The sequence below is a fragment of the Sciurus vulgaris genome (genome assembly GCF_902686455.1).
Source record: "Sciurus vulgaris genome assembly, chromosome: 19".
NCBI lineage: Eukaryota > Metazoa > Chordata > Mammalia > Rodentia > Sciuridae > Sciurus > Sciurus vulgaris.
The window spans coordinates 10160614-10232418 of record NC_136480.1 but is presented as its reverse complement, the minus strand read 5'-3'; the positions used below and the strand labels follow the sequence as shown (position 1 = coordinate 10232418).

At 46.9% G+C, this 71805-nt stretch overlaps 1 protein-coding gene across 1 annotated transcript; it reads left to right on the top strand.

Moving 5' to 3' along the window:
- The first annotated feature begins 11908 nt into the window (after window positions 1-11908).
- LMCD1 (LIM and cysteine rich domains 1) lies at window positions 11909-71371 on the top strand. Its single transcript, XM_079122091.1, has 6 exons — window positions 11909-12087; window positions 41104-41192; window positions 45919-46174; window positions 54526-54858; window positions 68557-68772; window positions 70735-71371. Exons 1-6 carry the CDS (start codon window positions 12046-12048, stop codon window positions 70891-70893), a joined length of 1095 nt encoding a protein of 364 aa, XP_078978217.1. The 5' UTR covers window positions 11909-12045; the 3' UTR covers window positions 70894-71371.
- Window positions 71372-71805: the final 434 nt, after the last annotated feature.

Genomic DNA, 71805 nt, shown 5'->3' with positions numbered 1-71805 from the left:
CTCATTTCTAAGCAAAAGAGGGATCCAAAGAGTATCTCCCACGTGTAATTGGCTTGAAGATGAATTAAGAAACAGCAAATAAAGAATTCAGATATTTGCCCTGTGACAGGGCACCTGTTTTAAAATATTGCTTACCAGTAGTAATTGGAGTAGTGGTGGTAGTGGTTAATTGCATTACACTAGTAGAGAAGTACTAGTTAAGGTCAAGAAGTAGCAATAGAACATAGCACTAGGAGGTATAGCTTAGTTTAACTCTGAAGTTCACTTCTGAATCTGCTAAGGAAAGAGCCAGCCTTCTTTTCTTTATTTACTTTTCATTCTTTACTTTTGGGTATTGCGAATTGAATGCAGGAGTACTTTATACTGAGCTACATCCCCAGCCTTTTATATTTTATTTTATTTTTTCAAGACAGGGTCTCACTAAGTTGCTGAGGCTGGCCTTCAACTAGCAATCCTCCTGCCTCAGCCTCTCAAGCCGCAGGGGTGACAGGTGTGTACCACTTGCACCCAGCAAGAGTCAGTTTTCTCTCTGACTGAGAGAGGGGTAAAGAAATCTCTCTGGGGAAAAAGCAAAGGTGTAGACTAAGCCTGCATAAACTGCAGAATGACCCAAGAGAACTGACAGGGAGATTCAGGGAAACACGAATCATTCATGCCTCTGCTGGAATATGGTACAAGGTGCCATCTATGCCCATCCCCAGAGATGTGGGGTAAGTGAGGAGCTCACCATGGTATTCTCAGCTATGAAAACCCCACCAGAGTCACGGCAGCCATTCAGTAATACGGCAAATGATAGAAGGCAAGTCACAAGCCGGTGAGCCTGAATCACCGCCACCTTTTGCAACTGTCCCCAACTCTGGCCAAAGACAGGGACTACTCACTTTGTAGGTGAATCACTTCTAAATTAAGCATGAAGATTTCCAAATAAGTTCAAAATGATCTAACAACTGGACCAAAGGTACCTCTCACTGAGTAGACAGAAGGGGATGTGAGTGAGGGAGAAAAATAGAAGCCTGTGTTCTCCAAGAATACAATTAATTTTCTTTCGAAATAGAGAACCTATTTTTGTAAACATGACTGACTCACTTTTTCTTTTTTTTATCTTTTTTTATGATTGAAAAGGAAAGACCGCGTGTGTCATGGATCACTTTACAACCAAATAAAGATGTCATGTGGACTTTAGGCTTTCTAAGTCAGTTTATATTATTCTAGCTACATCCAAAACGTACACGTGAGCCTAAGACTGATTCGTTTCACAGTTGGACTGCCTGAAGTCCTTCTACTATCACAAGTAACTTCCCGCAATGCTTTCTCATGCCTTCTGGGAGACGCAGTATAGCTTTCCCCCAAATGCTCTCTGACCTGGTAACCCTAAGTTCTTGCTCTTGTTCTCATGGGCTCTGAGTCTCACTGCAGGACTTTTGGTTCTTTGGAACTCAACTAGGAAGGTTCAAGCCAGGCATGGGGGCACATGCCTGTAATCCCAACAACCCAGGAGGCTGAGGCAGGAGGATCCCAAGTTAGAGGCCAACCTCAGTAACTTGGTAAGACCCGCTCTCAAAATAAAAAATAAAAAAGGACCAGGGTTGTAGCTCAGTGGCAGGGTGCCCTGTATAGTCAACCTGCAGTACCAAAAACAATTAAAAAAAAAAAAAAACAAAAACAAAAAAACACCAAACTAGGAAAGTCCAAAGACAATAATTGCCCTGAGTTCTCAGCTCTGGAATCAGACCAACCAGGGCTCCATTCCCAGTTTTGGCAACTGACTCTATGTGATGACGGACAAGCTGCTTACCCTTTGGGGGCTTCAGGCTCCTCATCTGTGAAATGGGGATACTTAGAGGCCCTAACTCAGGGGATAATCAGGGGGATTAAGTGTAACTATCTTTGTGAAGGGCTTGGCTCAGTGCCTGGCCACAGGGCAAGAGCCTCACAAATGTCAGCTCTTAGTCTTTCTAAGGCAGTACTGTTTAGAGTTATTTATTTAGACCCCCTAGAAGCTAATCCACTGGACTCTAAAGGCTTTGGTAATAGAAAGCCATAAGCTCCTGCCAAACAGAACTTCTTTTGCTGGAAGATCCATACTTTTCCTGTCTCCAACTCCCCATTCATCATCTTTCATTATAATTGCTCACTTAACGTCCATTTTCCTCAAGAGAGTGAATTCTCTGCAGGTGTCTTTTTTCACTCCTGTCTGCCCAGTGCTCAGCAGAGAAAGATGGACAGAAAGACTCAGGCACTGGTTGTTTACTGAGGGACGGGAAGACTGAAAGACCAAGAGACCAATGGAATGATCTACTGAAAGACTACCTGAATCCCAGATCAAATGACAGATCCAATGACCAATTGAGCAGTTCAGTGAATAAACGCATGAACTAAGTGACTGAAATTGGTCATCCACTGTCAACTGGACCACAAGAAAGTATGTGAAAAAGGCAGGATTCCCAAGTACCCCAGGTTAAGTTGAAAAGGGTAAACTCTTTGGGGAACAGATAACTATTTTTTTTTAATATCCTAAAGAGTTGGATTCTTTTTCTGATTCTATTAGTGATGGGATGGGTGATAAGTCCCTACTGGAAATCATTGCTCACTGTACGCTCCTGTGGCCCTCAAACTATGTCCCTCCCACTGTCCCCCCAAGCCAGGATCGACTTGGCAGCTTCGGGCCCCAGAGCATCTATTCGTGTCAGATGACATCGCCGCCAAGGCCTGTGTCTTGAGCTGTGACAACAACTGGGGACATCAACAGCAAGGCCCAGAGCTCTTACTACCTCATTTCTGATAACTAAGAACCTTCCCTGAAGTCCGCCACCCACTCCTTTTGGCTGGGTGAGTTCATCCAGTCTTTCCAGAAAGGCTCCTCAGCAGCGAGGCATGACTGGACCTCATCAGGGGGATTTGGTGTCTTCATACCTTGTTCGTCGGCCGCGGACACACTCATCTCTCAAAGCTGCTGGAACCCTGCCCGGGGCTGTCTGGGCATTCCACTGCCTTCTCAAGGGCCTCCGAGGATGTGCCTGGCTAACCAGAGAACACTGGACCGCGTTTCCAAACTGTCTTAAACGTACATGCTTACAAAGGCCCTGGACAGTATGTTGACTATCCTATTTTCCTGCAAAATATCTGTGATGGTAATTACATAGGCCGAACACTCATTGAATGACATTTTTCTGGTCATGAGGGAAGAAGACCGGACTTCCAAGTAGAGGCTGAAGAAAAGCCTTAAAGGTCACCGAGAAGATTTTCTAAGAAAATCAAACACCATGACTACCTACCTGATAATTAGCAAATAAAGATTGCTCAGCTGCGAGGTGTCGAACACCTTCCCTGTGCCTGGCACTAGACCGCACGCTTGGTATAGCTGCCCGTGTGATCTATATGATGGGCAGTATCATCTCCATTTTACAAACAGGTAAACTAGGGTCTGACTCTACAGCTTATACCAAGTCCCAACAAGAGGGGAGGGAAGACCAAATGGCAACAAAATAGAATACAGTGTTGGAATATAACTTGGGTAGAATAAAATAATTCCTAACACTGGAAGAAAGAGGGAGAGGGAAATCTCTTGGACATCTGATCATAGTTTGCTAATACATTAACTGTCATCATGTGACAAAGGGAGAACCCTTCAAATAAATTCCCAAGGCCGGCAAAGGACAGATGATTGACAGCTCCAGGAAGGCAGATGGCAGGGCAAGCTGAAGAACTTTCTAACACGGAGAACTGTCTGGTGAGAGAATGAGCCCCCTAACATAGAAGACACCCAAACAGAGGGAAGCACATCCTGTCGGGGTACCATGGAGGTGGCAGGGGGCCACCTTCAAGGATCTGCCCAGCTCCCAGCCCCTTGGGGTAGTTGGTCACTAATCATCTGAGAGGGTCTACCCCTGCCTGCATCCAGTCCTTTCGGGTTACAGGCACGCATGTGGAATAATTTCTATAGAATCAGTTCAATGTTTCATCTTTCTGGGGAGAAAGGCAGCAATAGGGGGAACCTTGATTCTGAGCCTATACTTTTATTTTTTTGTACCTGGGATTGAACCCAGAGGTGCTTAACCTCTCAGCTACACTCCAGTCCTTTCTTTTCTTTTTTTTTTTTTTTTTTTTTTTAATTTTGAGATGGTCTTCCTAAATTCCTGAGGCTGGCTCAAACTTATGATCCTCCTGCCTGGGCCTCCCAAGTCACTAGGATTACAGGTGTGTGCCACCAGACCTGGCATTATGAATGAATTTTGATAAATACGGAAGAACTGGGTGGACATTAGAAGGACAGGGGAACTTGGAAGAGGGAGAAAACTACAAGAGCTACCATGTGCCAAGCAATGGGTAGCATACTTAGCACACAATCCCCTCAAGCCACTTAGGTAGGTCCTCCTGAGATCAGACTCATTCCATTTTAAGGCTAGAACGATCTGAGAGAGAAGTTAGTGGGCCCACATCCAAATAGCAACAGAATTAGGGCTCAGATTCAGATAGCCTGGCTTGAAAATTCCCTCTTTTCTCAACAGTATGCTGTCAAACCCAGGAAGGGGAAGGTTGGGCAGGGCACAGAGGAACCAGTACTTAGGACAGATCAGTTCTGATGGGCAGAAAAGGAATAACAAGACCACAGCATAGACGGGGTCCCAAAGGACCAGGTCAGACTCTAGAGGAAAAGCAAGAAGCAGGAAGTGGATCCAGCCTGACATCCCTCCTTCACTTCTGAGTCTAATTTTGGCCTGGAACCCAAATAGCAGAAATGCTTCGAAATCACAAATGATGGCATCCCACAGATGGGACCTCACACGTTTTGATCTGAAGCAAATCCACATGTCACCTTTGTCCCAGGAGGTGGACGGAAGCATCTTCATCAACCATGTTTTTTTTTTTGTTTGTTTGTTGTTTGTTTTCTTCTTTTTCCCCAGAGAGCAGGAACTTCAATATCCCATGGGGAGATGTTACCAGGTAACAGAGTTCCAGAAGGCTTTGGAAAATCAAAATGCCAACCTGGCAAACAGGATGGAAACGGTGACGATGGGGAAAGTGCTAATGAAGCCTTTAACTCCAGTGATTTTTATCTCCTGTCTGTCTCTGAAGCTCTCCTGGGAATCAGGAGTGTTAATTCGCTAATTAGAGATTCCCTGGTAGGTTGGACAAGCCTGGTATCCACCCTTATCTTGTACAGAGAACATTATTCTAGACTGGAATGTTATTCTAAAGAGTCGCCATAATTAGGTTGTGGAGGCTCAGGTACCATTAGCCCATAGGTGTTAAGTGAGATGAAATGATTCGTATTTCCGTGCCAAGGATCCAGGCCCTGGGGTACAGCGCTGCCTGGCACATGGCCAACACCCAAGAAATGGCGGCTGGCATTCGAGTATTTGCTCTGTAGTTTCTAATTCATGTTAACTTTGGAGTTGGACGCACACGGGTTCAGATTCAGGCTCTACAACCAACTATGTAAACTTGTGGGAAAATTAATGTCTCCAGGGCTCAGGAAGATGGGGACAAGATGACTACCAACCTCGAGAAGGCCATGGGAAGCCTCCATGAATTCTGTGCAGACAGAGCCTGGGAAAGTTATGTTGGTGTCAGCTCAGAAATGACAGTGGGCACCAATCATCTTGAGTGTGTGGCTTGAAGCTGGGCAGTCCCCTCTGACAGGTCACTGTAAGTCCATGAGACAGTCCCCTCCCAGTGACTCTACCCCTCCACAACCCTCCCTTCCACAGGGATCAAAATGATTCTTAGGCCAGGAATTTGGAATTGCCCTCTTGCCCTTTAATCCTATTCGATACGCTTTCCCCTCGGTGAGTCATGCCAACACCTCACTCCCACGTACTCTGCTACATCTTGGCTGCAAACTCCACAGATGTCAGCAAACTATAGCAACTCAAGTTCAGTAAGAGGGTCCAAAGCAGAAAATTACTCTGGATTCCCCAGTGTCTCAGACTCAAGCTCCCGCTTCAAAGAATCAAGGCTAGATTAACACTAGCTGATTTTCCCCACCCTCCATTCATGAGACAGAGTCATGGAAGCTTGAGACGGGTGCTACAACTTGGATGTGTCTCCCAAAAGTTAATGTGTGCACCGTTAATTCCCCAGTTCACAGGCTGATGGTATTTGGAGGTGGGGCCTCTGAGAGGAAATTAGGATTAAATAAGATTGGGAGGTCAGAGTTCCTTGGTGACATTAGCGGTTTCATAAGAAGAGACCAAAACTAGCATATTTGCTCTCTCACTATGGGATGCCCTCTGCCATGTTATGCTGTAGCTCAAAGGCCCTCACCAGATGCCAAGCAGATGCCAGTATCAGGTTCCGAGAATTTCCAGCCTCCAGAACCATGAGCCAAACAAACTCCCTCTGAGAAGTTACCTCTTCTCAGGTATTTTGTTATGGAAACTGAGAGTGGATGAAGATTCTCAGCCTAAAATCCCATGCTCAGTCCTCCCAGTAGACCCATTTCTTTGAGTGGCAATTCTCTTTGACAATTTTTTTTAACATATATATATATATATATATATATATATATATATATATATATATTAGTTGTAGGTGGACACAATACCTTTATTTTATTTTTCTGTGGTGCTGAGAGTCAAATCCAGGGCCACAGGCATGCCAGGCAAGCCCTCGACCACTGAGTCCCAGCCCCAGTCCTTTGACAATCTTTTAATAGCAATTGTTTTTTCTTGCCTCCTCAACTTACACATCATTTCTATGTGGCAGGCATTCCTGAGCATGAGAAATCTGACAACCAAGGTGACATGATTTCTCAGTGGAGGGAAAAGTACAGAGGAGAAAGAAGGAAACTCCTTCCAAGGATTTGACCACCCATTACACTATCGCCCAAGCCCCAGTGCCAGTTTCCATGCCCCGTGAAAATATCCAGGGAAGAGGGGATAATGACTTTGCATCTCTCAAGTTCGTTGGGTACCTTTAAAGGAAGTTCCTCTACGAGAATGAACTCCATTTTAAAGATGAGAAAACTGAGACGCAAGGAGTTGAAGTGCCAAAGTCACCGTTGGTGGCAGAAGGAGAAATCTACAGTCTCCCCCGACCCAACGGCAGCCAGCATCTCGGTCCAGGAGAAGGTTTTCAAATTTCCCTCATGCCCTAGCACTTTTAACTGTTTTTTCCTATTCTTGACTGCCCAAGCCCTCCCCAGTTCCTTTAAATAATTCTCATAGACACAGTAAATGTAAAAGAAGCACACAGGCAAGCTGTACCTGGAACAGGTAGCTGCTGATGCCACAGTAGGCTCATTGGCACAGGTCGTGTCCTGGATGGAAATAGCAGAAGGGAGAAAATGAAGGAGTTGTTCATACGTGAGAAAACAGGGTTCAAGGAACCCTTAAGAAGAGGGAACCCCTGGGGGCCAACAACGGGAGAGATCGGAAGGGATCAAGGGACAGAGCTGTCACCAAACTAGTGGGAGGTATACCTGTAGGTAGGAAATGAATGCAAGGAGCACAGAACCCTGCCCAGCCCAATAGGGAGGAAAAGGGAAAAATAAACATGGTGCCTGAAGTTGCAAGTTGATGGTCAGTCACGTCAATTTTACCAGAACCAGGATCCAAACACAGGGTTCCAACTCCTAATCCATTGTTTATTTTGCATCAGGCGGATTCTCTGTGTCTTTCCCTGACCCCTGTCAAAGACTGGAAGGCAGATCTGGACCAATGATCATGTTTTGTTTTTGTCCAGATGTTCTGGCATTATAGGCAAAGGCTTTCTGGATCTAGGAAGCCACCCAGAAATCTGGGGGCAATTAGACAGTTATTCTAAAACTAAAGTTCCTGTAAAAAAAAAAAAAAATAGCAGGAAAGAAACAAAAAAACCTAGAACTGTGAACAATTCAGGTGTATCAACAATTCTAGTTGATTCAATACAAACTCTAGTGTGTGACTCATGTATATTTGTATCAGTTAATTAAAATGTACTGTGTGGTCCATGGATTATTTATATCTACCCACCCTTAAGTGTTGGATGTTTTTAATGTCAGAACAAATCCTAATCAAATAGAAGTCACTCATCTGCACACTGAAACAACTTGGACGTTGGTCACTGCATTATAGCAAAAGCATCGTTGTGCGCCATGATTTACTGCAGATTTATGAATGTATCTGACACAAAACTGAAAGATCTGGGTTCAAGCTCCTGTTTTGCCTCTTTCTAGTGACTTGGGCAAATCACTTGTCCCTCCCAGTGCACTGCTAGAAACACAGAGTGGACCCATCAGTTATGGGTTCCCAGCCCTTAATTTCTCCCACCTGAGTGTGAGGGGATGTCACCTGGCCAGGTTTCCACCAGCATCTCTTGGTGTCTTTGCCATGTGTTACATAATAGGTCAGATAGTATCATCCTGTCTTACTTGCGGCTATATTCACAGCTCAGGACCCAACTCACACTAGTTCATTTCATTCATTTACAAATGGTTAAAAGAGCCCTTCCTAACTTCTACATAACTCCCTGTCTAGTAGAGAAGCCATTAGTTACATGTGGCTATTGAGCCTTTGTGACATGGCAGGTTTGAATGAAAACATAAGCATAAGATGCACACTAAGTTTCAAAGAAATAACACAAAGAAAAAAAAATGTAAAACATCTCAACAATTTCTTATATGGATCACCGGTGGAAATGACAGCATTTGGTGAAACTGGGTTAAATAAAATACCCTGTGAAGAGTTCTCCTGTTTGCTTTTTTAAATATGTGGCTACAGGGAAGTTTTAAACGGCATCTGTGGCTCACGGTATGTTCCAGTTGGAAAACACGGATGTAGAGAACACTTCTGTTGTCAGGAAGAACTTCAGCTTGTGGAACCAGCAATCCAGCCCTGCTTAACTCGTCCTGGGCACCTCAGGTCATTCTCCCCGTCTCTCATTACCCACCAGCCACACCGATGGAACTGTCCCTCAGACATACCAAGGCTGTGGTCACCTTACCTGTGAGGGCAGAGACCTCTCCTGTCTTATCTGCTGCTGTATTCACAGCTCAGGACCCAACTCACGCTTGTTCATTTCATTCATTTGCAAATGGTTAAAAGAGACTGTGATTCGTTCTAAAAGCCCAGTTAGAACAAACCCAGGAATGCTAATGACAATGACAGGCTCATCTGACACCCAGGGCGCAGTCTCTTCACTATAATCCATCCTCTGTGATGGTTATAGGAGGCAGCATGGGACAGTTGAAAGGAGACAGTCTGGAATTAAAAACCCAGAATTTGAATTTTAGCCCGGCCGGTGTCCAGATGTGTGACCTTGGAGAAAGCTGTTGAATGTCTATTTTCTCTGACAGTGGTCATCCTGAGGGCCCAGTACAATGAGCCCCAGTGTTGGTTACCAGAAAAACACGCTCTCCAAGGGGAAGGATTTTGTGGGGTGTCTCTAGCACCTAGCACAGGGCTTGGCTTAACACAAAACTGCTGGATTGACGAATGAATGCTTCCAATAAATCCTGGCACCACAAATGAATAAGCTTGGGAAAACCAGATCTCTCTACTGGAAAAGACCCCATTTTTTTTTTTCCCCAAAAAGAAGCAAGAATGACCTCAGAGCTAGAGTGTCCCTGAGGTGCATTGACCACATCTCCTCCAGGTTCCTGAACAATCCTAAGTAGTCATACTTTGTTCAGGTGTCCAGGCCAGTCTGTGACCACAGAACTTCCAGAATATGGGGGTCAAGAGCAGGGTTTGAAGGATCAAAGTCAGATCTGTAGCTGGGGTGAGAGCAAGCTCAAGCAGAGAGCAGGGGCCCCTCCTCTGCCTACAGCAGGGCCTTTTGCAGAAAAGAGGAGATGGGCCACCCCAACCTGAGACTCCTGAGTCTCATCCCAGCAGCTCCTAATTCTCACATTCTGAGAGACAGTCACAATACCTGCCTCCAACATTGTACCCAGACCCAAGAGTAAAACTAAGGAGGAGCCAGGTGCAGTGGCACATGCCTGTACACCCAGTGACTTGGGAGGCTGAGGCAGGAGGATTGAAAGTTGGAGGCCAATCTCTGCAACTTAGTGAGACCTTCACTCAACATAAAGAAATAATAGGGACTGAGTGTGTAGCTCAAGTGGTAAAGTACCCCTGGTTTGAATCCCCAGTACCATTCAGTACTTTCCTACCTACCTACATAAATAAATGAATGAATTAAGTAAGGAGAAGTGGAGGGAGTTCATGTGGTTGGAACTAAACAGCATTGAATTATTTAAAAGTAGCACTAATCTGTGGAACAGTGACTTCTCAAGATGGAGCAAGAAGGGGGTGCAGGCTGGGAAAGGTGTAGGAAATGACTTCACTGAGAAGGTGTTTGCCTAGTGTGAGAGGGATAAAGCTTGCCCTTGTTACACTCCTGGCTTCTGTTTCCACACTCTGAAATAAAAGGCTTTCAGCAGGACATTGCACTTTAAGAGCTATTGTTCTATGCTCTGCTACTCAAAGGGCTATTCACCTGGAAACCTGTTATAAGCCAGGCTTCTGTCCGCCACTGTCCCTTGACACAGCACATCCTGGAAGTCCCACATCCTAGGCCATCTCTCCCTAGCCTTACCTCAGCTGCTCCATGCCAATTAAAAGCCAGAACCCAACCTCCATTCATTCAAAAATTGTGTTCTCCACCTCTGCTCTGTACTACAGCTGAGAGCAACCAAACAAACATTAAATACAGCCAGATTTCACGAAGAGAGAAATCAAACACCCTTCGGCTTAGAAAAGGTGAATCGCAAATGGAAAGCCCTTTTGGGGATGTGGAAAAAAAAAAAAAAAAGAATCACCATTTGGGATCCCAGATCAAGATTTGAGATTACTGGAGATGATGATGTGTTAAAAACTAGTTTTGTTTTCAGTGTGGGACTTGGGAGGTGGAGGTGGGAGGATTGAAAGGGCTTGTGTTTAATCCTCTCAAGACAGGAGGGAAAAATGCTTCTGGGAATCCTACTTTGCAGAATACTATGGCATAGTAAGGAAACCTGGCCCATCCTATAAGACGTGTTAGATGTTTCCAGGGTACTTTATTCTAAGGATATTTCAAATCAGATGGACTCTTGCTTGTCCAGGCCTACATGAAATTACTAATTTCCTAGTTGATAGTTTATAATCCTGTGCTACTTCTTCCCAGATGATCTCTCAATCTCATTTTTTACTTTTTTTTCAGGGTAAATAAAGCCTAGCTGAAGAGTTCGACTTTGGACCACTAACCCTCCCTCATCATTTCCTCCTCTACCTATTTGAAACCCTAATAAGCCATGAGGCAACGATGAGGCCGCTGTATAAAACCAGTCCACGAGGGCATCTATTAAATAAGTCTGGGGCTCTCTTACTCCCAGAATAAGTAGGATTTGCATTCAAACAGGTTACAAGAAGCCACTTTAGTATTTTAGAAATGTTAAAAGAGAAAAAATCCTAACTCATCAGAATCTCCTCTCCTCTCTGCTGGCTGAAGAACTTGCCCAGGTTCAGAAAAGTTAGCCCAAGTCAAGGCTGCAGCAAGCCACCTGCCTCCGCCCCTCCCTCCCCACACCCCCCAGGACAAGGCAGAAAGGGTGGTGGCAAGGGGAACACGGCTCAGCATTTATTTTTGGACCCAGCTCACTAAAAATACCTCCGCCTTCTTGTTTGATCACTCTCCCTTTTGACCTGAATGGATCGCCCAGCCTGCCGCCCGCCCCACCCTCTGCTCCTTGTCCTTTAAAGGAGAAGGGCGTGGGGACGGATTCCTGCCCCCGCAGCCGGGACAGATGTGAGCCGCCCTGGGCAGACAGGGGCTGCGGCCGCACTGACGTCAGGGCCCAGCTCTGCTCCGCTGGCAGCCTCCCGGCAGAGGCCACCCAAAGGGAGGGGAGCAGCCTCACGCTGGGATTGGCTGGCCCTGCGCGAGCGGCCACGCGGATTGGCTGGAGAGGTTTTAGAGGGAGTCCGGCTCTCCAATTAAAGCAGCCAGGCTGGGCCCCGCGGAGCACAGAGCTCCCCCTACCTGGGCCGGCGAACCTGGCCATTCAGACACCCGCTGTCCCCGCTGCGCGCCCTTGCCCCTCTGCCTGAGAAGCCAGGCGCTGCCTCTCCATCCCGGAGGAAGATGGCAAAAGTGACTAAGAACCTCAACCCACGCTTGCAGAAGGTGAGCTGAGATCTGTCTGAATCTACCCAGATTCTTTTTCTGGCTTCTCCTTTCCATCGCTGAGCAGGGAGGTAACGAGAAATTCATAAAATTCCAGGACTTAACAGAAAACAAAAACAGGAATACATGTGTGAGCTCACAGGCACACATCTCCACATTCACTCTTTAAATCATTGTTAAAGTATTTGCAAAGGGTGTTTGTTCTTTGATGATGCTACTTAAAACTGAATTAAGGTAAAACTTGTGGGGCGGTTACTCCTCTGGTTCACAGAGGGAAAAGTTCTAGCTTCCCTGGTCCTGGCCATCTCTGGAGTGGTTAAAGTGAGGGTTGGGGGCGTGTAATATCTTCCCAAGGAGAAGACTTCTCTTTTGCTGCCATCCTCGTGTTTGTGGATTCCCACCAACTTACATGCACACAGTTTCTTTAGTTGGTGCTTTGGCGGTGGCGGCATTTCTAGGACAAGGGAACTAATTTCTGTCCCCAGGGTCTGCACATTTCCCTTTCAAGAAGGGCTGGCCAGCAGCCCAGAAGGTCACGGGTAAATTACTGCAGGAGGAGCCTGCAGCTGTGCCCTGTAGCTCCAAAACCCACTGGTTGCTCACCTGAACGCACTTGGGAGCGAGGCTTAAAAGTCATGAAGAGTAAAGGAATAGAGACAAGTGAGGCCTGACAGAAGGAGAAACTGAGGGGCAGGACCACAGAGAGTTGGTTCCATCAGGCCACAGACTATCAGAGAAGCCTTATGTATTCAAACCCTGGCTCCGCATTTTTTAAGCAACACACAATGTTGACCAAGTCACTTTTCTGAGCCTTTTACCCCTTCTAAAGTAGGATTGATAGACCCCACCTCCGTCAGAGCAGCCATAACAGCAATGGTAACGTTTTCTGCAATCATTACACAAAACAGTAATTATTAAATTCTGATTTCAGAAAATTCAGTCTTTCAGGACAAAGTCCTCCTTAGATATCTGCCATTATCTGTGAGGTAGAATATGAGGCCAAAAAAAAAATCACATCAGAATCAAAATGACAGGCAATTCCTTAGAGGCCCTGCATTTACCAACTTAGAATTGTGCCCTTCTATAGATGACCTGCCACAGACCTCCAGAGAGGCCAGTGAATCCTTGTGCATGCATATGCCAAGTCACATTTAATCTGGGCATCTCTCTGGAATGTACCCTGCCCCATTGCATTTGCCGGACTATTTGCAGAATCAAGTCATCTCTCCTTCTATGGGACTCCCATAACACTTTGGGCCTTTGGAAGATACCCATCAGTTTCTACCTACTAGTGAGTTTCGTGTGCTCTGCTCTCACTTCTGTACATTTTTCTGAAGTTCTTGAGGGCAGACCTTTCTTGATAATCTCTCTCCCAACCCAGCACTTCATGCCACACAGTGGAACTCAATAAACTGAATGAACCACGGAGAATATCTGGCCCCCCGTGTTTGCACTTGGGATATTACATGCATAAGGTTTTTTTTCTTTTTAACTTGCTGCATTGTAGAATACACGTTTGAACTGCTTCTCCCAAGAGTCCAGGGCTAAGGTGACAGCTTCATTGTCCTCTGGAAAGTAAGATGATTCCTGGCTCTTTGGACAATAAGTTCATGGGGAGTATATGAAGTCTGAAGAAGTCTCTGGAAACCTCCCTGCTGTTGGAGGAAGTCTTGTTTTTATTTTCCTTTGCATAGAAGGGTGTGATTATCTGGATTGAAGGTGGAATAGGCTCTCCTTGTTACACTCTAGTGCCAATTCCCCTGGCCTGCGAAGGGTTTATTTTCCATTTAGATCCAATTACAGGCTTAAAGAAAGAATGTCGTATGGAGAGATGAAAGGGTGGATATTTTTTACCTCTTGGGATTGCAACAATCTGGGGGGAAGAGCACTTTGTAGATTATCCAATGTGTTCAACCCCAAAAGTGGAGGGATGGGAAGGGAGTCAGGGAGTAGCTCGCCTTACTGAACTCGTACAGCAGTGACTAAGTACTATTTGTATCAACAGCATGCTGAAGAGAGTTTTATTGCACATTTACTTTTTAAATCTGCAACGGTGGGGGGTGGTTATAACATTTGGCTTCAGGATGCATAATCACACTTAGACATTTTGAAACAATTTCATAGACTCTTCAAGCTGCAAGGGACCTATTTACAAAATGAGAAATGGCTTGCAATGGCACACACACTGTCTCTGCTGTCCTGTTCCCAAAGGATTGGGAGGGTGGGAATCCCCAGCAGCTGGAAAGTCATGAAAAGGTCTTCAAGAGAGAAACAAAAACTCCAAAACTCGAGTAGCCTTAGAGATGATCTATTTAAACCCCCAAAGGCAGGCTGAGGGACTCAGAGGGGGTCACAAACATTCATGAGCTGGGTGGCAGTTTCTCAGTGTCAACCATACTGAGCCAAATGCTCCATTGACTGCTGTTGAGCTGACATCTGCTTTTCCACTAGGAAAGAGAAGCTTCCCTAGCCCAGGGAGTTGGCTGAACATGGTGAAATTGCCAACATTCCTTGGTAACGAAGGGCCTTGAAGGCCAAATGCCATTACTTTTGCTGGAACCAAACATAATTATGCATTTGTTCTTCTACTGTTTATTAAGTAAAGTGGTCACTCGTGTAGTCTTTGGTCTCAGGTCTGGGTTCAAATCCCTGCCCCGCCACCTATTAGCTATTTGCTATGGGCAAGCTTATGAGCCTGAGTTTCTATCCTCACCTCGTTCGAAAATAGAGGCAGCAGCAGCAGCAGCATCTGCTTCCCAAAGTGTCTGTGAAAATTAATAAGATGATGTATATAAAAGTTCAGCACATGAGCACTCAATTAAAATCACCCAGTATTATTCTTGGCAGTGATGACATATTCAGTGGGTCTATAGAGGTTGAAAGAGTTTTTTAATGAATGGATGATGCACTTTTATTTATGACTGCCTCTCTGAAGAGCGCCCAACTTTCATTCAGCTGAACCCAAGCCAGATGACCAGCAAGCTCGCCTTCATTCTTGCCTGAGAGAGGCAAAATCTTCCAAGAACCAAGTCTCCTTCTAAACAGAGATTGCCAGTCATGGGCACTTCATTCTGGAGTCACAGAATGTTAAGGCTAGAGGAGGACTTGGAGTTCCCTTTCACTTTTTAGATAAAAAAAACTGTGACCCAGAGAGGTCAAGTGGCTGGGAAGGGATGCTGAAGCTTAGTAGGTTCTGCAAGGATCTCCTGATGTCAAGGAGCCATTTGTGGGAATTGAGAAAGGAAGAGGACAAAGAGATCACAGGGCGTGCTCAGGCTTGACTGTGCACGTGCCCAGGATCTGGTTCCCAGGGTTCTGTCCTCTCCCCTCAACACGATGCTCAAGGGGCATTAACGTGACAGTACTTCCAAAGGCGCTGCCAGGTTCAGCTGGGCGTCTCTCTACACTTCTCCACATGATATCCCTCCTAGCTTTCCTGCCCTCTGGGTTAGTCCTCCCCTCTGTCCTCAGCCCTTCCTGCCTTCACCTCCAGTTCCTGCAGTGTGCAAAACTGCTGGCAGGTGGCCCAGGGAAGCCTGTCCAACGTAAACACAGCTCCTCAAGAATTGCTGTTGGCTCCCTCACTCTTAAAAACATATTAAGCTGTCACTTAAAGATCTTAATAGCCAACACATTGGAGGCAGGCCCATAGGTGTATAAGCAACTCAGCCTCAAAGAGAGTCTTATTTAAAAGGGAAAAAAAAAAAAAAAAAAAAAAGGAAGGAAGGAAGGAAAAGAAAGGAAGGCAATGGAATTACCCAAGTTCCTCTTTAAAAAAAAAAAAAAAAATTTAGTTGTAGGTAGACACAGTACCTTTTATTTTCTTTTTATGTGGTGCTGAGGATCGAACCCAGGCCTCACATGTGCTCGGTGAGCACTCTACCACTGAGCCACCACCCCAGCCCTCCGAGGAGCCTCTTAAAGGTTCTCCAAAAACAGACGCTGAATCCATTACTTTGTAAAGTGCAGATTCTTGCCCTAGCATGCCGGCGTGTCTAAAGAGGTAAGGCCAGTGTATCTGCCACCTGTGATGGTGGAAGACAGGGAAAGATTTGGTCACAGGTCAGCTCTGAGTTTTAGTGTGAGCTCTCTCAGCTCCAAAGCCAAAAGACCAGTGCAGGGCTTACCAGCATTCAGGCAGGTGGAAAACCGGGGAAAGCCCAGTGGTCGCCTCTAAAGAGGCTGTCATTTAATCTTCTCTCCACATTCACTGACCAAAGGTGATAAGGAGGAAGGAGAACAGGAAGGGGTGGCTGCCACAATGGCGCTTGTGTGTGTCTTTCTTTGCCAACCCCTACTCTGGCCACTTCCAGTGAGTATATTGTCAGGCATGCGGAAGTAAGGAAAGAATGGACTCCCAAAGAAATATTCAGTGTGACTTTGGGAGGGAAGCTCCTCCTTTCTTTCCAACCCAAGCGTGCAAAATTATTTGCGCGTAATAAAGTGGAGACTTACCATGATGTATAGCAGGCCTTGCAAGCCCTTATCCCCCACCATTCATCCAACGCCAATGAAATATTTATTTCAAGAATAGATTTCTGGTGTGTGTGTGGGGGGCGGGAGCGGTGAGTCATTACAATACCCAGGCGTCTACTCGCCGGGTGACTATGCACAGGTCACTATTCCTAGGAAGCAGCACAACTTGGGTGAAAACCAAGATTGCTTCTGCCTGCAGCATGCTGACCTTTCCTTTACAACAGCCATCCCCCCGCATAACAAGTCCCTTCCACTGAAAGCAGAATTGCAGAGCCATTTTTAGGACACCCCAGAGGACGAGACAGCCATCACTCTTGAAGCACCTTCCGTCGTAAACATTCCCCCTTTACCTTTCATCTGATACTGGGAAGAAACATGGCTGGCAACTGCCACCACCTCACCAGAGGTAGGGCTACCAGCCACCTCTAGAGGGCTCACTCAAAACCAGGGCATTTCCTTAACATCATATATGTAGACGATTCCTGGTGTTGTGAACCACTCTTGGAATCACACCTATCAACAGCGTGACTCTGCAGGAGATACAGAAAATGCTTTCTATGAAACTTTGATGGAAGGAGTTAGACAGGAAGTTGGGTCTCACATGGGCACTGAGATTTTTTTAGCGGCTGAAACGTGTATTTAGTACCTAAATACCTGATGCAGAAGCAATGTTTTTGCAAAAACAAATGATCATGCAATTGCTAAGCTTGTGAAAATCCTGAATCAACTCCTTGACTCTTATCTGCTCTTTTGGATGAGAAGTGAACCCTGTCATATTTTCTTCCCCTCAGAAAGAATGTGTTTGTTCTTACTTCCATCAACAATTTGGCTTCCTTTCTCCCCAAAGACTTATCTGCTCTCTGTGAAGACAGATGAGTTTAGGGGAAAGCAAAAGAGAGGCAGGAAAGACATCTTTTGAGAGCTCAGAGGTTGCCTGACATATTTCACACATTTCTCATTTAGCCTTAAGGACCAGTTACAAAAAAACATTAGTATTATTTTTACACATGAGTAAATTGAGACTAAGTTTAAAATGACTGGCCTAAGTTCACATAACGACAGGTTAAGAAGTCAAACGTAGACCTCTCTGCTTCTAAGACTTACTCGCCAGCAGCAGAAATCTGGTGGAGAAGGAGCTTCACACACAGGTCAGGTTCTCCCAACTTACTGAACTCACTGATTGGCTAAGGGGAGCTGCCCAGAATTTCCTGTTGTTACCAGGTATCTCTACCTCTCTGATATCTCTTGGTCACCTTCATGGGTATACTGTCACCCTTACCAAATCAAAGCCATGTCTTGGGTATTTAGTAAGGACTTTCTAGATTTCTCCTGCTATTCTAGAAGGCTCATAGAACTCTGTAGGTAAGTGGCTGGTAGAGGGACCCTTTAAGGAATTGCATCTATTATCCTCACACTTAAAAAAGAAAATCCTATAGCTCCTATACCCAGAGATTCCAGGAAGCTCTAGCATGGGGAGTAGAATTCTTGGCCTCAGAATGCCTGATCAATTTCAGCTTGCCTGGTCAGCCTGACTCATGGTCCACCCAAAACATGTGAATCAGACAAGCAAACCACAGCCCAGGCCCCCACCAGGACATACTTTAAAAGGAAACAAAAATCACTAAAGGGGAAGAAACCAAAGTCTTCATTTGGCAAGTTGTTCTTCTGAATGACAAGGAGGGAGCAGTTTCCAACCCCTGGTGGTTGTTTCAAATCTACATGATTGGTTTATGGATTGATTTTTTTTTTCTTCTCTTCTTTAACTTATTGCATCCTTTTTAAAATGTATCTTTGGAAACAAATGCACAGGAATCACTGCATAAAAGAGCTGAGTAGACGCTAATGATCAACTAGTGTATCTGAAATTCACACTGACATAATTAAGTGGTCCCAGGACCAAGACGCTTCAACTCACTGCAACTTTTATGAATGGAGGAGAAAAAGGTGTATTTTCTCTGTCACTTCCATACCCGGAGTGTCCCAATTTTGTGTCAACCTCATATCCTCAAACTTCAGAAGGTTGGGTAAACATTTTGGCTGTAACATGAGATTTGGCCACAAGGTTCAGAGGCCATTTTGAGGAGCAAAATAGTCACACATTTGCAAGCATATAGATCTAGATATAACTGCCCATTCTGCCATTGGCCAGGTTTATAGTCTTTGCCAGGTTACTAATCCTCCCTGGACCCCTGGTTCCTTACTTGAGAACAAAAACAAACGGTACCTCTGCATTTCAATGAAAGTTGGATGAGCTAAAGCAGATTAAGTGCCTGTATACATAGTAAGGAATCCCTATATACTTCTTCCCGCTGTTGTTGGTACCCCTCTCATCAGCACAAAGCAAAAATCTCCTAGGTCATTAAGCACTGGGACATGGGAAGACTAAGTTCGGTTTACCTACATCACATGTGGCTCCTGAGATATGCGATAGCAGGAATTTCTCTTTGTAGCTAAACTTGACCTTAGCCATAAATATACTCAGGCTGTATCATTATGCAAAATCATGAGAATGGCAACAGTTCATCTTGTGTGTCTTGCTCCTCCCCTGTCAAAAGCAGCCTTCACCTTGTCCAGTACCAGTCTGTGACCCCAGCTCCGGGATCTTACATAGGTGTTTACCCTCAGATGGCTTCCTTATGAGATAGGGTGATAGCCACCAGCTTCTTCATGCGGCAGATACTTATTGAGCATCTATTATGTGCCAGACACTGTGCTGTTGTACAAGACAGTGAATAAGAAAGGTTTGGATTCTGCCATGTAAACACAAATCTGGTGGAATTCATTTTTCATAAAGCAGGAGACGGGCCAACTCATGACGGTGTTCTGCGATTCTGTGTGTTCCTTGACCTCACCACTGCCCAACAGTCACACGGCCAGAGGCCTTGAGCAGAAGGACGTCTGCGGCCAGGGGACTCCTGGCAGCTCTCAGGTGCTACTGGTAACCAGTGGCCCTTTCGGTTCTGTTGCACACACGTGTGGAAGGAGACGCGCTGTCCACTCTCAGCACATGTTCTCAGAGGCAACTGAACACCCTGGGCTCTATTTTTTCATGATGTTGATATTAGGGACACCAAAGGGCAAAAGCATGGGGGAGGTGAGAAAGGTCTCCTGGCTGGCTGATTCTCTTAAGAAGAGAGCGTCTATTTGGGCTACATGACTAAGTGGCGTTCTTAGGCACTGGTTCGTAAGACTGACCACTGAGGTGACTGACCTGAGTAATCTGCTGGCTGAAAGGGGTGGAGGGAAGGTAGATGCCAGTTCTACCCTCTTCCTGGAGGAGAGCCAGCCCACCCCAGCCCAGACTCCGCAGCCATCAGTCTCTGTGTTAAAGGAATCTGGCTCTAATGAAGGAGAGGTCAACATTGGAGCCTCCTTATTTTAGAAGGAGAATGGAGAAACATTTTTTGGAAATCCTGTTAGTAGATAAAGGAGAGGTTTGTAACCAGGAATCTATGAGTAGAAATGAGAGTATCAGGGAACTTGAACGAGAAAAAAAAATTCATCTTTATATCCATAACTTCTCATTGAAATTAGCATTTTCTTCTATTATGAATGAAGGCAAAAGGCCGAGAAGTTCATAAGACCCTGTGCCTTTGATCCCAATGAAATCAGGTATTTTCATATCCTATTATCCAGCTGAGATGGGTCCTTGACCTACCATTTACACTCATCCCTACCCCTACTCTGAAATGACAGTAATTAGTTCCACTGTTGTATCTCAATAATTAACTTCATAAAGCCACGTGTTACCAAATTCCAGATATGGTTTTATATGGTGATATTTCTTCAGTACAGTGGTTTCCTTTGTAACTGTATTTTGTGCATTTAAAACATTGTTTTGAGAAGAGATGCTTTCATATCCAGACAACCAAAAGAGCCCCAAAATATTAAGATCCCCACCAAGATAAAGCTTTAACAGTATTATACACATGCACACAAAAAATTCGTGTGCATATGTGTATACATGCATATATGTATATTTGTATGTACACACATACAAATATACACGCACATGATATACACATATGTATACACACACACATATCTATGATGAATTGAGATCTGAGGCTCTTGGAGTAGAAAAACTGCGTTCAGATCCCAGTTCTGCCCCTTGTTCCCACTGAACAAGTCATATTAGCTCTGAGCCTCAGTTTCTTCAGTAAAATGGGCCTAAACATCATTGTACTCATTATAATAATCTGTGAAGTTCTTAGCACAGTATTTGACATACAATGAATGTGTGTTAAACTAATTATCATTGCCATAAAAAGAGCTAATAAACTAAACGTGGTGTACTCCTAAAATCCCAGCTACCTGGGAGGCTGAGGCAGGAGGAACACAAGTTTGGGCTGGCTTGGGTAACTTGGTGAGCCTGTCTGAAAATTAAAAATAAAATGAGCTGGGGATGTAGCGTAGTGGTAAAATGCCCCTGATTCAATTTCTGGTTCAAAAAAATCCCAAACATTATTTTGATGAAACATTCTTACCTAACCTGATTTAGCCAACTTTAAGAATTTAGTTTGTTCAAACATGCATTCTCCAACTGTTATGTTTTATTTTGGGAAATAGAGAAATAAAAGGACAGGACTCCCCAACCAGAGGAGCCTAGTTGAATTATCAGAATCACAGCAGTGCCTAAAGACCCGAACCAGAGGTTTGAAAGTGGGACTGAGAACAGAAGAGGAAGTAGTTAATCTTACCTGGGGAGGTCAGGGAAGGTCTCCCAGGGAGACGATATGTGAGCTGAGTGTTGAAAGACAAGGATGAACGAGGATCGGGTCACAGTCCAGTTCTGTGCCTTCCAAAACCAACACTCATATTCCCCAGCATAGCTGACGTCTAACTTGGAAGTGTCATTTCTCTTAGTGGAGATACATTCCAGGGCAGCCATCCATTCAGAGGTATATCTTTTGTTTTCTTATCCGAGAACTTATTCTTTTTCCCCAAACTCCTCTGGGGTGGTCAGACAGCAGGGCCTGCCACATGGAGTGCAGAAAACTTCTTACAACTTTGATTCAAGAACCTCCCAGGCACAGCAAGAGTTCCGGCAAACTCACTTGAATTTTTGCAAAAAGACTAGGAAAAAATAAAAGAGAGAGAGAGAAAACCGATCACGTGCAATCTATGTGGAAAGAAGGAAATAAACAGTCTGTGATACTTAGCATGTTATGCATGTGACACAGGAATACTCTCTAGTACAACATGGGAGGTGTGCACCCCTTGAAAATCACTTAAACCTCAATTCGGGGAACAGAAGTCTCAAGTAGGATTCTAGATGCATTATGAGGATGAAAATCAGTCTTCTGAAACATGGGAGTGTGGTGGACCAGATCCAGAATCTTGCACTGAAACCCTTTCTCTCACAGAGTACTTACTTCAGACTTGATCTGAAAATACAGGTTCCAGCCAGACCAAGGGGCACACATCTGTAATCCCAGCAACCTGGGAGGTTGAGGCTGTAGGATCACAAGTATGAAGCCAGCCTCAGCAGCTGAGTGGCATTCTCAGCAACTTAGCAACTGTCTCAAAATTTAAAAAATTAAAAGGATTGGGGATATAGCTCAGTGGTAAAGCACCCCACTGGGTTCAATCCCCAGTCCCATAAAGTAGCTCCCAACTATTGAAATCGCCATCAGCAAGAGAATGGGTAAACAAATTGTTTTCTATTTATACGCGAGAATACTAATAAGTCATTTCTAAAAATCTGACATACGCAACAGCACAGGCAATCTCTATTGGGCAGAAGAAGCCAGACACAAGGCCATGGGACACCATATAATTTCTTTTATATAATGTTCAAATCAGGCAAAGCTAATCAGTCAGAAGAGTGGTCACTTTTATAAGAGGAGGTGATTATTGACTAGAGAGGGGCATGAGGGAAGCTTCTAGAGCACAGGAAGTGTGGTCCCATGGGATCTACATGTAATCAAGTACCTATTGTGAGACTTGTGAATTTTTACTGTATTCGATTTTTACTTTGAAGCACCACCAGAAAATACAAAAGGCAATATTTGATAGTCAGTAGGAAAGAAAAACACATATATGGTTGTATGTATACATATCTATTTATATATCTATCTATGTATATATCTACATAATCTAACTACACGCGCACACACACACACATAAGCAGCACAGGAGGTGGGTCAGAGGGGTTGAGGGCGGAGTTCCTGCTGCAGGCCCATGGATATATCACATGAAGGGAGAACTCTGTCCCAAGGACCTGCCACTAAGACTCTTCCAAATCCTTCCTTTGACATTGAAGTTTCTATACAGTGGATCCCTTTGCAGCCAATGCATTCCCCTTCCACATTCTTCTTCCCCCAAACTGATCCTCCACTCATTCCCTGAATGTATTATTTCTTGCCCACACACCTGCTGAGAAAGCCCCCTTCCCCAAGGGCCCAGCTTCCATCCAGCCCCCAAGTCTCTCCATTTCTGTCCTCTGAACTCCCAGCATGCTGTGACACTCCCGCTCCACAGACATTTAATTTTCTGACTGGCCCCGGGAAAAAGAGAGGAGAGAAGGAGAGAGAGAGAGTGGCGGGGGGCAGGCCGGGGAGCTATTCTTAAGTAGTGGAATTTCGTGGGCTACTAACAATCTGGACAATGACGGACGAGAAAGTTGGTGGACTAGCAATCTAGGTCGTAAGATGGTGTAGGGGAGGGAGAATAATGGCGGCAACAAAGTGGCAGGACAGAGATGGCTGCAGCCTTGTTGACCCATCGTCCCTTCACCCCGGACCATCCACGACTACGGCCATGCCCGCTTAACTCCTGGACCTTGATACCCTGTTTAGACTGAAGTTCTCCATGGGGAAGCTCCTTGAGGGATGGAAACCATGCCTTCATCCCCTCCCTGTGCTCCCTGAAAGCCTGGTAATGTCCCCGGATAGAAAAGAGAAGGGACTAGAGTGAAGACAGGGGCGAAGGTAAAAAGGTAAAGTACGGGAAGAGTAAGAAGAGCGTCCCTCCCCACCCTCCCTCCCTGAGAGGACAGGAAGAGGAGCCATAAAGGCAGATGTGGAATGGAGTAGGGGGACCATTAAGCTCTTTCAGTGGCACTCAGTGGGATGCCCACGCTTGTGGCTTTCTCTTGAGCCTTGTGATTGGTAGGCCTGGGCCAGAACTGGCAAAGTCCTAATGGGGTGGGGAAGTGGGAGGGAGCCTCCTTGGGAGGATTTAGGAGGGATCTTAAGATGAAAAGGAAATGAAAGTGAGAGGTGGAGAAGGGCGGCCTGCCAAAGCAGACCCTGAGATTTTGCTGTTTTACTGCCAAAGCAGACCCTGAATTTTTGCCCCAGGTTTGATTAACCTCCTTCAAACCAATCTACTGAAGGACTGGCTGTCGGCAGTGGGTGAGCCAACCCCTGATTTTGTTTTCCCTGTTCAAACAACTCACCAGAGGTGCCTCTGAACTCGGGGCCCTCTTTTGGGGTTGGAAGTCCACAGAGAACAAACTCCAATGGTTTCCAGGCGCTGGGGAGGCAGCTGGCCGGGATCGCAGAAGACCTGGTCCCCCTGAGAGACAAGAGCCAAAGGGAGGACCAAAAACTGGCTTCAACAGAGTCCAGAGCTCTCCTAGCTCAGACTGATATCTACTTTTAAGTTTCTAGTCCTTGATGAATATTTATACCAAAATAGGGCCAGTGGAAAAGTTCCATCTGCACGGATTTTAAGAGTTTTGCCTTTTCCTCAGCCACGTTGACCAAACTCAGGAAAGTGGGGGAAACTTTGCCAAGTACACGCTCTTTGAAGTGCAAGAAATTCTGAGAAGGCCCTGGGCCATCGTATTTCTTCTTATCCTGAAGACTTAAAGTTGGCATTCCTTTTTTTTTTTTTAAGAAATGCTGAATATCAACACCTCTTGGTGCTTTATAATTTTAGCCAAGTCTTTGACACCATGCTAACCAGGAACATTCTTTTTTAAAGGATTGCGTAAGTCTATTCAAAGTTTTGCCGGGTGAAATGGCTGTGTTGGTTGGTATTTGAAAATATTTTAAACATCTAAATGATCCGATGAATCACTTTTATTGTCCTCTTTACTTTGCTCGTAGAGAAGTGGCCTCGGTTGTTCTTAGTTTTTTATTCATCATTTCCTACTCCTCAAGGTCAAAATACTGGAAACTTCCCTGTGTCTTGCTCTTGATGTGAGGGGCTCCTCATTCTTGCAGGAGGCCTGTTAGTGCTTTTATCATGCAGGGGTCATGTGCTAGGCTATGTCATTTTTTTTTCTAATATTTCCATCAATCCCATTTTACAGGTGAGTAAATTGAGATTCAGAGGGATTAAAGAAATTGCCACCATTGCAAAGTTAGTCATTGATGAACAGGAATTAAGTATAGGAAACTTAATCCAAAGCTCGTCCCTCTATACTTAATTCATTTCCAGGCTTCTAGAATTTTATGTTATGAATTTGACCACAAGTTGAATGCAGTCAATACCCAGATGTGCATTAACGACAGGGAACCCCATCAGGCCATTTCCCCCTTTCCTGGTCTTCCATCCTTCTGATTATATCAAGGAGAAAGTGTCCACGGGACATTTACAATGCCTTTAAATGCTCGCCCAACTTCCCAGTAAAGAGGTGGTGAGCAGTCTCTGTGCTTCTCCAAGGCAATTGTATGCAGCTAGAATTTAATGATATTGTTTCATTACTTCTGTTACCTTCCCTGGTGGTCTCATGGTTAGGATGTGGTGCTCTCGTTGCTTCCTGTATTTTTTGTGATGACATTCTACTGTTTAATGCACTTTATGGGTAGGGATACTTTTCAAAAAGTAATAAGTGTAATGGAAAATCATAAGCAAGTAATCACAAGATGATACACAGGAGGACAAAATCCATGAAGGAAAGATGTAGGGTTTTGCAAACACCTCATGTCTGAGCCTCCTGATCTCTACAGCACCTGGCAGTTTTCAAGATATCTTTTGTGTATTATCAAATGTGATGGCCATAATCACCCTGTGAGGCAGACAGGGATTATGACTCATTTTAAAGATGGAAAAAGTCAAGGTTGAAAGAGCAGAAGCTGCTTGTGGGGGGTCACATAGGTAATACATAGTGTAGCCAAAGCTCAAGTTCAAGGTTTCAAGCTCTAACGTGCACAGAGCAGCCCCAACACGTGCTCAGCAAGTGAGCTCAAGGGCAGGAGTGAATGAAGGGATATTTCAAAGCATTAAGTCAAGACCAGAAACACCATGGAAAGTCTGCAAAGCTTAATGATTCTCTCAAACTGGCCTGAGTTTTCTACATTTCCCAATAGTTGAATATATTCCACTTCATGAAGAAACCCACAACGAAGATTCTCTAGAGAAGTCTGATTTCCCCTCTTTAGTAAGTCACCTTCCAGAAGGAAAAGGATCTAACTCTTTCATCAGAGGATCATTTCTTGCCCTCTGGGTACAACCATGCAAGGGCTGACACGGACAGCCCACAAAGACAACCCACGTTCTGAAACAAGAAGGAAAGTGTTTTTTGTTTTGTTTTGTTTTTGTTTTCCCCAAGTCTACTATGAGTGGTGATTGAGATTCAGCCATCAGATCCAGGTAACCGGATGGAGAGGGACCCATTGACACAGGAGAACCAGGATTTCTGCTGCTAAAGAGGGCAAGTGGCTCAGGCACAAGGAGATTCCAGGCACTGAAGATGCACCTGGAGAGAAGGCGAGAGCTGGATAGAAGAGCTGAAACCATCGGGGCAGATCCCAAAAGCCTGCTGCTAGAATCCTGTAGGGAGAAGGGAGCCACTGAAGATGGCAGAGAGCCACTGCAGAGAGGATGGGCCGGCCAAGGGGGAGCTATAAACTGGGAAAACCAGAGGAAACCAGGATGGCTTTAGATTTTTCCCTCTAACAACTTCTGCAGGCATCAGCCTCGGGTGGAGCCTCTCTACTATGTTTTAGCTTTTGATGTGACAAGAAGCACCGATGCAGGGAGAAAACAAGCTGTCGAAGAAACTGCCTGCACACGTTTTATTGAGAAGCTACTATGTGCAAGGGATTACTCTATGGACTGGCAGTAGAGTAATGAACTAGGCATAGCAGGGCCCTGCCCTCAAAGAAACTACAGACTGGCAGGAAAGAGTGACATGGGAGAACTACAGACCAGAGGAAATCATCACCATCATGATGGTAGTAGAGAAAAGTGCAATGCCCCAGGTTTTTAAAGATGAGATCATGGAGGTAACTGAAAGACAGTGAGGAATTTGTTAGATGAAGGAAGAAAAAAAGTGGTCGAAGCAGAGAGGGAAGTTCAGGGGGACAGGCTCAGTGGTATATAGGAATTTGGCCTCTTTCCTAGGGCGGACTATGGTTAAAGGAATATTCCCAATTTACTCAAGAGATAATTTTCTGGAAAATAACTTGGCTTCTGCAATTCTCATTTTACATCTGAACCGAGTCTCATGAGTTTCAAAACTGGGGCATTGCAAGGGAATTATTTGCAAAGTGACAGACTATCCACTAATTTCTTTCATAAAACTGGGCTTAAAGAAAGAAAGAAAACAGCCTAAAAATTCCGTTAGGGTCTTTCAGTTCTAAGAACCTATGATTTTCTTAAATGCAGAATTCAAGTATGTACAGGGGAACAATCAAAGGAAGGAACAAATATCTGAACTGAAAAGTGTATTTCGTGTTAGTTTTAAAAACATGTTGGCAGAAAAGAGAGAAAGAGTCATTTATAAAGTAGGATTTCTGTTTTAAACCCGAAAACACCTTGCTAAATACACAGCCACGAAGCACAAATGTTATTTTACAAAATCTTTACTATGGAGGCACTGATGTTGATTGAGGTGTGTGTGTGTGTGTGTGTGTGTGAATGCTTCCATTGTCCATAAGAGAACCAGCAATTTAGGTCTGAGATTCCCAGCAGGAAGCAGTTGTGTAAGCTAAAGGCCTCAGACTTCTAATAACAGTGCTGAACATTTATATGGCATATTTCCTTTTAAGATATTAAGATTCAGACAGGAAAGATTTTTTTAAAAAATCCTCCAACTTGGTGTTCTTAGTCTTCCCCCATTCCAAAATTAACTCCAATAAAAGTGTGTTATCCTTGGAACCATCAGTAATGCTGCAAATTTAGAATTCACACACACACACACACACACATAATTACATTTTTACAGAACGACATTCTTAAGATTTCAGGCTGCTAAAATCAGAAGTGTCTCATAAAACTGGGGGGTAAAATAAGTTAAGTATAGCTGGTCCCGGGATTATAGTTTTCTATTTCAGAAGATGTCTAAGAAGAGCTGAAATCTAAGAACCATGAAACCAATTAGATTTTAATTTCCAGGGATAACCTGAAGACATGAGGCCTGTGGACCCCAACAGCTTGTTCTCATTTAGGAAATGGGGGTGGAGGAGGGAGGAAGGAAGGAATTCCATAGGGACTTTATTTTTTCCTATCTCGACTTCCCCTAAGTTACTAGGTAAATCTCTGGATAAGATTCCCAGGGGGTTTCCATAACTACCGGCTCAGAATGAGAGCTTCAGTGTATCTTCCAAAAAGCTGGCAAGGAAGGAAGAAAAGATAACCAAGGGAAAAAGATTATACAGGAAGTTCTGTAAACAGGCAGGAAATGCAAGGTCGACTTTTGCCTATAGAAATCCCTAAAGTCAAATTAACTTTCTATAGACCTAAAGGAGTTAGTCAGTGAAAACAATGCCCACCCTCTGGGAATCTGGGTGGTCTCCAAAGATCCATTAAAATGTCCAGAGGTGGGAGGAAGTAGGCGGTAGGAGGACCATGCTCTCACTGATTAATTTAACTAAAGGCCAGCCTCTGGGGGGAAAAAAAAAAAAAGAATGGAATTTTCTGGAAACTTGGGGAACTGTCAAACTGTGAAAAAAGAAACACACAGGAGAATGATTTTGCCCCTTCTTGGCTGGTTTTGTCTGCCTTTGCCCAATTCACTATTCTCATTAGCCTGGGTAGTGTCTGTAGCTCGTACAGACGAGGCTAAATGTCAAAGGAAAATATGAGTTTGGTCTTCAAAGTCCTATCACGTCAGTCCAGAGGGGTCTTGGACATAAGATTTGTGGACCTGCTTTGGATCCAAGGATGTGTAAACATGGCCTATCAGCAAGACGCTGGCAGCCCAAGAGGCTGGTTTCCTCTCTCCTCGGTCATCATTTGCACCCTGCCAGGAGAATACTAAACAAAGAAGTCTGTGTCCCGCTAGGGACTGCCAACTTCCCAGATTTTCCATACGCCATCACACAGATCCGATCCCCTAGCCCTGAATCACACCATTTAGGTTTCGTAGGTATTTGACTTGTTCCCTATTCCCCGTCTTTTCAAAGTGAACCCCAACCTCATCACCTTTGAAAGGTACAAGAGATATTCAGTGACTATTTCCAGGTTATGCCTTTTCTAGGGCTTTGGCTAATACAGCACTGCAAAAAAAAAAAAAAAAAAAAAGAAAGTGATAGATAATCCCCCTTCATGCCTAACCAAGCCCTTACAGTGTTTGCTTCATAATATGTCAAGTAATAATGTAGGCAGAGGCAGACACTACTAGTAGACCCAGCTAGCAAACCAGATTACCAAGCAAACTCACTACAATGTTTGTAGTCATACACTCTATCTACAGTTAATATGATCCTAGGGAATGCCTGAAACCATTAATAGTACTAAACCCTATGAGTGCTGTTTTTTTCCTATTATGTACATAGTGATAAAGTTTAATTTGTAAATTAAACACAGTAAGAAATCAATAATAACTAATAATAAAAAACAGAACAATCATAGCCATATCCAGTAACATCACTACTTTTGTGTTTTGGGGTTATTATTAAGTAAAGTAAGGGCTACTTGACCACAGGTACTGTGACAGTCAATCTGTTAAATGAAATAACTACTAAGTTACTAACGGGAGGGTAGCATATACAGTGTGGATATGCTTCCTGTCTGGGTGTAACAATGTAGCCATATGGTGAGAGATTTCATCTCTATGTCAAACTAAGGCACAATTTAAAACTTATTATTTGTAGGATTTTTCATTTAAAATTTTCAGACTGCAGCAGACCATAGGTACTAAAATTAGAGAAAGAAGAACACAGGTAATGGGGATCTACTGCAATGAGTCTTTATTATTGGAGGAATTAGGGATTGAACCCAGAGACTTGCATACGCTAGGCAAGCACACTACCACTGAGCCACATCCCCAACCATTTTTATTTTGAGACAGGGCCTCCCTAAGTTGCTTAGGGCCATGCTAAGTTGCCCAGGCTGGCCTCAAACTTGCAATTCTCCTGCCTCAGCCTCTCTAATAGCTGGGATTACAGATGTTCCTCACCATACCTGGGTACTATAAGAAGTAATACATTTTTAATCAGAAAGACATCTTCAGGAAGCAGATGATGTGGTCAGGTCTTGAAGTGGGACTCAGTTTCAGTCACCTGAAGATAGGTGTCCACACACTTACTCCTTAAATGGCCCTGAATCTGGACTTTCCTGCTCTTCTGGAACCAAGTGTCAACTCAGTGAAGTTTGTCTAGCGGAGGTAAAGAAGGAAAGGCAGGGGCAGGATCTTTAACAAGACACCTTCCCTTTGATATTCCCTTTTTCCTCATATGGGTTGCTTTTCTACTCTGTTTTCATTGCCAAGTTTTTGTCCCCAGATGATGTGAAGCCTGGTGGTCTTCAGTGACTCCCTCCCCTGGAGGCAAAGGCAGAACTAACAAATGTTTCAGGAAGGGTCATTTATGGAGGTTAGGAGACTAGAGAGAGGGGAGAGGGTACCTGCTCTAGAAACTTCAAAGACCTCTCTGACAAAGTGACAGGAAGAATGGACTGGATTTTTCTGGAACTTTCCCGGGGGGCATGTTCTTCATGGAGACTGAACACAAAGACTGTCACGTCTTTGGGGTCAGCTGATGCATAAGCTGAAGGGTCCAAGAAGGTCACACATCCTTCTAACATGCTGCATGCTTCAGAGAAGCCTGTTGGACTTCTGTGAATTTCTCTCTCCCTCATGGTCACCCTGATTTTAACTTACTCTTGCCTAATTTAACATGGCACATTGAAGCAGGCGACAGGAAGGAGATCATGATCTATTTTGCCCCAAACTTAACCCGTAGTAAAGTTGAACCTGAACAAGTTTTAAATTTTTTTAAAAAAAATTTTTAGTTGTAGATGGACACAGACCTTTATTTTATGTATTTATTTCTCTGTGGTGCTGAAGATCAAACTCAGTGCCTCGCACATGCTAGGCAAATGCTCTACCACTGAGCCACAACCCCAGTTGCTAAACAAACTATCTCAAGAGATAAAAATGAAAGCCAGATGCAGTGGCACACTCCTGTGATCCTGGAGGCTTGGGAGGCTGAGGCAGGAGGATTCCAAGTATGAGCTCAGCCTGGGCAACTTAGCGAGGCCCAAAGCAACTTAGCGAGTCCCTGTTGCAAAATTTAAAAATAAATAGCGCTGAGGATGTGGCTTAGTGGTTCGGTACCTCTGGGTTCAACCTCTGCAAAAAACAAAACAACAACAACAAAAAATAGACAAAAATGAGTGAATGAATGAAAAATAAGTATTTAAAAGGAAATATTTCTTATATAGAGAAAAAAATATTCTTTTGTTCAGTGTTTGTTTAGAATTATATTTGGTGATACTAGAACCTTCCCTATCATGAGACACATCCATCCGACACTTTCAACTGCAAGCAGGCCACAGGATGAATTTAACATACAAACTACCAAAGGAAAACAACTGACTCTTTCCCCAGAAGTGCTGTCAATTTAGGCTCTGCCCTAGTTTCTCACCCACCATCTGTTGTCCTTGTCTGTTGCTTTAAATATAAATGATTGGGGGGCGGGGGGCGGGCGGAGAAGTTTCTGCGCCTAGAATTCTAAGTACTACATCAGTAGGGTCAATCTCGATTTGTTTAGTCTGTGTGTTTTTATCCTCATTACACAATTCAGGACAAAAGTAGCTAAATTGAAGGGATTTATTCGCGTCCATGTTTGCACAGATGGAGAAATCAAAATGCCCAAGTAGCTATTCCAGAGTGAAAACCATAGATTTGGATACACACCCACCCACAGAGCTCCCTAGAAAACATCTGCCACAGGCCCTCTAAAGAAGGCAAGGTCTTTGTGAGACTCAATGTGGTTTCAGGAAGCATTTTATCCAAAGTCATTTCCGTGGTTGATTTCCATGCCATGGTGAGAAACTCAGAAATGGTGAGAAAGCTGAAATAAAGAGAACAGCCACCTCTGCACATCTTTTTCCCCGTTCTCATTATGTTCTCAGCCAGCCATCATCAGGACCAACAGAGTAAAGGACAGAACCCTCTGGGATTTGGGTTACAAGTCCCATTTCATCATCCCATGGAAGAAAAGTTTATTTTAATTCATGGGTCCAGAGGTTCAGTCCATGGTTGACAGACTCCATAGCTCTGGGCCCAACGTGAGGCAAAAACATCATGGCAGAAGGGCATGGCGGAGGACAATTACTCAGGACATAGCAACCAGGAAGCCGAAAGAGAGCTCCACTCACCAAGGTCAAAAAATGAACCCCAGAGGTATACCCCCAGTGACCTACATCCTCCAGTCACACTCTGACTGCCGGCAGTTACTGCCCAGTTAATCCACGTCAGTGGATTAACCCACATTGATTAGGTTACACCTTTCATCATCCAGTCGTTTCACCTCTGAAAATTCTTGCATTGTCTTACACATGAGCTTTTGGGGGACATCTCCTATCTTAATTATAACATTTGGGAAAACGAGATTTTCTTGGCCATAAACTGAAACTCCTAGCTTGGGGTCTTCCCAAAGCTGGAGGAAGTGAGTGAGGAAGACGCCAGGGGATAAAGACAGAGCAACAGATCAGCCTCAGGAGAAGAGGGAGCAAGATCAGAAGCCTTTGTTTCATATTCATTAGAAAGAAAATGCATGTATATTATGGACTAGGATACAAAAGGTCACTCTAGTGTTTATGGGCAAAGTGACTAGAAAGGGTCTTATGCTCACCTTCCCATACCATCCCTGGGTCATTTACCTTCTGACCTGCTTGCTCCTCTAGGGACACAAAGCACCTGTCCTAGGGAGGCGAGACCAGAGGGTTTACATCCAGGAAGGGCAGCAAATGTTGACTTAAATTCTGGACAGTGTATTGTGAGTAGTTTTTATTTCATTACTCTGTTCAGATTATGGGCCATTTGGACAACTCATTTGCTTCGATTGTTGGGGAGTTTTAAAAGGTGAAGTCCAGAGCTTTGTGAAGACACCAGGATTCTTAACTGTAAAAGTGAGGGGGAAAAAAGATTACCCAGGTAGTTTGGAAGGATCTGGGTCTTCCAGGTTCTCTCTGCCACCTTTGGCCTGGAGTTAGGGAGGTGTGAGGACCCTCCGTGGCCTCAGGCTGGGAACAGGCCTCACAGTATCAGCAAGAGGCCCAGGGAAGTCAGCCAGTCGGGGACATTTGAAGGAAGAGGAAGGGCTGTGGCTTCCTTCTGTCCCTGTTAGAAGAATTACTGCACTTGGCACTAAAGTTTATGGGGCAGGTTTGTGCCAGTACAGATGTGACCCAAATGAAATGGCTAACAAAGTCAGACTTACTGAGAAAACCTCTTCTTGGAGGGAATGCCAGTCCACATGCTAAGAAGGGGAATTTTTCTTTCAGACTTACTGAAGGATAATTGACAAATAAAACTTGCATGTACTTAAGGTGTATCGGCTGATGTTTTGATATGTGTATGCATTTTGAATCAGTCAAACTAGGTATGTGTCACCTCCAACACAGTCGCCTCCATTGTTATAGTGAGAACACTTAACAACTACCCTCTTGGCAAATGTCAATTATGCAACCCAGAACTGTTAGCTACTGTCTCAATGCTGTGCACTGGATCTCCAGAACTTACTGATTTTGCAAAACCCCATTTTCTGCAACCGTCAACCCTGGCAGCCAACATTCTATTCTGTGTTTCTATAAAGACAACTCTTTTAGATTCGTATATGAATGAGATCATGCAACATTTGTCTTTCTATGCCCAGCTTATTTCACTTAACCTATTGTCCTCCAGGTTGATCCACGCTGTCACTAATGGTGTTACTGTCTTCTTTTTTAAGTTTGAATAATATTCCACCGTGTGTGCGTGCGTGCACAGGCACACACAGTTTCTCCCTCTCATCTCTTGACAAGCATTTAGACTGTTTCCATCTCTTGGTGTTGTGAGTCAGGCTGCAATAAACCTGGGTGTATAGATGTGCAGATAGCTCTTTTCGATACTGATTTCAGTTCCTCTCAAGATAGATGAATAACAGATATCCATCCAGAAGTGGGATTGCTTCACTGCGTCTTCTGTTTTTAATATTTTGAGGAACCTCATAATGTTTTCTATAATGGCTGTGCCAAATTATATTCCCACCCACAGTATATGAGCGTTCAGGAAAAAAGAGTTATTGAGCCATTGAGCTGGGAATCTTACAGTCCAGTTGGAGCAGCCGAGGGTATAATGGTGAGACCCAGTGGTTCCCAAACTTGTCTCACATTGGAATCCCCTGGATCAACTCCCAGAGATTGATTCTAACTTGGTCTGGAGTTGAGCCCAGCCTTTAGCGGTATTTGAAGTTCCCTCAGGGGATTCCAATGGGCAGAGAAGTTTGAGGACCATGGGCATAGCCCCTCGCCATCCAAAGTGTGGGTCCTGGATCAGTAGCACAGGCTTGAGGTTGGCAAAGAGGTTGGCAGAACTATGAAATGTCAGGCTCACCTCCAGCTTGCTGAATCCAGATGTGCACTTGAACCAGATCCCAGCTAATTTTGCTAATTGGAGTGTCTAATTAACCAGAGGAGGGCTGTGCTCCAGGCACATCCAGACCAGGCCAAGTCTCCCTGGTAAGGTTCAGCCTCATGTCACCCCATTTTTCTCCTCCCAGCACTGGCTGCCATTGCGATTCTGCATTTATGTAAGTTATTTAAGAAAAAAAAGTCTGAGGCCCCAACATATCTAGAAAAACTTTCTTGGCCTGGAACTGTAATGCATTTGGTTAGATTAAAATGTGGATTTCAGAAATCAGAGATGCCCTGTTCAAAATTCAAGCTCTAGTACTTTAGTTGGAGCCCCAGGAACCTCAGTGAGTTAGGGAAACCAGCTCTTTACTGGTTCTTCCCAGGCTTTCCTGGTCTCAGTGCTGAGTCCTCCATGTGAGGTGCTACACAGACTTGGCAAAACCAGGACAGTCAGGTACCCTTCAGGTAACTTGCATGCAAGTTGGAGACACTAATAATAATATCAGTTTTCAAACTTCTGCTGTATAGCAAAATCACCTGGAGTTCTTGAACAGAGATGGCTGGGCTCCACCACAGTGAGCCATTTCCTAGGTCTGGGGTGACACCTGGGGTTTTGCCAGGCTCCCAGGTTCCCAGGGACCGCGGCTGTTGCTACGGCTGTTGCTGGAGGACCACACCTTGGGTACCAATGTACACCCACCTCAAATGTCACGTGCACGTGAACTCAGGCTTAGCATGGTGCCTGGAAAAACGCAAATCCTAGTTCAGCTGTGCCTCAGTATCTGCAGGCGAGTGTTCCGGGATCACATCAGACACCACAATCTGCAGAGGATCAAGTCCCTTCCATAAAATGGCTTAGTATTTGCACATGATCTTCACACATTCTCCCACAGATCTCTAGATGACTTACTGAACTTAATACAATGTCAACGCTACCTGCTAAGTTGTTACACTGTATCATTTAGGGAAGATGACAAGGAAAAAAAAAAAAAGTCTGCCCATGTTCGATACGGATAAAAGTTTTCTTTTTTGTAATATCTTTTAAAATATTTTTTTAGTTGTAGATGGACACAATACCATTATTTATTTTTTTTATGTGGTGCTGAGGATCAAACCCCGGACCTCACACATGCCAGGCAAGTGCTCCACCACTGAGCCACAACCCCAGCCCCCGTCATATTTTTGATCCAAAGTTGGTTGAATGTGTGGTTGTGGAAACTGCCAGTGTGGAGGGCAGATTGTACTTGTTTCACAGCAGTGGTTTATTGTTCTGAGAGAAAAGACGGGACTTAAGCTGGCCCCTGAAGGATTCTGGGATTGCAGCACCTTGAGGTTTATATAAGCCAGAACAAAAGCCAGGAGTTCACACTGAGAACTACAGGAGACCCGGATGGTTAGAAAGAGAATCTGCATAGAATCAGTAGATAAAATGGAAATCGAAATAGACACATTTGGACAGGTGAGGTGGACTCTGTTGACCAGCTGAGGGGCAGCCTGATGACATCTGACCCCCGTCAGCCCTTCTACATAAAAGTGATCCAGCCTGATTTCAAAATGAACTGGACACGAGTATCTTTAATATAGATAAACTATGAAGAGTTAGGAATCAAATCGGAAGTGACTTACTTTCGGTAATCAGGAGTTTCGTTCTAATTTTTTAAGGGATAATTCCTAGGAAGGGACTTTCAACATGCCATCCCCTAAGCCACTGTCCAAGGAACACTCCTACTTTTGCCCCTGCTCCTTGCATCCCCAGGACTCCCCCGATGTAAGTCCTCTGACACGATTCAGTTCGGCGACATCAGATGAACACACATCCTACCTATGTGAGCCAAAGAAAAGTGTCAGAACACTTTTTTCCTCCCTCTCAGGAGAAAGGACAGAGTAGGTGCTGTGTTCCAAGACCACTTTTTTTGGTGGTGGGGGAGGGTTGCTAGGTATTGAACCCAGGGGCACTTAACCACTCAGCTATGTCCCTAGCCCTTTTTAATTTTTTTTTACTCTGAGACAGGGTCTCACTAGGTTGATTAAGGCCTCCACTAAACTGCTGAGGCTGGCCTTGAACTTGCAATACTCCTGCCTCAGCCTCCCCACTCACTCAGATTACAGACATGCATCACCACACCCAGGAATTGACAGTTCCTGTTTATTGCTTCTCTGTCAACTACTGGGAGATGCTGAAAGATCTAGTGTCTACATAGTCCACATCAAAGAAAGCTACAAACAGAGGGTCTGTCTTGGAACACTCTTTCTGGCTGATTTTTTTCCCTTCCTCAATATATAAGATCATCATTTTGCTCGTCAATGAACACAGTTGGGCCTGTCTGACTTCTGGATGAATGGCACGCGATAAACAAATTACTATTTATTGTGTTAAACAGCCCCAAACTAGCTGCAAGTGTGGCTTGATGGTCCAAATCTATTTCTCCCTTCTTAGGCCATTTATTTGTCTCTCCGTCAGACTTCTGTTAGCATGGAAACTGTCCTATTAGCAGGCTGTATGCTGGGACCAACTCCCTGCTTCCTACACCCATATTTACTTTAAGGTCCTGGCCTAAGTAGGCTGGATCTCCTGCCTATCACTTGTCTCACTCCAGTGAGCTTTCTTGGTGTTTCTTGGGATTTGTCATATTGATTTTATTCAGGTGCATGAGTTGCTTAGGTCCTCACTAAACTGCTGCGGCTGGCCTTGAACTTGCAATCCTCCTGCCTCAGCCTCCCCAGTCACTGGGTTTACAGACATGCATCACCACACCCAAGCATTGATGGTTCCTGTTAAGCTCTTCTCCGTCAATTACTGGGAAATGCTGGGAGACAAAGGCTAGGGACAAAGGCTAGGGATGAAATATGTGAGTCTTTTTTTTTTTTTTTTTTTTTGTACTTTTATAAAAATCTAGCCCAAGAGGCAAAATTTATATACAGGGGAAAAAAATAGAAAAATACATCTAACTGGGAGGTGCAGTTAGAAAAAGACTTCCTCTGAAGTCCCCTAGAAAATTAAAGCTTGTTGGGGGGGATGTTTTGAGAACATCAAGTTCAAGGTCTCTCAAACCATTTTACCACTAGAGGTAAAAACAGCAACAATAAACACTAAGTGCATAATAAGTGTGTGCTAAGGCCCTTCCACGCTGAATCTCATGCAATCTTCAAGGATGCCTAGGTTCCTATTACCCTGGGACACAGTGAGAAAACAGAGAATCACCAAGATGAGTCACTGGCTCAGTCACAGCAGAAACCCTGAAGTCTTGACCAGCTTGGCACTGGAGCCTGGGGCGGCCCACCTGGAACAGCTGCATGCTTCCCACCTCTCCCCTTGCTTCTAGAAGCACAGGCTGGCCCTCCAAAGGTTCAGAAACCACTTCTTTCCAGTGCTGCCATCTTTATTGGATCGTGTAATCCTCCTTCCTATCTGCAGCCAGGAACCCCTTTGCAACATCTCACAAAGCAAGCATCCTTCCACGGAGAAAAAGAAACTTCTACACTGCGGGTGGGACTGTAAATGAGTCCAATTGCTGTGGAAATCAGTATGGAGGTTCCTCAAAGGATTAGGCGTGGAACCACCACATGACCCAGCTAGACCACTCCTCAGTATTTATCCTGAAGAATTAAAGTCATCAGACATCAGTGATGTATGCAGACCCACGTTAATAGCAGCACAGTTCACAATAGCCAAACTGTGGAACCAGCCTTGGGGTCCATCAATGGATAAACGGATAAAGAAAATGTGGTCTAGATACACCACAGGGTTTTTTATTCCGTCATAAAGCAAAATAAAATTATATCATTTGCAGAAAAAATGGATGGAACTTGACAACATTAAGTGAAATCAGCCAAACTCAGAAGGTCAAAGGTCATATGTTTTCTCTCATGTGCGGAAACTAGAGAAGAAACAGGAAAAGAAAGATGAGGGGAGTCATGTAACTCAAAGGGAGATCGGTAGAGGAAAGAGACCAAGGGGAGGAAAAGGGAAAATACTGGGGACTGATATCAGCCAAATTATATTGTTATATTGTTTGCCTGTACAAATATGTAACAAATCCCCATATTATGTACAACAATAAGGAATGCTCCAATAAAAATATGGAAAAAAGGAATTATAAAATCACAATAAAAATAATAGATAAGTCAGCAAATTAAAAATTAGCATCCTGCAGAACAGAATTAGGCGACCCCAAACCAGGCTAGTTTTCTCATTTTATGAAGTTCTAGGTCAGGTCAAGAACTGGCTTGCCTCCAGTGGCACAGTTAATAAATGCCAGGGTTGGCACTGGGAGGCTGGGCCCCTGGGTACCACCCTGCCTGACATCCCTCCTGCTAAATCAAACCCTGAGGCAGCAGATGGGACTGCAGCCCGGCCACCCAGGCCAAGCAGAAGGACACAGCTCAGGCAGGCCGGGTGCTGTGCCCCTGACCAATGCTTCCGGGTCTCCTCTGCCTCCAGGCCTCTGGCTGCACCTGAAATGGCCCAGCCCGGAAGCCATGTTTGTAAATAAGGTGATTTCCAAAGTAAATTTGGAACCGCTTAACTATCAAGTGCAGACAGATCACTGTGTTTCACCGAGTAGAATTCAAGGTATCACGAGGAGGTGGAAGTTAGCGGAAGTAGATGCTAAAGACTTTAAGGGAAAAAAATTCTCTCTATATATATATCTATTAGTTGTAGATGGACACAACACCTTTATCTTATTTATTTCTTTTTTATGTGGTGCTGAGGATCGAACCCAGTGCCTTACAAGAGCTAGGTAAGTGCTCTACCACTGAGCCACAACCCCGTCTCCTAGAGAGCAAAATTCTGCCTCTGAATGGAGACTCCCCCAACCCCACCCCTGCTTAGGGCAAGGGGGAGTTAGTGGTGATAGGTTTTTTTTTTTTGTTTGGGGGAGTGTTTTGTGTACTGGGGATGGAATCCAGGGCACTCTACACTGGGCCACATCCCCAGCCCCTTTTTATTTTTTATTTTGAGACAGGGTCTCACTAAGTTGCATAGGGCCTCACTAAGTTGCTGAGGCTGGCCTCAAACTTGTGATCCTCCTGCCTCAGCCTCCTGAGTTGATTACAAGCGTGTACCACCATGCCCAGCTTTTACATTATCTTAATTCTCATGTTGAATGTGGATCTACTACTGACCCGGCACAAACAGGAACATGCCCCGCTCCAGAGGCATGCAGTCTGGCTCTTCCTCCCTAAAGCCTGAGTATGTGCAAAACAGATACTGTGGATACACGGTACAAACAGCAGTCAGTCAGCAGGAGTGTCCAGCTTGGCCTTATCATAGGGACCCTTGGGGTGCAGAAGAGAGGTACCATGAAGGATAACATTTCTCCTTACATCTCTCTCTGAATCCAGTCCAGCCCTGGCAATGTGGCTGGCTCCATGAGTTTTACAGCTTGCTTTTTTAACCCTCTTAAAAGCAAACTCAATAAACTAGTAGTGCCCCAAAGAGCATGCTCACATCACCCCACCCACCCACTGCACCTCTTTTCTTCCATTTGGCTCTTGCCTGTTCTCTTCCTTCTGCTCAGCCTCTTCCTGTCTCCTTTTCTGCCTGTTCATTTGCTCAGACCAAATCCAAAGTCACATCACAGCCTCCCTGATCCTCCCGTATGGATTTATTGGCGCCGTTCTCTGCGCTTCTCAAGTCTACGTGCAAAATAATAATGGTTACCATTTCTCGTGCCTAATATGATCTGGTATTTCATGTTTATTATCTCTGTACCCATTGGGCAGGTAAGGAAACTGAGGCTCAGTTTGTCCCGAGGCCATGCAACCAATAAGCTACGTGCAACCAAAAAGCTAGATTTGCATTCTGGTATCTCAGACTTCGAAGCCTATGGCTTGCAATGACACAGTGGAGCAGACTCCCTTCCTCCACCTAAGGGCTTCAGAAACCAGGCAACAAGTAGGTTTCCCTCTTCACTTCCTCCTAGAGTTGCTCTAGGGCACCCTTGAGGCTTATATTATATCCTCTGCACCGGGTACATAGGAGATGCTCAATAAATGGCACACCGTCCCCCTCCACCAGCCATGGAGAGCTAGGTAGCTTTTTCAGAGGACAGACCCACCTATGAATCCACTACTTGTCCAATTTTAATGCAAAAAAATCTGGGAATTTGTTTAAAATGCAGTTGGTGATGCAAAGGAGCTGGGCAGGGCACGCGCCTCTGCATTTCTGGCGAGCTTGCTGACGTTGCTGCTTGTTTAAGACCCTATTCAAACTCAGCAGCAGCAGCCAAAGGCACTTGGGTTGCCTCTGGCTCGTAAGGAATCATCAAACCTGTGTGTGCACTGTGTTCCTGCCACAGCAGATTTTTATGGTAAAAGCTCAGGAGGTTTTTCAGGGTGTTAGCAAATGATTAAAGGTTGGCTCTAAGCGATGAACATGGCAGCCTGTAGCTCTGGTTTAATCAATTCTATCGATGTATTAGAAATAAACGAGGAAGAGGAGGCACCCACTCAGTGGGAGGATGTCATTCCAGTGACAAGTGGATCAAGGAGTGGGTGGAGGGCGCACAGTCGAGCTTCTCCAGCTAGCGCTGGCGTTGAGTGACAGCCCTGGAGCCTGGGAAGGAGGTCAGTGGCATTTTTCTGAGGAAGAACCCCACCCTTCACGCCTGCCTGCCCTGGGGCCCCTTTCCAGCTGGTCTTCCCTCTTCCTGGTAAACAGCTAGTGATGGCTTATTGATCTGGTGCCCTGTGAACCCTGTGCAGTCCCTTTGCGGCTGTGCCAAATCCTTCAGAGGTCAAGCATCCTCAGTCCCAGACGTTTGGAAGGAAAACACCCTCTTTTCTCTCTTTTTCCAGATGTCCCTGGGCCAGCAGCCTTCAGCAAGAACTGTGGCTTGTTTGAGGTGCAAGGGGATGTGTTCAGGCTTCGAGCCACATTCATGGAGGTAAGGGGTTTTGTGAGGGGGCCTCTGCCTGCCTTCATTTCTTGGCTGTGCTTTCTGGGAACGCTGGGGGACTGCTTAGGTGGCTGGGGAGGGAATGCTCTCCTGCCTGTCCCAACTCGCCAACAAGAAAAAAGCCCTCAAGGGACAAAGATCTGAAGAGGGAGCTTAGTGCTTCCTAAACTGTTTTAAGTGGGGCAGCGGAGGTGGGGGGCACCGAGCCCAGCCCAGCAAGGACTGATTTGGGAAAGATGGGGTCAGGGGAGCCAGAGGGGTAGGACCACCTGACCCCAGGGGTCGGGTGGATGGGATTGATTTCATTGACACCACGATACCATCATTCCTGCGGCGAAGTTTTGGAAGTCAAAGTCATTCTGCCCCCAGAACTTAAAAACCAGAACCTGGTATTTGCATCCATGCAGGAGGGCCATGGGATCTGGCTGGGTTTGCAGAGTTCTTTCTTCCTTTTCACCGCGGATTCTGATACCAGGGGCATGACTGCCGTATTGCAGAAAGCCCCAGGTGTGCTCATCTCAGCATCTCTGTGCAGGGGCCCCCCTGGAGCTGTGCAGGTGTGACCCCCTGCAGCTCTGAGAGACGAGACTGAGTTCTGTGAAAGACAGCCACCAAGGAGGAGCATCTGTGACCAATGCCACAGTGGACACTGGGGTGGGGGCAGGGATCAACATTTGGTCATGGTGTTTCCTCAAAGATGCTGTTGAGATGAGCTGAGTGGATTCTTTCCTGGTTGAAATAACCCTGAGCAGCAGATGTCATTCTCTCCATTTGACCGCTCAGGATCCTGGGGGTCGCAGGGAGACAGGAAGTAAATGGCAGGATTTGAATTTGAGTCTGCAATATGGCGGACTGCGAGCTCTCAAAGCAAGAGGCCACGCCTTGACCCCGTTCCTGGACGGTCCTCTACCGCAGAGGAGCTAACATGGTCTTCAGATGGGAAAGATCTTTGAAGTCACCTCATCCAGGCTCATGTCCCCTGAAAAATTTCCTCCTGGAACTAAAACACCCCAGGAGGGAGAGCTCCCTGCACTTCCATGTTGGCCAACTGGGCTCTTCCAGATCTTGAAAAAAAGTTAGCTTACGTATCATTTCAACTCCTCTGGTTCCAAAGCTGCTTTCATCAGGGTCTTGGACGAGGTTGGTTCCCTGCAGCCCTGGGAAGACAGCTAGGAAGTCTCTTTGGACAGTTCTCAGAATAGAAGGAAAATGTTGCCCAAACACAGCCAGCAGTGAACTGAATCATGCTGTCCCTTATCTCAGGGATCTGTCCTGACCTGGTACCTACCATCTGAAAAAGAGTTATTTAACGCATTTCATCGGCTCTCCTAGTTGTTGAGGCAAGGAGAATCATGCTGGACTCTGTTCCTTGCAAAGTCTACAGATTTAAAATCTGTAGCCTTATCGCCCTGGAAATGATTTGGACATTAAGTGAATCCGTCTTTGGGGCATGTGGGCTGCATCTCGTAGGTTCCTCATATCGAGGTGGTCTATTGGTGGCAACCGCTTCAGAAGGGACCTGAATTCAACTCATATTGAAGTTGTGATATCACACAACCTTAGTTGGGAGATGCTGTCAAACATTCTCATAGTGTCAGTCATTTGAAAGGTATTTAAATAGCTCAGGTTCCAACCAAGCCAGGTTGTTGATGAAGGTTTCAAAAGTTGAATGCTACTGAGGCTCTTTGGGGATGATGTGTCTCTGTCCCCTACAGTCTGGGGTGGAGGGGTGTCTTCCTCATTGATAAAGATCCCAGCAACCTGTCTGGTAACGTGAAAAGGAGAAATAAAGTGGGTACAGTCTCAAAGAGCATGTCCTATTTGCTGACATTTTCCACTTGGAAATGTTTGGCATTCCCAGCTTCTCCAATATTATCCTGGGATTCTACATTAACCTAAACAGCCAAGGGTGGTTTCCTCTCCCAGTTTCATGGAGGGAAGATGGAGGGAGGAGAAGAGGATCACAGGGGACATGGAAGACTTGGTATCAGGGCTTCTCCTGGGTCCCTCCACACTGGGCTTTCTTTCTCCTCGTTCCCCTCCCAGTTCTGTGGCTTTCACTGCCACATGTAAATCTCCAGGGCCATCTGTCACCTGCACTGTCACAGAAATAGTCTCGGTGAGGCTCCTCCAAGTAAGAGGCAAGAGTGTAATATGGATCGTGGATAAAATTTTCCTGCTGGAGGTGGTGGCATGCCTATAATCCCAGTGGCTCGGGAGGCTGAGGCAGGAGGATTCCACGTCCGAGGCTAGCCTCAGCAATTTAACGAGGCCCTAAGCAACTTAATGAAAGTCTGTCTCAATATAAAAAATAAAAAGGTTGGGGATGTAGCTCAGTGGTAAAGCACTCCTGGCTTAAATCCTCAGTACCACCACCACCACCCAAAAAAAAAAAAAAAAAAAAAAATCCCTATTCTGTACAATAAGCAAACCCTTCTTAAGTGACCCAAAAGGAAAGACTTCTGTTTGTCCTGCAGCACCCTTAGGGTCATTTCTTTTTTTCTCACATTGCAGCCCACTGCATGTGAACTTGGGCTGCAAGTTTTTCAAATAGCATTGGAAATGCCACGCTGCACCGTGGTATCTTAAAGACAAGGAGCAGCAGCCTTGCACTAAAGAAAGATGTTTAACCTTCTTTCATCCACTCTTTCCTAAACTCACGACCACCAAGCACAGAGCCCGTCCCCATGTGCAGCCCCGAACACCCTGGGGAGCTGGCTGGGGCCAGCAAAACTACCCGGATCTCCTACAACTCTGTCCTAGCCCAGCCCCATCCTGCTTTTAGTTTCCATATGATTCTCTCTAACTTTCTGGCCTCAGGCTTCTTAAAGACTGCACCGGGGGCCCTTCCCTTGCTTCCCTTAACTGAGGCTCTCCCAACCCAGCACCACTGCTGTTTCAAGCCTGATCATTCCTCGTAGTGGGCGGCTGTGCTGTGTACCGGAGGTGGTTTAGTGGCATCTCAGGCTCCGCGGGCTAAATGCCAACAGCAACCTGATAATCAGAAATGTCCCCAGCCATGGCTAGGTTCCCCCCCGGGGAAGAGAATTGATCTTGTTCAGGGAACTACTGATGTGGACCATCCCAACAAGCTGCTGCCAGCCCCACAGCTGGTATTTGTGACAGATGATCAAACCTGTTACTTTGCTGGGTGTAGAAAAGGAGAGCGCCCAGGGCTAGTTTGCTGTGACCAGACTGCAGCCAGGCTCCCTTGATTAGCCCTTTATTGTCCTGGGTTGGTCTTGACAGCGCTCACTTTGCTTCTCTGAAATCACATGCTTTTAAATCAGAGCATCTGAGACAGCACTGCCTGCCTCTGGTAACAGGTTGGAAAAAAAGGGAGCGCCTTTCCTCTCATGCCATGGAATTCTGGGTTTCTCAGCCTTAACACCATGTCACAAAGCAGCCAAACACCCTTTAACTGACAGAAAGAAGTGTCAGGCTGTCAGCGGAATTTGAACCTTCCCCAAGATGGTGTTTCTTCTCCAGCCTCCTTGCAAAGCCTTCCCCAGGAAATGAACACCAGTCTCCAGCTGGAGGGAGTCTCTCGGCTCATCTCTCTCCCTTTGCTTCCTGCACAGATGTGGATTTATGTGTTGCTTTGGTACTAAAGATTGAACCCAGGAGCGCTTTACCACTGGGCTACATCCCCAACCCATTTTATTTAGTGGTTTTTTTTTTTTTTTTTTTTTTTTTTGAGACAGCATCTTGCTAAGTTGCTAAAGGTGTCACCAAGGTTGAGGCTGAATCTAGCCTCCATCTGGAGATCCTTCTGCCTCAGGCTTCCAAGTCACTGGGATTATAGATATCAGCCATGGCACTGGCTGTCCACACGTTTCTCAAAGACAATTTCCACTGGATTCTCACTTCAGTATGCTAAAGAATTCAAAAGTTGCTGGAGTTCTGGGACTCATGAATCTTGGGAGACCATCTTAATAATTGTTCAGAGAAGGGGGTTAGTAAACTTTCTTGTAAAGGTTCAGATAGTAAATATTTTAGGCTTTTGGGGTCATCCGATCACTGTTGCAACTACTCAAGTCTACCGTTCCAACCCCAAATTGGCCACAGAGACTATGTAAGTGAATGATCATGACTGCATTCCAATAAAACTTTATTTATAAAAAGCAAGTTGTGGGCCAGGTGCGGTGGCACACGCCTATAATCCCAGTGACTCAGGAGGCTGAGGCAAGAGGATCGTGAGTTCAAAGTCAGCCTCAGCAATTTAGCAAGGCCCTAAGCAACTCAGCGAGACCCTGTCTCTAAATAAAATGTATATATATATAAAAAAGGTTAGGGATGTGGCTCAGTGGTTAATCACCCCTGGGTTCAATCCATGGTACCAAAAATAAAGAGCAAATTGTAGGCCAGGTTCAGGCCCAGGGATGCACATACTTTATCGCATCTCTACTGAATGAATTAGCCTTTGCCATGGCAACCACCAGGAGAAAATTGTGCTATTCTTTTTCTCAGTAAATTTGGACTGCAAAGCTTCATCACATTCACATCCCACATTCCCACAGACAGCTGGGTGTTTCCCAAACACAAATCCCAATCCCAAAGGCCTTTTTGTCTCAGACTGCCATTTTCTCTGCTGCTGGCCTTCTCAAGGTACGACTGTTACGCTGGGTGCTTGCTTTCCAAAGGGTAGATGCTGTGCTGGGGGAGACCGCCTCTCTTTTCCAGAGGTTGATCCTCCTTGTCCCCCACTCCCCAGGAAAATATGCAAGTCTTGCAAATGCAGCCAGGAGGACCACTGCCTAAGCTCCGACCTGGAAGACGATCGGAAAATCGGCCGCTTGCTGATGGACTCCAAGTACTCCACTCTCACTGCCCGGGTGAAAGGCGGGGACGGCATCCGGATTTACAAGAGGAACCGGATGATCATGACCAACCCCATCGCCACCGGAAAAGATCCCACTTTTGACACTATCACCTATGAGTGGGCTCCCCCCGGCGTCACCCAGAAACTGGTAAGACAGCTGTTTCCAATCCAGTGATCACGTTCTTACCTTTGTAAATATTAGCTGTGTTGGGGGTTTCTGAATTCCAGAGAGGAGGGGGCAAGAGGGCAAGGTTGTCAAAACGGTAGGGCCTGCTTTGGTTTGCACTCTGCTCCTACACCATGTGATGTGGCAGTAAAGATTATCGAGGCCTCTGTTTTCCTCATCCATGTAGTGGGTAGAGGCATTCACATGAACTCTGAAGGGCCCTCCAACTCTAATACAGGGGCACCCATTGTCCCATTTGGGGCTCCTCATTTCTGAACAGGAAATCGCTAAAATTCTCTGAGTACTTATCTCTATGAGATGCTCATTTCTCAGCGTCGGCCTGCAATATGCCCTCAGCAAGGAAGAAGAGGTCACCGTCTGGGGACATGTGAAATGACTTCCCAGGGGACTCAACCTGTAGTCCTCTTCAAGAACCAGAGCGCCAAACTGGTGCTTCTCAAATTTCAACATCCACGTACATCATCTGGGGAGCTCATTAAGAGATTTCCCACCGGTTTAGGGTCCTCCTGAGATTCTGCAGTCCTGACAAAGCTCCCAGGTGATGCTGAGGCTGCTGGTCCCCAGACTGTACTTGGGATACCAAGAAGCTAGATAAGTTCCACAAAGGAATGAGATTCAAAAGTGTTCACTAGCCTGGGCCTGGTGGTGCAGGCCCGTAATCCCAGCGGCTTGGGAAACTGAAGCAGGAGGATCAACCAGCTCAAAGCCGGCCTCGGCAACTTCATGAGACCCTGTCTCCAAATAAAAAATAAACAGAGCTGGGAATGTGGCTCAGCAGTTAAGCACGCCAGGTGGTACTGAAAAACTAAAAGCAAACAAAAACTCAACGGTTTGAGAGATGGGAGCCTAGCATTTCCTTAAATCTAGAACATACCAACCAATCTCTTATCTTCCTCACTTGCTTCTCCCTCTGCTTGCCAAGTCCTTTCCCTGCTCTTTGCATGGCTGGTTCTTCCAAAGTCAGGCAGCAGGCAGGCCTTCCCTAACTGCCCAGTTTACAACAGATGCAGCTCCTTCTCAGACCACATTCTGCCTCTCTGTCTGCTACCTTAGACACTTTTATTGTAAGCTGTAATTATCTTGTGCAAGCCTCTGTACTTCCTTAGTATCTAAGTGCCTGAGGGCATACACCCTGTCACACCAGGACATCCCTGCACCTCACACAGTGCAGGTGTGTTAGCCAGCTTTCCGTCACTACAACAAAATACCTGAGGTGATCACCTTACAGAGAGAAAAGGTTCATTTTTGGCTCACAGTTTTGCAGATTCCAGTCCGTGACTGGTTGATCTTGTTGATTTGAGGTCTGTGTAGCAAGGCAGCAGATTATAGTGCCAATGTGGTGGCACAAGACCACTCACCTCATGATCCAGAGAGCAAGGAGAGGGAGAGAAAAGAGACCAGGATCCCACAGTGCCTTCAAAGGCATGTCCCCAATTACCCAAAGACCTCCCAACAGGCCCCGCTGTTTAAAAGTTTCCACTCATCTCAGGAGCATGATGCTAGGGATGAAGCCGTTAACATACAGCTTTTGGTGGGACATCTAAGGTGTAAACTACAGCAGCAGGGTATGTGGTCGGTGTATTGTTGCAACGTCACCCTCCAGCCAGAGACACCCCAAGTGTGGGCCACAGAGTGGGACCCTTTTGCAAAGCCCTTAAAATGGGTGCCCAACCAAAAAATGTACAGAAATTAAGAGTAAATGGTGGGAGGTGTTTGGAGCAGCTTGACATCTGAGTGATCGCAGGAAAACTCACCTCCCAGAACAGAAGTCAGCAATGAGTGGAAAAACCACACACACCCTGATCCTTCACCAGAAGAAGTTTGAGAAAAAGCAGTTCTGACTCGTCCCTTAGGGGAGAGGGTGGAGGAGTCTTCCCAGGGTGAAGAAAGGCTAAGTTGCTTTTTTGTTTTGTTAATTGCACATTTTGAAAAGCATGAAGCACATTTTAAAAGGAGGCTTAAGCAGAGGTGGGAATGAAGCAAAGAATAAATCACTGGCCTTTGCAAGTCTGTGGCGCTCAGGCGGGGGCTGATCCCAGATCTCAGAGGGTGGCGTCCAGGCAACGACAGAGACCAGGTGGTTGGGAACCTGGACTTGCTCCAGCGCCCGGTCTGGGTAAGGCATCAAGTGACTCTCCGACATGTCAGTGGAAACTAAGCAGCAGCCCATAAAAGAGCTGGCTGTAGGTGTCAGGAACTGGCTGGTGAGAACCCCAAACGCCTGGGCCCCCGTGTCATCGGGGGAGGCGTGGCGAGGCGGTGATTAATGCCAGCTCATAAAACCACGCGGCTATAAAGAGCCCCTCTGTCTGTCCCGCCTCTGCTCAGCTGGGGCAAGACATTTCTGAAACTGGCCAATTCTCCCTCCCCACTTCCTTCCCCAATTTTTTTTTCCCTAATGACCAAGCGATGGGGACTGATTGTATTTTGCAACTGGAAGAGAATCTTGCTGTCTGCTGGTCCTCCCAGCCAGAACCAGGGCCAGAGAAATTCTTCCGCCTCCTAGGCGGGTAACAATAGCCTGATCACTCCTCTCTGCCGAGGGTTTACTTCGTGCCGCTTCTGTGCCAAGAGCTTTCCTACCACCTCCTCGAACGCCCCAGCTCTGGTCAAATGTGCGGCTATGACCCTCGTCTGTGAGTGGGTAGCGGAGGCTCAGGATATCACCAGTCAAGTGCTCCAGCCATGACTTAAGTGGCACAGCCTCCCTGCCGCCCAAACTCAGGTGCTTCCTCGTGGGACCACCAGAATTCACAGGTCAGGGATGAGGCAGGAAGGAGCAAGTCCCCTGGGTGAGCATGGTCAGGGAAGGTTTTCAAGAACAGAGAGGAGCTTGAGTAGGTCTTGGCAAGCTCGCCAGGATTTGGGGAGAGGCAGGAGGGAAAAGGTGAAGGCGGCCGGCATCTATCGAACATTTTGCAAATGTCCCTGGTGAACAACTCACCAGTCCCCCTATAGAGGATGCCGAAGACCCATTTTACAGGGGAGTAAACTGAGGCTTGTGAGGAGACTACATCAAGGTAGCATGTATTTCACACCTCACCCTCTACTTCCATACCCACGGCAGACATTGATGCCCATTCAGAGCACTGTCCCCACTGATGCCTATCTAGCTTCAGGATCCTTCTTAACACAGTAGTTCCCGTAGCCTGTACTGACTGGGTTTGGCATGTGCCATGAAACCCAGTGACTCAGGCCTGGGTGCTCTGATTCTGGAGCCTAGATGCGACCTACTGCCCAAACTGAAATATAGGCCACATTGCCACTTTCCTCTTAGTATTTTGATGTGTCTTCTTACACAGAGAGATTCTGGAAGACTCTCCACCCTAGATGTCCCAGCCAGATGGCAAAGGACCAGATAACAGGTGTCCTCGGCAAAAACTTAAAACTCGAACCAATCTTTCCAACTGGTCTGAGAAAACACCTCTTCCTAAAGATTTTGGGCCCTTGACCTCAGCTTCCTAGAGCTCTCTTACAGAGTCAGAGCGGCACTTGGCGGCTGCTGGGACCCAAACCCCTGTCCCTATCATCCCCTCCCCAAGTCCAGGTCAACCAATAATTGCCTGAAGGAATGTATGGAGACCAGATCCTGATGTCCTCATCTGTGGTCGATTAGCAATGCCTGCATGGATGGCGAATGAGAGTGAGGGTAGGGTCTCAGACCAGCCGTGCAGGGCCAGGGGCAGCTGGATACGTGGCCTTAACAGTGCAAAAACAAAGAGCAAGCACTCGCAGCAGTTTTGAGCTATAAGAGGAACACTGGGCCCTGAGCAGGAGATCTCCCTTTCCCCAGGGCCCAGCCAGGGACCCATCTGGAGCACAGACACCCAGGGCCAGTGCAGAGCTTTGAAAAGACACCGTGAATGCAAGGATCAAGAAATGGCTTGTCTGTCCGGGGCCATACTGCTCCAGGCTTCTTAAGAGTCTATTTATAAAGCTGAGTAGGGTGTGGTGTGGATTCTTACAGGTCAGAGAAACAGACATATCCAGGAAATTGAGAGTTCTGGCCCCAGGTGGCATAGTAGAGAAGGGCATGAGACCCAAGCTGCTGGCTTCAAAACTATCTCTATCATATATTAGCTGTGTGGCTTTGGGAAGGTTATAGACCCTCTCTGAGCCCCAGTTTCCCAAAGAGTAGCATTAACTCTTCCTCCAAGGTTGCCCTGAGAATTAAACGTGTTAACATGTGTAAAGCATTTGGGAAGTGCCTGAAACCGAGTAAGATCTAAGTGTTAGCTACCCCTATCATTTTTTAAACTCTGAAGCTGAGAGGGTCAGGCCTTTCCATAGGGAAAGCTGTTGCCCTTCCCAGAGGTTTTATCAGCTGTGTAGCATCCTGGGGCTTCCACGTGTATGTCAGGTGGAGGATCTTGGCTTCTTTGACCAGCCAGAATCCACTGTGTCCTTTGGCCCCTTCCCTGGGCTGTCGATTTGAGTCCGCAGTGTTGCTCTTCATTGTTGTGATGGACCCAGAGAAGCGGCCACAGGCCTGTCACGGGGCTCAGAACCCTACTGATCAGGCAGTCAACCCTGGACTGTGCAGATGGGGAAACGGAGGCCCAGAGGATTAGATACTTTCTCAGTGTGACACAGAGAAAAGCAGAAGGGCTGGACATGAACTCAGAGTCAGTGACACCCTCACCCCAGGGCTCTGTCCACTGCCCTGGCTGTCTCCTGTGTCCTGGAAAAGCTACTGGGAATCCACAGATGCTCCTGTGATGCATTAACTGATGAACTGTGAGTCCTCAGAGCCAACAGTGACTCGAGGCACGCTGCCCAGGGAGCAGACACAGTCACCCTCCACCTGACTCCCACAGGACCCAGGCACCTGCCTCTCTGCTTCTCCAAATGCTCCTATTCAGAAGTCATTCATTAGGACACCTGGCAAGTACCAAGCTCTGGACTCATGCCTGCCTCATTCCCAGATTCTTTCCCCCTTGTATTAGTCGGCTTTTTGTTACTGTAACACATACTTAAGATAATCAATTTATGCAGGAAAAAAGGTTATTTGGGTTCATGGTTTTGGAGGGTCCAGTCCATGATTGCTTTTAAGTAGGACATCATGGTGGAAACGTGGCAGAGAAAATCCACTCACCTCACATGGGCCAGAGGGCCAAAGAGAGTGAGGAGGAGGCAGCACTTCATAATCCCCTTGAAGGACATGTTCCCAACAGCCTAAACCTCTCCCACTAGGCCCAGCCTCTTAAAGGTACCACCACCTCCCAAGACTGTCAAGCTGGGACATCCAAGACCCAAACAATACCATCCCTGGTCTCTAAAATCAGGCAATGACTGGGAGTGTTCATGATGGATTTTAGTATGAATTTTCACGTTGATTCTCCCTGATTCTAAAATGAATCTAGCCCCGGGTGACGAGATACAGGCAGGTGGGATCACAGAGGAGCAATATGACTGCTCTCACCTGTGTGATGGGGACCAGGCCACCTGTTGGCCAGGGTCAGACTCAAGCCCAAGTGCAGAAATGGGAAGGCACCATCCAGGATAAATATTCTGTCTCCTGGTTTCCCTTGCAGTGACCGGGACCTTTATCTGCCCCGTAGCATCTCATTCCTGAGATCCACCAAGGGAAATAGTTCTTTTACTTAAAAAAAAAGAAAAAAAATCCAGCACACATGTACATGCAAAAGCTAAATCAGATAGTTGTCTGAACACATTAGTATGTTAATACTCAGACAAATACCAGTCACTTCAGAGGGTAAATGTTATTGACTTGAGACCTTGTGGATTCTACTCTGAGAAGGTGTCTTTGCATATTTTAGAATTAATAAACCGTGAAATACCTTGTGCCCATAATGATCTAATTATACTTTTCTAAGAAAAGCAATTTTAAACTGGATTGCCATTTTTTTTTTTTTCCTTTAATGAGGAGCATTGCCCTTCAGGTAAATGAAGTAAAAAAAAAAAAACCCTGTTTTGAAAGAACCAAGATCCATAATGCAGAACCAGTAAATCTAAACCCCTACTTAGATTGTACTAGTCTCATTAAGAATGTGAATCTGTGACTACAGCCTGAAGCAGAATAAAAGTTCATTTAGGGTCCTCTAGGCTGTTACTAAAATTCATGTTTTTTTTTTTTCCTAGAGAATCCTGGCATTTTGAAATGAGACATTTTTTCCAACATGCAGATTCCTGGACCCCACAGTCCACCTACTGAACTGAGGCCTTGACTGGAGAATCTGCATTTTAGTTACTTTTTCACACAGTTCTCAAACACTGTGTCTCTTGAGGAAAAAAGTACTCTGATATTCTCTAATTCCATCCCTTTACCTGCAAATGCCATAATTTTATTCTTCTTTAAGGCTGAATAGTATTCCATTGTATATACATACCAGTTTCTTTATCTATTCATCTATTGAAAGGGCCAAAAAAAGAAAAGAATAGAAGAATATGGGATTTTCAAAGTTTCAATAATAAAAGTATTAAAAATGGGATATAAAGAAAAAAAAAAAAAAAACACTTTGAAGGCTGTCCCTGGTACATCTGACTGCAGTTACAGATTTTAAAAAGACACAGAAAGGAAAGCAAAGGGAAGGCAAAATCGATAATGCACCCAGTGTAGACACTCTTATTACCGAACCCCTCACCCACCCCAGGTTTTATGATCCTTGTTTTTACAACTGAGGAACCTGTGCACAGAGAGGGTGTGAGGTAGCTATAGTCACACAGCAGGTATGCCAAGAACCTGGATTTTGGTTCAGGACGGGCTATCTTCAGAACCTTCTCTCTTGCTACTAAAGTAGAAAGGACACTGCCAGCCCCTGGGGAGTGGAGGGTCCACTTAGGGGGTGAACTTGAGCATACCTGGAATGGCTGAGGAGAGAGTGGTCGAAGCATATGGTACTGATTGTAAGAAGGGGTAAGAGGAAAGAAGACTTTTCCTTTCTCCCTGAGGGGCACCTCAGAGGCAGAAATTAAGGACATCAGTCGTGGGGTGAGTGAGAAGACAGACCTGGGTGACATGGATTACATGAGATCGGTTATTCATGCATTACTGCAACTATCGTACCGTCAGGGCTTTCTCTGTTGACGACCGTCCATCCGATGACACCGGAAAAGAGGCTTAAAAGCAGCAATTTGAGGACAGAGGCAAAACCTGTCATCATAATTGTTACCACTGGGGCTGGGGTGGTGGCTCAGTGGCAGGGCACTTGCCTGGCATGTGTGAGGCCCTGGATTCGATCCTCAGCACCACATAAAAATAAACAAAAATTTTAAAAAATGACCCATTGACAACTAAAAGAAAATTAATGAATAACATAATTGTTACCATTACTTGCAAGTCAGACAACAATGCAAAATGGTCTTATAAAGGAGTAGAAAGACATTCCTCTCTCATCCAAAAATGCAAGCTACAGTCGTTCGGGGGGAATGAATAATGAAATACTCCTATTACTATTAGCAGTAGAGTTGTAGCTAATGATGAGCAGGCGGAGCATAAACTGACAGATGGAAAGAAGTTCTTCTTTCTCACGTGACCACACCCTCACCAAGAGCAAGAGCTAGAACATTCTCTGTACACATAAGATGGTTCCCGGGACTGACAGCTCAGCGGTAGAGCGATTGCCCAGTAGGTATGAGGTCCTGGGTTCCATCCGCAGCACCACAAAATAAATAAATAAGCTCTTCTCTACCCCACGATGTGAACATGGTCTACTGCAATCATCAGAAAACTGATAGGGGACTTCCTTCCTTCCTTCTTTTCTTTGTGAGTACCAGGTATAGAACCCAGGGGTGCGTAACCACTGAGCCACATCCCCAGCCCTTTTTGGAGCCAGGGTCTTGCAGAGTTGCTCAGGGCCTTGCTGAGTTGCTGAGGCTGGCTTTGAACTCAGTCCTCCTGCCTCAGCCTCCCAAGTCACTGGGACTGTGAGCAGGCGCCACCATGCCCAGATTTAGCTGCCTTCTAACTCGGTGCAGCGTGAATTCAGTGAAGGCAGGCACCCTGCAGCTAAAGCTTGATGAACTCTGAGACAGAGGCACCTCCACGGTTCCACGTCACCAGCAATAAAATACAGAACGTTTCTCAGACACACAAGCGAGACGTGCACATTTTTCTTGCATGAGTCTTTCATCCCTGTTTCCTTCCTTGTGATGATGGACAGGTATTCCTTTTGTAATTTGGACAAAAAAAAAGCAACATTAAATTCAAAGATAAAGACTGTGCCTGCTTCAGTCGCCAGGAACCCGGAAAGGTACCACGCTTGGCATTTTCGGTGGCTCCTGTCGTAGCTTCTCTGACTGCTGGAGCCCCCTCCATGTGACACTGTCTCTTCCCCCTCCCCCTCCCCCAGGGCCTGCAGTACATGGAACTCATCCCCAAGGAGAGGCAGCCGGTGACAGGCACCGAGGGCGCCTACTATCGCCGCCGCCAGCTCATGCACCAGCTCCCCATCTACGACCAGGACCCCTCTCGCTGCCGCGGACTCGCAGAGAACGAGTTGAAACTGATGGAAGAATTTGTCAAGCAGTATAAGAGCGAAGCCCTGGGTGTGGGAGAAGTGGCCCTCCCTGGGCAGGGCGGCTTGCCCAAGGAGGAAGGGAAGCAACAGGACAAGCCAGAGGGCACAGAGAGCGCACCCACCACCAACGGCAGCCTGGGCGACCCGTCCAAGGAGGTGGAATATGTGAGTGTCCCTCTCGTCGCTGGCCTGGTTCAAGTGACCCAGGCACAGGGCTGCAGGGTCAGGGCCCTCTGGTGCCTCACTGTTTCTACAACCATTCATATGTTCACTCATCTGGCAGGTGGTTGGTGCCCCTCTATCTGTCCCAGGGAAAACAATACGAGGTCACAGTCCAGGGGAAGGTGAACTGCCACAGCTTAGGGAAAGGGCCTCTGACCTTGTCTGGGGTGAGGGTGGACCTCAAGACGTCGGTGAGGCACCAGCTGGCAATGAAGAGCGAGAGCCAGCTAAGTGCGGGGGGCACACGCCTGTGATCTCTCAGTGGTTCGGGAGGCTGAGGCAGGAGGATCGTGAGTTCAAAGTCAGCCTCCGCAACTTAGCAAGGCCCTAAGCGACTCAGTGAGAGCCTGTCCCTGAATAATATGCAAAAAAAAAGGCTGGGGGTGTGGCTCAGTGCCTGGGTTCAATTCCTACTACCAAAAAAAACAGAGAGAATAACTAGGAGCAATCTAAGCCTGGACACTTTGAGGGGACAGTGTGTGCCCCCTTAAGGAGGTTAGTGTGCAAGAAAAGAAAGCACTCAGAGGATTAAAATCAGTCTCATGTGACACAGCACAGTGGGCAAGGGAATGGGGACATGAGGCTGGGGAGGTCAGTAAGTAGGGACTTGGTGGAGAGTCATGCTGTCCATTTATTTGTCAATCAAATTCAGGTTAGCTTGTATTAGCTGCCAAGCCCCAGGGAGTCAGAGAAGCAGAGGACACTGTCCCCCTGTTGGAGCAAACCATGGATATTAAGGATCACAGGCAGATTTTCGGTCAGAGAGAGGATGTGAGCCCAGCCCTGTTTTAGAAGGTTCTCTCTAGCAGCAAATGGGCAGAGGAGCAATTGCCACGTGGGCCACTGGGGACGTCTGAGAACCCAGTGTCTGGGAGACGAAATCCTCGTGGATCAGTTTGTCTTCAACTGAGACAGGGACCACCTGGGGCTGATGGATGGTCACTTCATGTCCAGCCCCTGGTGTTCCTGAGTTCTTTCCGCCCACCAGCCACGTGGCCTCATTTTCCCTCTATGCCACTTGGAGATCAAAGCTCCAACTCACAGGGTCCTCAGCCACGTCACCTTTCTCCCTGGGGACAGGCTGACAGCCCACCGTGGGCCAGCAATCCAGGGAAATGCCCACCAGCCTACGCCATTGCTAGAACCAGAGAGAGCAGGCGCTGCCTTCCCTGCGTGCACCTTCCGTCTCCAGCCTCCATCTGCCATCCAAGAGATATGGCCTCACACCGCTCTAGCCAAAAATTCTAAGATAAAAAACAAAATTTGTCTCTTCCACCACGGATTTGGCAATGATGTTTAAAAGATCCATTTCTCAGGAAAAACACATATCCTAGGTCCTTTAAAAAAAATTAGCTCTAGTTATCACATTTCATAAGCTGGTCTTCCCCCATCCCACCCAAGTCTTGCCCTCTGTCCACCCTCAAAATAACTATCTGTCCTTAATGGCATGAATTCTGCTGAATTCCATGTTGGAAGGAAAATTCTTTGAAACTGTTGGGACTCTTCCAAGTTGCCATTCCCAGGAGAGAAAAGCTGAGCGGAGAGCAGATCTTAGAGTCTCCTGAGCCCCCTCATTTGTTTAGCAGAGAACTGGGGCAGAGGTGGCCTAGGATTCCAGGTCCTTTCCTACAGTGAACTTTAGGAAATGCTTGTGACACTTCAGAATTGTTTAAATAAAACTGCTGGGCAATACATGGCAGATTCCACAGTCAGAAAAAATAAGCAGGGAATTGCCAGGTATGGTAGTTCACACGTGTAATTCCAGTGACTCGGAAGGCTGAGGTGGGAGGATCACAAGTTGGAGGCCAGCCTCAGCAACTTAGGGAGACCCTGTCTCAAATTTTAAAAAATGAAAAAGGACTGGGGATGTGTTTCAGTGGTAAAGTACTCCTGGGTTTAATCCCTAATACCAAAAAAAAAAAAAAAAAAAAAAAGTAGGGGATCCAAAGGAAGTAGTTATTGGTTGGCCTGGCCTGGGCTGGCTATGGAAGACACACCTCTCTTTTCTTGTCCTGACCGCAGTGTGAACTCAATACCTAATTATGTGATTAGGGGACTGATGTCTGTTGCCCTGTCCAGGTGCTGAGGTCTTGTTCATCTCTATCTGTCTTTGATATAGATAGTAGATGCTGAAAAACATGCTCCACAGATGAATAAAATCAACGTTTGGACTAAACGGGGTCCTGCTAGATAGCCACAATTCGCATGGCTATTTTGGCGAAGAAGATGGTCCGATTCCAATTCCGCACTGATTGCACACCTGCTCTTTGCTAAATCCCAGGCTCACACGTCCAGGGTCTCCTTTCTTCTCAGAGTTGCCTGGCAGGATGAGTTATACCAGAATCATCCTATCGGGGAGGAATATGAGGATCAGAGACAAGATGTCACCTTTCCAGATCCTCAATGTTTCCAGCATCTGCATGATGTGGAATTTTAACACCTTACTTATTATTAGCTGCAGGAAAAAAAAAAAAAAAAAGAGAGAAGACTAGGTGTTCTATTTTTCTTTTTAAATTTTTTTAGTTGTAGATGGACACAATGCCTTTATCTACCTTTATCTCATTTATTTATTTTTTCTGTGGTACTGAGGATGGAACCCAGGGCCTCGCACGTGTGAGGCAAGCGCTCCACCAGAGCCCCATCCCCAGCTGCGGAGACTGGGTTTTCTTAAATGAACCCCCTGTTTATCTCCACGCAGGGAAGCAAAGCCTGACAGAGGCTGTTAGGAGCAGGGTAGGTTGGCTCCCACACAGAGGCGCATGGTGTGGACGTGTGTGCTGGCCATTCTGTGAGCTCACGCTCCCCCCATTTGTCATAAAACAAAAACAAAACCACAGCATGGAAGGGTGACCAAGGCCAAGTGGCAGGGAAGAAGCCTGATCTGGTGCAGGGCCATGGCTGCTCTGGTGCAGGGCCACGGATTTTGCAGTAAGTGGTCAGGGCATTCGGCTTGAGGATGAGGGTGTGCAGAGGAAATTGGAAGACAGCCTGATGTCCCCAAACCAGAGGTTTATGGGGCCGGAGCAGGAGGGAATATGAAGGGCAAAAACGAGACACATGAACTAGACAGGTGGCACCTGATTATCACTACAGTGGTAATTATGTTGGCAGCTACAGCTTAGCGGGCACCGCTCTCTGCTCAAGGACTGGACTTGATACTAGTGTCCAATACAGAGCTCACAACCAACTAATGCTGTGAAGAGCTTGCACCTCCCAGGCGGCTGGGCCTCAGAACTAACGGACCCCAGGCTCACGTTCATTCCCATCTCCCAGACCTTATTCACAGGAGGGCTAATGGATGCCATGCCATGAGAGGGTCATGCAGCCATGCAAGTTTGAGAGACGGTAAACTACCTGGGTTCCTTTGTACCAGGACTTTAGTTGGTGAATGCAATGGTACTTAAACCAAAATCATCCGGAAGGCTGGGTGCCAGCCCGGGAGTCCCCGTCTTAGTGGGTGTGGGGCACGGCCTGAGAATCTGCATCTTCAACCAGTCCCCAGGTGCTATGGGTACTGGTCTGGTACTAAAAATTCCCTTATGTGCAAGTTCCGCAAAGACCATACTAATTGGGAAATAGCAACGATTCAAGAGGTGGTAAAACCTGGAGTTTCCTGCATTTACCTGGCCTCCTGGCTTTACCTTTATTTTGGTGAATCACCGCAAGGGCTCTCCGCTTGGAGAATATGACGTGGCAGCGCCTTGTCCATGGGAGTTCCAGAAACCCAGGGACAGAACCGATCCCAACTCTAACCACTCCCGTCCTTGAAGACACTACGACTTAGCCATCTGAGGCTCACAAGCTGCCTGTCCACAGTGCACGCGGCCATGTGCTCAGATGCCCTGTGCTCAGATGGCCCCATGCTCTGCCCTGTCAGCCCCCGACAGTGGTGTCCTTCCTCTGACACCCCAGGGAGACTCAGGTCACAGCCATGGTGGAGGGAGGCCGCTGCAGCCTCTTACCCCCAGCCCAACACCAAACTGTCCCCAGGGGAAGCACTGTCCAGGGCAGAGGAGTGTGATTGCCAAAACCTTTCCGTAAAGGGCTGGGAGCAGTTCCCGCCAGGGGCCTGTGTGTCCAGGGAACCGGTGACGGTGGGCCAGCCAGGTGGCAGGATGCTGGCTGCTCGTCCAAAGGGCTGGAGCCGCCCCAGTTAAGCTGACGGGAACACAGTCAGCAGATCCAGTCCACCAAGCCGCCAGTCTCCCCTCCCCAGGAGGAAATACCAAAGCAGAAAAACCCCAGTCTCAGACGGAACTCACCCCACCGCCGCCCCGAAAGGAAAAAAAACACCTTCTTCTAAACCCGAGACTGTGAAGCCTCCCTCTCGTTCTCTCACACGCCCCACTGTCTCCTGAGCTCAGTGAGCCCGGGGCAGCGTCTCTCTCTCTTTAAATCTTTGTGGCAACCATGAGAGGGGCTGTCATGCCCATTTCACAGACAGGGAACCTGAGGCTCAGCCAGGTGAGCCACTGGGATGAGTGACAGTCTTCGATGGAGTGCCAGCCTTTCTGCCTCAGCAGGGATGTTAAGATCCAGCAGCCCAAGGGGAAGCCCTGGCAAGGGGTCCAATCACATGAGGGTGGGCGTTTATGTTCACTGGGTTTGCAGCAGTGTTTGGGGTCACTGATAGTCGGGCCCACTGAGGAATGTGAGAGCCTTTGTTTGTGTGCCAAGAACAGCAAGTCTTCCTGCCCCACCCGGTTCCTCCCACCCCCTGTCGTCCTGGGTCCTGGGAGGGTCACGGGGCTCCAGGGCCACAGAACTGCTGGCTCCTCCAGTTCTTTGCACCTTCTCACTACAGTCTGGCCCAGAGCCCCTCACCCACTCTCCCAAGGCCTTTGCCCTGCCCTCCCTCCCAGTGGGTGGAACTGACAGGCACCTGTGGGCAGCCAACCCAGATGCGGGGATTTGTGAACGGCTCCTCGGGTTATCTCCCTGCATTCAGAGAGCTTCATGGATGTTTTCTTGGAAATGAAATCTACAGATTTCCTGGGCATGGTTATTTTGCCCAGGAATTTCCGCCCTTCCACACACCTCGAACTTGTAACTGAAGAAAGGGAGAGAAAGCCAGAACATAGCATTTAATGTCATCTCCACTCAGCAGTGGTTATCATCCCTGCCAGGAGCCTGTCCCCTCCTTGCCCCTGGCTGCAGTATCCCAGGCCAAGGGATCATCCCAAAGAGTAACCGAGAGAAGCAAAGATGTTCACAGGGCTCCAAGCTCCCCTGGGAACTGGGCCATGGAAGACAGGCCTGGCTCCTCTTTCTCCATCTCCCACAAAAATGCAGAGGGGTGTGGTGAACAGCAGGCCCTGCTCCCACCTCCTGCCACAGGACTGACTCTCAGATGGAAACTTACAGCAGCTGGCAGCTCAGCCCACTGCAGCCCCAACAGAGGGACATATTTGTGGGCAAGGGACTTCCAAGTCTTTGTCCAAGCAGATGTTTGGCTTGTGGGCTGGTGGGCTGAATGACGGGTCTTCCTGCCAGCCCCGCTGGGGAATCTGCAATCACCCCACCCACTCTGTGAACCACTTCCTTCTGAGCTGGAGGACAGGGGGCCGAGAGGTGCAGAGGCACACCTGGGGGCACTCAGACAGAGGAATCCCTGGTGCCCTCACTTCTTACCCGCAACTCCGGTACCCGTGGACAGGAACCTGGGAGCAGTCTGCACAATCACCGTGGTTCCAAGTGCTCAGCATCGCCCTCCCTCTTTCTTTCTAGTAGAGGTATTTTAATGACATTCAAAGGACATCTTTTTTCCAAAGAAAATTTCCTTTATCCACTCTTTATGCTCTAAATAGTTTTCCATATTGCCAGGTGGCCTTCACAAGCATCTTTTTCTGTTTTCATTTTGAGTTGCGACATAATAGTCCATTGACTAAAACAGGGGCTGCAGACGTAGTGCTAAAGTTGCTGCAGGTGGTATCTAAACAGATGACCATAGCTGTGTTCCAATAAAGCTTTATTTACAAAAACAGGCGGTAGGCTGGATTTGGTTCATGGAGGTGATCATGGAGGTGGTGGTGAGGATGGTGATGGGGTAGTGGTGGTTATGGTGATGATGGTAATGATGGTGGTGATGATGGTTATGTTGGTAGTGATGGTGATGGTGTTAATGGTGATGCTAGTGGTGGAGGTGGTGATAGTGATGGTGGTCTTGGTGGTGATGATGGTGGTAATGGTGGTGATGGTGATGATGGTGGTAGTGATAGTGATGGAGGTGATGATGGTGATGGTGATGGTGATGGTGATGGTGGTGATGGTGGTGATGATGGTGATGGTGGTAGTGGGGGTGATGGTGGTGATGATGGTGATGGTGGTAGTGGGGGTGATGGAGGTGATGATGGTGATGGTGATGGTGGTGATGATGGTGATGGTGGTAGTGGGGGTGATGGTGGTGATGATGGTGATGGTGGTGATGATGGTGATGGTGGTGATGATGGTGATGGTGGTAGTGGGGGTGATGGTGGTGGTGGTGGTGATGGTGTTAGTGATAGTGATGGAGGTGGTGATGGTGATGGTGATGGTGGTGATGGAGGTGATGATGGTGATGGTGGTAGTGGTGGTGATTGTGGTGATGATGGTGATGGTGGTAGTGGTGGTGATGGTGGTAGTGGGGGTGATGGTGGTGATGATGGTGATGGTGTTAGTGATAGTGATGGAGGTGATGATGGTGATGGTGATGGTGATGGTGGTGATGATGGTGATGGTGGTAGTGGGGGTGATGGTGGTGATGGAGGTGATGGTGGTGATGATGATGGTGGTGATGGTGATGGTGATGGTGGTGATGGAGGTGATGATGGTGATGGTGGTAGTGGTGGTGATTGTGGTGATGATGGTGATGGTGGTAGTGGGGGTGATGGTGGTGATGGTGATGGTGGTGGTGGTGATGATGGTGATGGAGGTGATGATGGTGATGGTGGTGGTGATGGTGGTGGTGATGGTGGTGATGATGGTGGTGGTGGTGGTGATGGTGATGATGGTGATGGAGATGGTGGTGATGATGGTGATGGTGGTGATGATGGTGATGGTGGTAGTGGGGGTGATGGTGGTGGTGGTGGTGATGGTGTTAGTGATAGTGATGGAGGTGGTGATGGTGATGGTGATGGTGGTGATGGAGGTGATGATGGTGATGGTGGTAGTGGTGGTGATTGTGGTGATGATGGTGATGGTGGTAGTGGTGGTGATGGTGGTAGTGGGGGTGATGGTGGTGATGATGGTGATGGTGTTAGTGATAGTGATGGAGGTGATGATGGTGATGGTGATGGTGATGGTGGTGATGATGGTGATGGTGGTAGTGGGGGTGATGGTGGTGATGGAGGTGATGGTGGTGATGATGATGGTGGTGATGGTGATGGTGATGGTGGTGATGGAGGTGATGATGGTGATGGTGGTAGTGGTGGTGATTGTGGTGATGATGGTGATGGTGGTAGTGGGGGTGATGGTGGTGATGGTGATGGTGGTGGTGGTGATGATGGTGATGGAGGTGATGATGGTGATGGTGGTGGTGATGGTGGTGGTGATGGTGGTGATGATGGTGGTGGTGGTGGTGATGGTGATGATGGTGATGGAGATGGTGGTGGGGGGGTGGTGGTGATGGTGGTGATGGAGATGGTGCTGCTGCTGTCACTGCCTGCTGTTCTTTACTGTCTGGTTGTGCCAGGCACTGTGCACGGAGACTTCCCATGTCATTTTATTTAATCCTAAGCATTATCCTACAAAGTTGGATCTTATTATCTCCCTTTTTATAGAAAAGGAAATTGCATCATTCTTAGCAAAGTTAAACAGTGTTTACAAACTTCAGGTTACAATCCATCAGTGGATACGAGCCATCAATTTAGCATGTTACAACCAGAAACTTTAAAAAAAAAATAGTTGAAAGAGAAAGAGTACTTCAGGGTAGTAAATATATTCCTGGAAACATCTATTTCACGGGTCTGTATGTAATTAGGTCAGGGTATAAAGTGTATTTTCTACTGTGGATCACAGACAAAAGCAAACATTTCAAAATGCATAAAATTGTCTAGGCACCTAGCTGTTGATCAGTTAAACCAGAATTAGAACCCAGACCTGCCTCAGCCCAAACTTCACCCCAAAGGACAGCAGCTCCCATCTCCAGAGCACCCGTGAGGTTCCAGGCACCTCACAAGGCCCTGGCAATAGAGAAGGACACATCAGGACTTTCTTGCAAAACTTTGGACCAAGCAACATCCTCCTGGCTAGTCGTGGAGACCATGCCTGTCAAAGCCGGATCAGAGAACCACATTCCAAAGCCTACGGCCCTAAGCACTGTCTGGAGAGCCTGTCCTTTTTGCACCATGAGAAACCTCCAGAAGGCTACAGATCATAAGGGAGTTAAGTTGCAGAAATGATTTAGGCAAGGAAAAAAAAAAAAAAAAAAACCCCTTCTGGGATAAAGAAGGCCGCAAAGCAAAGATGGTGAATGATCACCATAAGAGGAAATGGGGAGACGCTGTTTATAAATAAATTGTGAGTATTTGTGTTGGAAAGAACCCAGTGCCTGGATTCAAGGCCCTTGTGTTAATATTTACTGTATTGTAATAGTGAGATTTTCACAAGGCACTCTGGGTTTAGACTGGGTAGGCTTTGGGATAAGAACCTTCCAGAAGAAAACAGCATGACTGAGACAGGATTTCTCGCAAGTCTGAGGGAGAGACTGTTACTGAGTCAGAGGACTCTCCTTATCTGCAGATCCCTCTCTGAAGGCCAGTGCGGCCTCCGAGACAATTCTCCAGCTGCCTATGCGTTGGCCACCATCCTGAAACCCGCTATATCTTGGTTGCCTCGGTTCAGAAGCCGTGATGATTCTGCGGGGTGGACATTGAATGCCCCTGTTACCTGATGCTGCTATTGTTCTGTCCCAAGGCGGAGTAGCTTAAATCAACAGTGCTGATTTTGCTCAGAAATCAGCCCTCAGGCAGCCTGAGAGAGGGCGCTTGCCTCTGTGTGCTCAGCTTCACTTGGAACAGCTCAAAGGTCAGGGACTGGAATGGGCTGAAGCCCCCGAAGGCGTTTGACCCGGATGCCGGGAAGACACACATGGCGGGGCTGGGTGGGCCGGGCACCCTGGGGTTTCTCCTCTATCTCTGTGTGGTTGTTTCACATGATTTCCTGAGCAGGGGAATCCCAGAGCACCAGAATCTTCTCTCCTGTCTGCTCAGGGCTCCCCCAGGTAAGTGCTAAGAGGGTCCAAAGAAGAGCTGCCCACGTGGCCCCTGACTTACCATGGCTCCCCTTCAGATTGTTCTGACTTCACAGTGGTGCAAAAACGACACGCATTCAGTTAGGAACTGAATCTCGAATTCCAGTCTTCTACGGGGACCAGGATAGGTACAGTTCTTTTTCGCCATTCCAGCCAACAGCTGAGACCCATGGCCCCCCACCAGTCGTGCGATTATAACCCTGGACAACGGATGCTCTCCTGGGGATGGTGCTGCTAACAGAGGACGCTCGTGGGTCAGGAATAGTCAGTGCGTTCGCAACTTCCAAAAGTCTCACCATTCGATGGATTTATCAGGACAGACGTCCATTGAAACCCAGGCCCTTCTGACCACCTGGGAAGCCAGGGTGCATGGCTGCTGCCATGTTCTGCTCCTCTCAGTTCAGTCACCCAGCTGGGACGATGTTCGAGGAAAGGGAATTCGACTCCACGCTGGCTGGAAGCACACCCAAGGATACGCCGACAGGACTCCAACACACCGGGACTGAAGGAACCCCACATCTCCTCTTGCCGAGAGCCACTGCTGACAAATCCCCGAGGCCCCCAGCATGGAAGAGTCAGAATCTTTCACTTCAACCTTTTCACCTAGGAATCTCAGCCATTTGAACAGGAATGGGACCGAAAAATGTCACTGGCATGGGGTAGAAGTCACCTCCTATTGGTTCTACTTATGACAGGTTTGCTCCACATCTCCTCTGCCCGGGAGAAACACACTCTGCAAACAAGGTTAGAGGGAAAGTGGTGGAAACATCCCTCACAGGCTACGTCTGGTTTAAAGTAATTGGGAGCACGGACAGGAGCCGACCCATATGCTACGGATGAATTATTCTCTTCTGCGCCTTGACCCTGATCCTGAAGAATTTCTACTTGCCCTTACCACATCCTTTACCAGGGGAATTAGCCTCAGAAAGGTCACATGGGCTTGCTCAAAGGTAGTCCAGGTTTGAACATTCTAGGAATTCAAGATGACCTTGGTGGGAACTGAGCTGAATAGCTGGTATCATATTCGCTGAGCGTATGAGTAGGATAATGTTTGAGCTCTCAGTGACGGTGGTTTTGAGCATGCAGGCCCAAGTACCCCAGCATCCCTGGGAGGGGGAGAGGGAGGCGTGCAAATTCTGTGCCCCATCCCAGACCTATTAAATCAGACAGGCACAGGAAGGGGAGTCGTGATCAGTTTTAACAAATCCTCTAGGGGAATCTGGGGCAGGCTTAAGCCTATAACCACTAAGGTGGGCAGTGGCGGGGGAGGGGCGAGTTAGAGGCAGGAAGCGGACCCTCCAAGCCAGGGCCTGCATGCTGCTGGACCTGGGGTAGTAGCCAACAACCGACAGATAGTCAACGATTCCCTGTCCCAGATAAATGGTGATTGCAGCTAATCATTATTAATCCCTTAAAAAGTCCAATGATTCCATGATCTCATTTAAGCCATTAAAAAAAAAAAAAAAAAAAACCAAGGCTAGGTAACTTGGTTGCAAGGTCACACAGGAGTAGGCCCAGGCGGTCTGACTGGAGAACTCCCCTCTTGTCCACCTGACTACATTTTAGAAAGTGAACCTCAGTGCAAAGGATTACGGTAGGAGATGAATTAAGTTCGAGCAGAAATAGATGGGACCAGGATCAGAGGACTCAAATCAGCTGGGCGTCCGAACTCTGGGTCGCCAGCCTGTTCCTCGTGGCTGAGGGACCAGCAGGTGGACAGCTCAAGGACCACCTCAGATGTCGCATGCTTTGAGAAGACTGGGGAAAGGGCCCAGAAGAGAGCAGAGAGGCAAGAAGAAAAGGAGGGTTGCTGAGACCAAGCGACAGGCCCAAAATGTATTCATGCAACAACCGTCAACGCCATTTGCTTAAAAGGACTGGTAGTAATGGGGCCAAGAGCCAGATATGCTAGGGAGACCCCCCCGGGGAAGAGACTTCCCAGGGAGGGGCTTGAGGAAGCACTTTGAGACTGTGGAGAAGGTGGAGACCCGGCTCCATGAAAGATTCTCCCCACCTTCATCCAAGAGTTCTCTCCCAGCAGCTCGAATGGGAACATGCCACTCCTCCCCTCAAAAACCTGCAGTGGCTCCCTATTGCCTCCAGAGTGAAGTTCCAACTCATACCACGGATTCAGATTGACCTGCCATCACCCAGGCTGTCTCTGGGGCCTCATTTCCCGGATTCCCTTCTACTGGTGCCTGCCGAAGTTCCACAGTGACAAACCTAGGCATGTTCACGTCCCGGCTGCCACCTACTTCCATATTCAGCAACAGCTGGAAACCTGGAGTGCGACCAACCGGGTGTAGTTTAGCCGGCTAGTAAGTCCTTTCTGTGTCGGAGGAAAAGGGCTGGAGATTTCCCTGTGAATCTTAGCAGCCAGACAGACAGAAAGCTCACTCTGTACTCTTAACTGTCCCTGCCAAAGAGCTGACGATCCCCAGTTCGCAGCGGGGCTGGCGGACGTGAATGAACAGGTGCTTATTCATCACTAATTTCTGGTTCAGCCCCTCTGATGAGTTCCAGGCCAGCGGGCTCAGTCACGGGGGGAGGAACAGAGTTTTCGTCCAGCCATTCTCGTGGGCGGAACGGAAACCGCAAGTCCAGCATGTTCTGAGGGGCCTTATCAGGCAGTGAGCGTGGAGTTTTGCAAACATCCCATGTCTAGACCTTGGTTCTACAGCTGCCATTCGGCTCAGGGTCGGCTACGCTCTTTGTGGTTTTCTTGCCCTGATTTCCACAGTTTTAATCTTTATGTCATCTTTAAAGTACAAAAGTATGTTACCCGTGTGAATTATACCAGATGAGAACAGCGAGTGTTCGTGCTCTGTGTTAGCCAGCTTTCTGTTACTGTAACTAACGCCTGAGATAATCAACTTATAAGAAGGAAAGGTCTTTTTTTTTTTTTTTTGGCTCCTGGATTCAGAGGTCTTGGGCGGTGATCAGTCTGACTGACGGCTTTGGAGCCTGTGTGAGACAGCCCATCGTGGTGGGAACAGATGGCAGAACAAAGCTGCCTACCTCATGGCAGCCAGGAAACAAAGAAAAGAGGAAGAGACTGGGGTCCCAGTGTCCCCTCCACAGTGACTGAACTTTCTTCCACTAGGTTCCACCGCCTAAAGGTTCCCAGTAGCACCACAAGCTGGGACCAAGCCTTTAACACAGCAAGCTCTGAACACATATCTCTTTATGTGCACATAGAAAAACCATAACTATTTCTATATTGGCTGATGCCATAGTTTGTGCTTAGTGAGTTAAAAATTATCATCTCAAGTCCAAGGTCAACAAATATTTTCTGTAGATGGTCAGGGAGTAAATGTTTTGGGCACTATTTTGGTTCACCAGCCCCAACCGAGAGCATCCTGTAAGCACCTTATATAACAAAACAAATTTCCACAACATTTTTATAGATGAAATTCAAAATATATCAATCCTTAAGTGTATTTTAGTCTTGAAATTTAGATCTACTAATGAGAAGAACCAAATTCTTTTGGGAGGGAAGAAAACATGTCACTTCCTTAGAGTGTCCCAGGGTGTCCCAGGGTGTCCTTTATGGATGGGGATGGAAGAGCCACACCATGTGGTAGAGAGAACAATGGCTTTGGAGTTGGGTTATATTTCAATCAAAAACTAACATAACACAAAAGACGGAAGGCAGACGTAGCTCTGAGAACAGAGCCATCTTGGGCCTGGGGCTCAGCGGTAAAGCGCATGCCTGGCATGTGTGAGGCACTGGGTTCGATCCTTAGCACCACATAAAAATAAATAAAGATAGTGTCCATCTACAACTAAAAAAAATAGATATTTAAAAAACAGATTCCAGTCATGTTACACAGCATTAAAGAGAACTTGCAAAAACTGCAAAACCATGTTTTAAATTTTTCTTCTCACTGAATTTTTAGTTTTGGAAAACATAGCTTTTGGGGGGGTTTTTTCTTGCAGTGCTGAATGTAAAGCCAGGGCCTTTGTGCGTGCTAGGTGACTGCACTACCAATGAGCTCTCTGGTTATTTTAGTCTTAAAATATCTACGTGAGCATATTCTGTAAGCTCCTTGTTGTCATTTTTAAATGAGTAAATATTTAAATTTCTCTCAGTTATCATTTCTCTTGTGAGAAATAGCAATAGCTGTTACCCACATGAACAAAATCTCCATAGGGGGACCTCTCTCAATACAATACAAAGAGTACTGAGACCAAATGATGGGAGAGTCCCTCCACTAAATGTTATTTACTCCTTACAAACAACCTATTAGATAATGTAATTATCCTACTTTGAAGATGATAAAACTGAGGAACAGAGAGGTACATGAACTTGTCCAAAGTTGCACAGGAAATAGGCCGGGGGTGGGATTGGAGCCCACGTCCCCATGCCTCCCTGACCACCTTGTGTCCTTCTGATTCTCTGACCCTTCCAGTTCTGTGAGCTCTGCAAGGGCGCAGCCCCGGCGGACAGCCCGGTGGTCTACTCAGACAGGGCCGGCTACAGCAAGCAGTGGCACCCGGCCTGCTTCGTGTGCGTCAAGTGCTCCGAGCCGCTGGTGGACCTCATCTACTTCTGGAAGGACGGCGCCCCCTGGTGTGGCCGGCACTACTGCGAGAGCCTGCGGCCCCGGTGTTCTGGCTGCGATGAGGTGGGCGCCGGCAGGGCCGGGTGGGCAGAGGGGGCCGCTCACCACTGGCGGCGGGGAGCCTGGCGGCCCCGGCCCCCTGTGCTTCCTCGGCCCAACGGGACTCTCTTGTGTTCCCGCCCAGGGTGGTTAGGGTCCCACAGGCGGTGGTGGGGTCTCGTCCTGGGCGCCCACCCGGCACTTGGTGAGTTCTCAGAGGAACCCTGCAGGGTGCACAGGAGGCAGGCGGCCCAGGGCCAGATGGGGCCTGGCTTCCCACACACCTGCACCTCGGTCCTCCTGGTCTAGAAAGTGAATGAGAACAGGACCCTCCCCTGCGGGCCAGGAGGACAGAGATCCAACTGCAGGAAGGTGGCAGGCGCCCAGCCCGACCTGGAAGCTCTTAAGTGGCCGCTGCTGTTCGTGTCACCATCACATAGAACAGAATGCGGTGGAGGCTGGTACAGCAGGAAGCTACCCCACCACGGAGCCACGCTTAAAGATGGTGTCAGGAGGGTCAGGTCTCCAGAATGGAGATGCCAGGGGCTCTAAAAGCACATTGATAATGACCGCCCTAACTGTGTGGTTATAATAGTGCTTTGCACCCGCCTTTGGAGGGAGGGGACACGCTCCTCATCTCTGGCACAGGTGAGGCTTTGGGAGGTCTTCCTCATGCTGAGCCACCTCCTGCCACCTTCTACCTGCTGGTCCCAATAGGAAGTTAAAGCCTTGCACTGTTGCACTGAGTGACATTAAGGAGGAAAGGGGCTGCGGCAGGCGTGCCCCATAACCTCAGTACTGAGGGGACCACGGTACACTCGCAGTCTCAAGTCTCCATCTTTTTTTTACTCCTCGTTGTTGTTGAACTGGGCATGGAACCCAGGTTGTTCTATCCTGAGCCCCGTCCTCAGCCCTTTTAATTTTTTATCTTGAGACAGGGCCTCACTCAGTTGCTGAGGCTGACCTTGAAGTTGCTCTCGTCTGGCTTCAGCCTCCCAAGTCAGTGGGATTTCAAGCCTGCACCACCATACTCAGCTCTCCATCATTTTTTAAATTTTTTTTAAAATTGTAGATGGACACACCACCTTTATTTTATTATTTATTTATATGTGGTGCTGAGGATGGAACCCAGGGCCTCACACATGCTTGGCAAGCGCTCTACCACTGAGCCACAACCCCAGCCTGCCATCATTTATTAAAGGTGTACAATGGCGTCAGTAACTTGCTCCATACTTTAGGCATAACGTGCCATTTCTACCTCTCAGGGATCCTCCAGAGGTAGACTAACGGGGTCTGCATTTTACCCAGATGGGAGTGAAACTTTGAGCAGGTCACTTTCCCTAGCAGTCCATGTACTGTGGTTAATTTTGCACTCACAAAATCGTAGAAGTGGGAATACTTGCATCCCCATTGTACAGACACAGAAGCAGAAGCTCAGGGAAAGTAATTTGCCCAAAGTCATGGAGCTGGTCAATGCCTACGTGAAAACTCACACCTGGTTCCCCTTTGACGCAAAAACCAGAGTTTCCATTTGCAAGCGTGCTACTCCATTCTTCCTGGGCCTCTGGGCTCTTCCAGTATGTATGCTTCAGAGCGTCACTTTATCCCAAGCCCAAGTGACCCTCTGTGTTCTTGCTCTTGAAGACTGGCAGCTTATTTATCATCAAGCGGTCCTCACCCTCATCAGGATGTGGACTCCAGTCTTGGAATGCAACCAGCTTTTGCATCTGCACAAAAACATCACAGGTGCCGTGTAAATAAAAACCTGTCTGTGGCAGAAAGGTTTTGTGGGTTTTCTTTTTTCCATTTGGGAAGCTAAGATGCTGCCAAATACCAACCCGAGGACATCAGATTTGCATCAGGTTCTCCACTGAGGCACCTCAGGGTCAAAACAAGAATCAGGTGGGACCAAGCACCAGCCCATAAGTGGTCCTGGATTCGCTGTCTCCGCCTTGGTTCCCGACTGTCTTCTGCTCCCCTTCCTAGATCATCTTCTCCGAGGACTACCAGCGCGTGGAAGATCTGGCCTGGCACCGGAAGCACTTTGTCTGCGAGGGCTGTGAGCAGCTGCTGAGCGGTCGGGCCTACATCGTCACCAAGGGCCAGCTCCTCTGCCCCACTTGCAGCAAGTCCAAACGCTCCTGAGGAGCAGCCCGCCCACAGTCAGAAACCACCAGATCCCTCTGAGAGCCAGGGCCATCCTCAGGGGCGGATGTGACAGCCAGCAAGCAACATAAACAGTGATTTTTTTTTTCCCCCAGTGGGAATCTCCGTATCTTCTAGGTTGAGTGATGGTGGATCCTTGAGGGTCAGTAGTTGCAAAACCAGAGATGTTCTGAGAAGTCTTAGAATGGGTTGTTTTGCCCTGCTGGTGGTTTCCCAGCCACAACCTACCGCAGACCCAGAGGGCGCCCTGCGAGGGAGCTCAAGGGGGCATTTCCCAGAAGGCCCTTCTCTCCCTGGTGGGCCAGTCGCGTAGCTGTAGGGTGCAGGAGCTCCTCTGGGAACAGGCTGGGATTCCAACTGTCACTCCTTGTCTCTGTTTCAAGTGGCATTTGGATTTTAAATGAACAACTATTTGGGGCATGATAAACACATCAATAAAAGTTTTACGAAGTCCACAGATACCTTTCTCCCATTATTTACAACACCGGGAGGGGGGATTCTGCAACCTCTGGTTAACCCCATCCTCCTCAAAGTTGGTTCTAGCAGGAAATGCTGTAAATGCTAAGGAGCCCCCTCATCAAGGGTCTCCTGAGACTTCTGTTGGATGGAGATTCCCCAGACAGAAACCCCCTCCCATCTGCCATCACAGACACTCTGGGATCACGATGGAAATGGGCGTTCCTGTTTCCTGGTACACCAGTAAGTGGCCTCCCAGGAACTGACGACCTTCTCTTTAGCCAGGGTCCCAATCCAGCTGCACTCGGAGCCTTGATGGATACCAGGAGTAAGACAGGGGAGAGAGCGAGCAGCTCTCCAACAAATCAACCTAAGCCCAACCAAGGGCCCCACAGGGAACATGTGACCAGTGTACACAGCTCTTTAAAAATATGC

What these genes read in the sequence shown, in the direction of transcription:
- LMCD1 (XM_079122091.1), top strand. Translation starts at nt 12,046, where the DNA reads ATGGCAAAAGTGACTAAGAACCTCAACCCACGCTTGCAGAAG. An exon ending in CCGGCGTCACCCAGAAACTG is followed by an intron (nt 46,175 to 54,525) that starts GTAAGACAGCTG and finishes CCCCTCCCCCAG; the next exon opens with GGCCTGCAGTACATGGAACT. An exon ending in CGTCCAAGGAGGTGGAATAT is followed by an intron (nt 54,859 to 68,556) that starts GTGAGTGTCCCT and finishes TGACCCTTCCAG; the next exon opens with TTCTGTGAGCTCTGCAAGGG.